Genomic DNA, 59,320 nt, shown 5'->3' with positions numbered 1-59,320 from the left:
AGCAAGTGAAATCAGCCTGACCATCACCTCCATACCGAGCACTTGGGCTTCCAGTCTATGTGGGCCAATGTTTAAATTGTCCAAGCAATGGGTAGTGTCACGTTCTAGAACATGGATTCTGATGCTCGAAAACGCTTGGGCTGCCTCTCCCAAAGCTGTTCTCGATCTCACAAAGTTGGCTCAGCGTTTGGAGTGATCCAACTTCACACCCAGGTTTCCTCTGAGTTCTCCGGTCTCCTCCCTCATTCGGGTTAGTAGGCTAATGGGTCATTTGGATATAATTGAGCAGCGTAGACTCAGTGGGCCAGAAGGACTTGCTACCATGATGCATCTCTAGATGATATATGTATATATAATTATCTATCTATCTATGGTTTAAACTTGCAAGTGAGTGTAATTCACAACCTGTGTGTCCGGAGTTAGCTCTGTGTGTCAGCAATTAATACATGCATTTGTAATTAACAATATAAGCATGTATACTAAAAGCAATCCTCAGTGGGATCTGATGTAATAATTGATAGTTTAATCATTGCATTTGGCTGAACAGTTCCTTGGAAGCAACTAATTGGTATTGATTTTAGTTGCGAAAAGGTTCAAAGGTACAATTTAATGTCAGAGAAATGTATACAAAATACATCCCAAAATTATTTTTCTTCACAAATATCCACAATAACAGAGAAGTGCCCCAAAGAATGAACGACAGTTAAATGTAAGAACCCCAAAGTCCCCACAGATCCCATCCCTCCCGTGCATAAGCAGCAGCGAGCAACAATCCCCCCTGCCCCCCACCGGCCAAAATAAAGCATCAGCACCCATCACCAGGCACTCAAGCATGAGCAAAGCAATATCAAAGACACAGACTTGCAGTTACCCCAAAGGCTTCGCGATTCACCCGGCATTCAACATACCACGGACTGTCTCTCTCCCTAATAAGGGAGAATGGGGTGTCTCCGTTTTTCCCAGCGAGCAGGAAGACATAACAACCAGCTCGCTGGTTTATGATCTTAAAAGTCCGTTGTGTTCCTTTTTTCGAGTTTTGTGCCTGAAGATTTCAAAGATCCTGGGTCTTCGGGCTCACAGCAGTAGATTTTCTGACTCCCCCGACGACGACACATGGGTCTCCTGCCATGACACCGATCCTCGACCTGCCCACCTCCAGAGATCTGAGATCTTAGGCTTCCAAATTCGAGCCAGACTCTCGGGCCGAACCCTTGGCGTGCCGAACAACGGCCAGTCCTGAAACCTCGGGAATGGCTCCCATTCCCACAAAGGACCGAAGGCAGCATGTAACTCCAGGTCAGGGTCTTCAAAAGACCCCTGAAAGGGAAAAATAAAGATATTAAAGATGGAAATAGAACTCTTTCCGAAGATGCAAGCAAAAGAGTTGCCGTTTAGCGCCATCTTAACTTCGCTCCAAAAAGACAACAATAATCGTTTATTTAAATAGTACATCTAAATAATGAACACATTAATATAAAACTTCATTGTCCATCATATACCTATAATAATGATTTGGAACAGTATGTTGGTGGCATGATTAGTAACTTCTCAGATGACAGTAAAATTGGTGGTATACTGGACAGTAAAAAAGATTGTCTCAGGTTACTGCAAGTTGTAGACCAGTAAGGAAGTGGACAGTGGAATGGCTGATAGAATTTAACACAGATAAATATGATGTAGTGCATTTTGGGAAGTTAAACCAGGTCATGGCATATATGGTGACATACAGGGCACTGGAAGCAGAATAGTCAAAATATCTTATGCTATGCTTGTGTTCATGCATCAAGGAATCAAATATAAGAGCTGGGATCTCAAGTTGTACAAATTGTTGGTTAGGGCACAGTTAGAGTAATGTGTGTATTTCTGGATGCGATACTATAGGAAAGATATAACTGAGTTAGAGAGGGTGCAGACAAGATTCACAAGAATGTTGCCTGACATGACCTTGATGATTCACCAATCTTGTCTTGCACACCATCCATCTAAATCAATTCATTACAACAGTACATCGAGATAGTACAATTACAAAGTACAGAATAAAGAGTTACAGTTACAGAGAAGATGCAATGCAGGTAGACAGAAGGTGCAAGATCACAATGATGTAGATTGTGAGGCAAAGGCACCATCTTATGCTATTAATTTAATGTTGTGATCACTCGAGTTGAGTACGATGTTCTCCTAAGAGGTTGCCTATTGGTGAGTGTTCAGGAGCCGGTAGAGACACACATACAGTATTCTGGTGCAGTTTGGGCAAGAGTAAATGGGGATATGGTTGGGAATATTGTTTGTTCTGTCTCTCCGTTCTCAGCAGCCACTTGCTGTCTGCAGCACAGTGATGGTCATTCTCAGGTAGCACAGCTCCCTGTTAGAGAATTGTTCAATAGCAGAAGAGAATCTATCTTCGAGCCTGATGGAAAGTGCAATTCTTGCTCCCTTATCTAAGAAAGGATATGCTGCATTGGAGAGGGTATAGAGGAGGATTACGAGAATGATCCCGAGAATGAAGGGCTTAATGTATGAGGAGCATTTGATGGCTCTGGGTCTGTACTCACTGGAGTTTAAAAAAATAAGGGGAGATCACATTGAAACCTACCGAATATTGAAAGGGCAAGATAAAGTGGACATGGGGAGCATGTTTCCTCTCGTGGGAAAGTCTAGGATCAGAGGGCATAGCCTTAGAATAGGATGTCCCTTTAGAACAGAGATGAGGAGGAATTTCTTTAGCCAGAGGACAGTGCATCTGTGGAATCTATTACCACAGACATAGAAACATAGAAGATAGGTGCAGGAGTAGGCCATTTGGCCCTTCGAGCCTGCACCGCCATTTATTATGATCATGGCTGATCATCCAACTCAGAACCCCGCCCCAGCCTTCCCTCCATACCCCCTGACCCCCGTAGCCACAAGGGCCATATCTAACTCCCTCTTAATGAACTGGCCTCAACTGTTTCCTGTGGCAGAGAATTCCACAGATTCACCACTCTCTGTGTGAAGAAGTTTTTCCTAATCTCGGTCCTAAAAGGCTTCCCCTCTATCCTCAAACTGTGGCCCCTCGTTCTGGACTTCCCCAACATCGGGAACAATCTTCCTGCATCTAGCCTGTCCAATCCCTTTAGGATCTTATACGTTTCAATCAGATCCCCCCTCAATCTTCTAAATTCCAACGAGTACAAGCCCAGTTCATCCAGTCTTTCTTCATATGAAAGTCCTGCCATCCCAGGAATCAATCTGGTGAACCTTCTTTGTACTCCCTCTATGGCAAGGAGGTCTTTCCTCAGATTAGGGGACCAAAACTGCACACAATACTCCAGGTGTGGTCTCACCAAGGCCTTGTACAACTGCAGTAGTACCTCCCTGCTCCTGTACTCGAATCCTCTCGCTATAAATGCCAGTATACCATTCGCCTTTTTCACCACCTGCTGTACCTGCATGCCCACTTTCAATGACTGGTGTATAATGACACCCAGGTCTCGTTGCACCTCCCCTTTTCCTAATCGGCCACCATTCAGATAATAATCTGTTTTCCTATTTTTGCCACCAAAGTGGATAACCTCACATTTATCCACATTAAATTGCATCTGCCATGAATTTGCCCACTCACCCAACCTATCCAAGTCACCCTGCATCCTCTTAGCATCCTCCTCACAGCTAACACTGCCACCCAGCTTCGTGTCATCCGCAAACTTGGAGATGCTGCATTTAATTCCCTCATCCAAGTCATTAATATATATTGTAAACAACTGGGGTCCCAGCACTGAGCCTTGCGGTACCCCACTAGTCACCGCCTGCCATTCTGAAAAAGTCCCATTTATTCCCACTCTTTGCTTCCTGTCTGCTAACCAATTCTCCACCCACACCAATACCTTACCCCCAATACCGTGTGCTTTTAAGTTTGCACACTAATCTCCTGTGTGGGACCTTGTCAAAAGCCTTTTGAAAATCCAAATATACCACATCCACTGGTTCTCCCCTATCCACTCTACTAGTTACATCCTCAAAAAATTCTATGAGATTCGTCAGACATGATTTTCCTTTCACAAATCCATGCTGACTTTGTCCGATCATTTCACCGCTTTCCAAATGTGCTGTTATCACATCCTTGATAACTGACTCCAGCAGTTTCCCCACCACCGACGTTAGGCTAACCGGTCTATAATTCCCCGGTTTCTCTCTCCCTCCCTTTTTAAAAAGTGGAGTTACATTAGCCACCCTCCAATCCTCAGGAACTAGTCCAGAATCTAACGAGTTTTGAAAAATTATCATTAATGCATCCACTATTTCTTGGGCTACTTCCTTAAGCACTCTAGGATGCAGACCATCTGGCCCTGGGGATTTATCTGCCTTCAATCCCTTCAATTTACCTAACACCACTTCCCTACTAACATGTATTTCACTCAGTTCCTCCATCTCACTGGACCCTCTGTCCCCTACTATTTCTGGAAGATTATTTATGTCCTCCTTAGCAGGACGTTTGCAGAGGACAAGTGTTTGGATATACTTAAAGCAGACATTGATAAGTTCTTGATTAGCGAAGGTGTCAGAAGCTATGGTAGAAGGCATGACAATGTTTGAGAGGGATAATAAATCAGTCATGGTGGAATGGCCTAATGGGGGTGGAGCTAAAGATGGCATTAGAGGGTGACTTCTCCCAGCTCCTCAGTGGAACAGTTAAATTCTTCTTTTCTAATGCCTTTTTTTCCACTTCAAGGTGGCTGGGGTCCTGATGGAGTCTATGGTATACAGTTGCACTCAAACTGCAGTTCTTTACGGTGTTGCTTTCCCATTCAATAGTGAGTGAGACTTCGCTGCTGATTCTCGAGTCGGGGGAAACTCAAAATAAAAGTGGTGCCACAGACAGACTGGAGCATTGAAACAGTGATTGCTTGTCTCTCCTCTAGCTGTGGAAGGAGTGATATCTCTCTCTCTCCCCTTGATAGTGAGAGAGAGAGAGAGAGAGAGGGGAGGGAGGGAGGGAACGTCGACTCAGACCATGAGAGGCCTGCATCAGGCATTTTCATGCCTTGCAAGGCACAGATTGGAAGTCTCTGTGTGGCGCCACTCCTCGCTCAGACGAGAGCAATGTGTGATTATGTGCCTTGCTCAAGGGCACAAACACGCTGCCACAGCTGAGGCTCGAACTAGCAACCTTGAGGTAACTAGACGAATGCCTTAACCACTTGGCCACGAGCCCAACACAAGACAGAGAACCTGAGGGATGTCAAACTGTTGGTATGAATAGTAGTTTTTGATGAACTGTAGACCATGGTCTCTCTTTAAGGCTTTGCTGTTGCTTGCATGGTGGGTGGTGGGAGTGCCATTGCTTTCTGCTAGAATAAGTGGGGGGAGGTTGTTAATGCTTATGCATGGGAAGAGGCAGGAGGCTTTGGGGTTCTTAAGTTTTTCTTCTGTCATTCATCCTTTGGTGTATTTCTTTTGTTTCGAGGATCTCTGCGGAGAGTAACAAATTCAGGTTGTATATTGTATACATACTCTGATATTAAATAGAACCATCGAACCACTGAATTCTGCTCCTATGTCTGAAAATCTTATAGGAGTGAAGAGAGAATACCTGGGATGGATGAGAGTTTTGATCATGATTAGGTGAGATGCTGCTCCAACTATCCTCCTTCTCTGAGTCCAGCAGCAGTACTGAGATGGGAACCTGGCTGCACTCTTGTATACAAGCCCATAGACTTGCATAGCTGGCCCCAGTCACACTCTCCATTCATTAGCACTGGAGCAAAATAAAACACAGTTGTTCAAATCTGAAATAAAGCTAGAAAATACCAGAAGCCTTCAGAGATCATTGATGGGTCGATCTGTATTTCTCTATGGCCCTGTAAAGATGTCCTTTCTCTTTTCCCTTTATTCTTTTCTGCCCTTCCATTTCTCAGCAAATATCAACTGACCAGCAAACATGGTTTCTGCCTCCATAGGTACAGATTCACCTGCCAAGTGTTTTCAGTGTTTTCGGTGTTTTGAAATTTTGTAACGGTAGAAATGGTAGAGGCCGAATCATTTTCCAGTGATCGTTGGGTACTTACATATAGTGGCCACTTTATGAGGTACATCTCTACACCTGCTCCTTAATGCAAATGTCTAATCAGCCAATCATATGGCAGTAACTCAATACATAAAAGCATGCAGACGTAGGGAAAAGGTTCAGTTGTTCAGACCAAGCATGAGAGTGAGAAGGAAATGTGATCTAATTGACTTTGATCATGGAATGAATGCTGGTGTCAGAGAGGGTGCTTTGAGTATCTCAGAAACTGGGATTTTCATGCACAATAATCTTTAGAATTTACAGTGAACGGTGTGAATAACCAAAAAAAAATTCCAGTGAGAGGTGAAAACATCTTGTTAATGAGAGGTCAGAAGAGAATGGCCAGACTGATTCAAGCTGACGGAAAGGCAGCAGTAATTCTACTAGCCACATGTTACAACAGTGGTGTGCAGAAGAGCATCTCTGAATGCCCAACACATTGAAACTTGAGGTGGATGGGCTGCAGCAGCAGAGATCATGAACATACACTTGCTGGCCACTTCATTAGATATAGAAGGTACCTAATAAAGTAGCCACTGAGTGTATGTGTAAGATGTGCATGAATGTGTGTTTGAACAAGTGGTTGTGTGGATGTGTTTATGAACGTTGATACATGAAATTGTGTGTGTGTGAGTGTGTCTCTATTTGTTGGATGTATTGCAGCCATAAATGGAAATCTGACTTATTATCTTTAAGATCTATGTGCACTAGCCCAAATGAAATGCTCGCTGTCTCAATTTAAAATCATCTGAGTCCAAACTGACATGTAATACTTGTAATGAATAAAGACATCACATTAATAATATAATCCTCCACTGCAATTGCAGCTGAACTACACTCAAATCAATGTGACATTCTCCAGACAAACTCTTTATTGATCTACTTTCTCGCTTCTGATGTACAGTTTTCTTACCAAAAAAATCTATATGTTCTTAGTATGTTATTTGTTCAAAGTATAGTGCATGAATTTCTGTTTCTTTGAACTATTTGCTGAAAATATTACACGTTGTAGTTGAAATGAGAAGTCTGCCATTACTTTGCTTAAAGATCAATGTTATAGGTGGAGAAACGAGGTCACCTTCATATTGAATTATGTTTGATTACCTTTCCTTTAGCCTCTGTGGACGTTCCTATCAAGAGCTCTGTGCCTTTGGACATTTTGTTGATTGAACCTTTGTATTATGCTTCAGGCAGTCATCAACACCTAGAGGATACCTTGATAAAGTATTAAATCAATTTTTAAAAAGTGAGGCAGAAGTTGAGTAGCTGCAGATCATTTCTAGATGGAAAATCTTGGAACCACAGGAAGGATGCAGGTGGAGAGAAGGAATATTTGGACGAATAAATGGAGCATAGCAGTTAACACAATGCTCTACAGAGCTGTTCTATTTGAGGATTTTGCATGGAAAAGCCGAAAAAAAGTGATGGATACAGCCCAGTCTGCAGGAGAAGCTCTCTGCCCCATTGAACACCTCTACAATGAGCACTGTCATAACAAAGCAACATCCATCATCAAAGATCCTCATGATACAGGCCTTGTTCTCTTCTTACTGCTGCCAGTGGAAAGGAGATATGCTTTAGGAACCTTAAGTTCCACGCCACCAAGTTCAGGAATGGTTATTACCCATACAAGCATGAGACTCCTGAATTGGCGTGGATATCCTCCCTCACGTCAAAACTGAAATGTGCACAAAATGCAACCTATGGACTCACTTTCAAAGAATCTACAACTCACAGTCTCAGTATTGTTTATTTATTATTTATTATTATTTTTATTTTTCTCATCTCAAGCTGGTAAAACCTGAGGTACTGGTATAGGCAAACACATTCATTTCTCAATTGCTAGGAACTTTTACACTATTTTAGTGGTGTTTAGTATTGTAGCTTTCTGGAGAATTACATAAATATTGTTGTGTAGGCCAAATTATTTAATACTATCATATAGTGACTTGGGGATGATACCAGTTATAGATATTACTATTGGGACAACGTATAAGCTGTTCATGTTCCATTGTCTTTCAATTTCCTCTTTCAATTCAGGATATTTCTGGAATTTTCACCTACTGATTTCTGAATGTGCTTCATATTTAGAATGGCTAAACATTAAGTAAGTTGGTCTTGCTTGTTTATCCTTTAATATTATATCCAGATCGTTATTATGGATTGTTCTATCTGAAATAATCGATCAGTCATAATATAATTTGTTGTACTCTGATTCTTAAACTGGATAGGGCTTGTATTTATAGTAAGTTATGGTGTATTTTATGAGTTTTTATTTTAAAGGAAGATTTTGGTGAATAATGTTCACCACTTGAATGTGCCTGTATAAGTAATCAGATTGAGTTAAACTGCTGCAGGATCCTGTAATATGTTGGACTTTTTCTGCTTTATCATGTCATTTTCTACGTTGACCATCTTGAATGCGTTGGACTTTTATTATGCATTTTTACAAGTTCTGCGTTAACCACCTGGTTTGTATTGCCACAAGCAACCACTCTTTTTGGGAAGACGTCTCCAATTTGAGCCAGGCGTTAAACACTGCCTTGTCGACATCTAGTCTGCTCAGATTGTAGAGATATCTTCAATGGAGGGTCATGCTTTTCCATTGGTTAACTTTTTCTTCCTTAATGATAATTTCTTCATTTTTCTGGGATTTGCTTTCATTTAGGTTTAGCGGTGCGTACTTCTTATTGGAATTGCATATGTTGGCATGGAGTTCTGAATTCCGTTTTTGTTGATAAAAATATATCCTAAGAAGTTTTATCTGACTGTTGTGTAAACTTTTATGTCTATTATTCTTCTTCCTCCTTCTGTTCCAGATAGTGTTAATCTAAGTACATTTGAGTGTACAGAGTGTTTTCTAAAATTTGTCACATCAGTACTTGTTTTTCTTTGTAAATTTTCCAGATCGTTTTTGGACCACAATATTGTGCCAAAATAATATGTTAATATGGATATAGTAAAAATGTTAATTGGCTTTGTTATAATTTTACTACTGAGCTCTGTTTGGCAGATTTTTTAAGCCTTATGTAAATATAAGCCTTGATACTTATATGATTCATATTCATCCATCAGTTATATTGGAGCCTGCTGCTCCATTTTGTATTCTGTTAGCTCTATTGCACCTTTCTTTATGCTTAATGTTCTGCACTTATCTAGTCCAAAGTTCATGTTTATAACTATAGAATTATCATTAGTAGTATTGTCATTTTTTGCATTTGCAGTTTGTCTTTTGCTCATTGGCTGCTTGCTAGTATTTGTTTGTGTGTAGTTTTCCATTGATGTTATTATATTCCTTTGTTCTACTGTGAGTGCCTGCAAGAATATACATCTCAGAGTAGTATATGGTGACATACAGTATATGTACTTTGATAATAAATTTACTTTGAAATTTGAACATTCTCCCTGTGACCATATGTGTTTCCAAAGGAGCAGAATTGGTCTATTTGGCCCATCAAGTTTGCTCCACCACTTCATCAGAGATAATCCAATTTTCCATTCGGCCCCAATCTCCTGCCTTCTCCCCATATCCCTTCATGCCCTAGTCAATCAAGACTCTATCAACCTTTGCTCAAATACCCATAGAGACTTCCTTCTGAGCGTTTTAGTGTCCTGCCACGTTCCAAAGACGTACAGTTCAAATTGGCGTTAGTAATCTATACACTTGCTATGCAAGCACGAAGGAAGCATGGCAGCATCTGCCAGCTGCCCAGCACATTCTCGATCCAAATGGTGCACTTCACTGTGTTCTGGTAGTTCGACACACATGTGACAAACAAAGCTAAACTCTTTAATCAAACCTGCTGAAACCAAAGATCAGTATTCGTCATCAGAAGGTGTAGGCACAACTTAAGGTTAGGTTTCTTCATTATCGAGAATCATTACTGCATTGCATCTTCTTTTCTGATCCACCTTGACAGGGGAAAGGAGACTGCAGACTGACCCACTGAGTAATATTGGCATTTTCTATTTTTTCTGTTACATTTCCAGAATCTGCCGTCACTTTAGTTTTCATACATTGTAAATCTTGTCAGAAGCTTTGCCCATTGTTCAATCTTCAGTTGGTGATGAATATTAAAGGTGATTCAGTTTGAATGCAACTCCCAAATGCCAAACAAATTGTAAGTTGACAAGAAATGAAATCTTTCAACAGCCAGGTTATTATATCTGCTGTTGGCAATTTTAATGGAAAACCTCTGGAACTTTATGATGAAATATTGTGAAAACCTTATGCAAGGAGCTGCGAATTGGTTGAGGAGTCCTCTGTGAAGAGACCAGTCCCATACCCTGGTTCACCAAGGGGTCCCGATGATGGGCCCTTTCACATGTCATAGAGTTATTGAATAAAACAGCATAGAAGTAGAATCTTTAGCCCTTCTGGTCCATGCCAACCATGGTGACCAGCAAGATTGCCATATTTGCCTGCATTTGACTGATACCCTACTAAACTCTCCTGTTCATGTACATATCAAAACACATTTTTTAAAGGCTGTTACTGTACTAACTTCAACCACTTTCTCTAGCAGTTCATTCCATATGTACACCACTCTCTCTGTGAAGAAGTTGTCCTTGAGGACCTTTTTAAACCTTTCACCTCTGTGTTTAGATTAGCTAAGCACTCATGATTGAGATCACCCCCTCAATCTCCAACTCTCTGAGGAACAAAGCCCAAGCCCGTCCAGCTTCTCCCTTTACATAAGAGCATAAGAAATCGGAGCAGGAGTAGGCCATCTGGCCCGTCGAGCCTGCTCTGCCATTCAAGAAGATCATGGCTGATCTGGCCATAGACTCATCTCCACCTACCTTCCTTTTTTGCATAACCCTTAATTCCCCTACGATACAAACACCTATCCAACCTTGTCTTAAATATATTTACTGAGGTAGCTCCACTGCTTCAATGGGCAGAGAATTCCACAGATTCACCACTCTCTGGGAAAAGCAGTTTTTGCTTATCTCCGTACTAAATTTACTCTCCCAAATTTTGAAGCTCTGTCCCCTATTTCTGGTCTCATCCACCAGTGGAGACAACTTTCCTGTATCTATCTTATCTGTCCTTTTCATAATTTTATATGTTTCTACAAGATCTCCTCTCATTCTTCTGAATTCCCGTGAGTACGGTCCCAGGTGACTCAATCTTTCCTCATAGCCTAACCCTCCCGTCTCTGGAATCAACCTGGTGAATGTCCTCTGCACTGCCTCCAAAGCCAGTATATCCTTCCTCAAGCAGGAGATCAGAACTGCACGCAGTACTTCTGATGCATCCTCACCAGTACCCTGTACAGTTGCAACAAAACATCCCTGCATTTAAATTCAATCCCTTTAGCAATGAAGGCCAACGTTTGCCTTCTTGAGAGCCTGCTGCACCTGCAAACCAACCTTTTGCGATTCATGCACAAACATTCTCAAGTCCCTCTGCACAGCAGCATGCTGCAATCTTTTACCATTTAAATAATAATCTGATCTTTCATTTTTCCTTCCAACGTGGATGACCTCACATTTACCATTGTACTCCATCTGCCAGACCCTTCCCATTCACTTAACCTATCTATATCTCTCTGCAGACTCTCTGTATCTTCTGCACAATTTGCTTTTCCACTCACTTTAGTATCCTCAGTAAACTTAGATACACTATGCTCGGTCCCCTCTTCCAGATCGTTAATGTATATTCTGAATAGTTGCGTGCCCAGCACTGACCCCTGTGGCATACCACTCACCACTGATTGCCAACTAGAGTAACACCCATGTATCCCAGCTCTCAGCTTTCCATTTGTTAACCAATCCTCTATCCATGTTAATACATCACCCTCAACTCTATGCATCCATATCTTATGGTTAAGTCTCCTATGTTGCACTTTATCAAACAAATGCCTTCTGGAAATCTAAGTAAATGACATCAATCCATTCCTCTCTATCCACTGCGCTTGTTAAATCCTCAAAGAACTCTAGTAAGTTTGTCAAACAGGACCTGCCATTGCTGAACCCACGTTGCGTCTGCCTGATGGATCCAATTTTTTTAAGAAGCTTCGCTATTTCTTCTTTAATGGTAGCTTCAAACATTTCTCCAACTACAGATGTCAAACTAACTGGTCTATAGTTACCTTCCTTTTGTCTACATCCTTTTTTGAACAGTGACTTGGCATTCATGGTCTGCCAATCCACTGGGACCAGAGAATTTTGGTAAATTCTCACCAAAGCCTCTACTGTAAATTCTGTCATTTCTTTCAGTACCCTGGGATTCATTCCATCAGGACTAGGGAACTTATCTATCTTCAGGCCTACAAGTTTGCTCTGCACTATCTCTTTAGTGATAGTTATTGTATCGAGGTCCACACCTCCCATCGCATCCACAACACCTCTCTTTGGTATGGTAGACATGTCCTCCACCGTGAAGACCAACACAAAATAGTCATTCAAAGCCTCTGCCATTTCCTCATTACCCAATATCAATTCCCACTTCTCACCCTCCAATGGACCTACATTTACTTTAGCCACCCTTTTCTGCTTTATATAATTATAAAAACTTTTATTATCCATTTTTATATTTTGTGCTAATTTATTTTCATCATCTATCTTCCCTTTCTTTATTGCTCGCTTAGTGGTTCTTTGTTGCTTTTTAATGTTTTCCTAATCTTCCATTTTCCCACAATCTTGGTGACTTTGTATACACGAACTTTTAGTTTGATGCCTTCTTTTATTTCGTCATTTATCCAAAGCTGGCTCTCCTACCCTTACTGTCCTTTCTTTTGACTGAAATATACTTTTGTTGAGTACTGTGAAAAATCTCTCTGAAAATCTTCCACTATTCCTCAACTGTCCCTCCATGTAGCCTGTGTTCCCAGTCTACACTAGCCAAATCCTCCCTCATTCCATTGTAGTCTCTATTGTTCAGGCATTATACACTGGTGAACTATTACACCCTCCATTTGTATGAGAAATTCAATCATACTGTGATCACCCTTTCCAAGAGGATCCCTAACTACAAGATCACTAACTTTACACAGGACCAGACCTACGATAGCACATTCCCTTGTAGGTTCAGTAACATACTGTTCAAGAAAGCTATCACAGATGCACTCTCTGAAGTCCTCCTCAAGACTGCCTTGACCAACTTGATTCACTCAATCTATGTGCAAGTTAAAGTCCCCCATGATAACTGCTGTTCCATTCTGACATGCCTCAGATATTTCTCTGTTTATTGACTATGCCACTGTAATGTTATTATTTGATGACCAATAGACAACTCCCACCAGTGATTTTTTTCTCTTTACTATTCCTAATCTCTACCCGGATGGATTCGACATTCTGCTCCTCAGGTTTTATATCGTCTCTCACTATCGCCTTGATCTCATCTTTAATTAAGAATGCTACCCCACCTCTCTGATCTTCCTGCCTATCCTTCCGTGTTAACTGATATCCTCGGGTATTTAATTCCCAATCTTCTCCATCTTGCAAACATGTTTTTGTAATGGCCACTAAATCATACCCCTTTTTACTGATTTGTGCCACAAGATCACGGACCCTGTTTCAAATAAAGTGCCCTTACATTCATTGTGCTTTTAAAATCTTGTTATCTTTTTCCCTTTTGCACTTGACTGTACTTTACTGCACCCTTACTTTTCTCGTGTTTAGCTTTTGCTTTTACTTTATTTTTATCCACACTTATCTCTTTTACTTCATCCATACTTCTCCAATCTGTTGAACCCACCCTGCTACAATTTAGTTTAAAGCCCCATCCACAGCCTTAGTTATGCAATTCACTAGGATCCAGGCACCTCCCATTGGAACAGGTCCCTCCTTCCCCAGTACTGGTGGCAATCTCCCTTGACCCTTGGGTCCTGATTTCGATGGTACCTACATATCTGAAGCACTCTATTCCTAATTTCATATTGGTCCATCATCATCCTCTGCTGGGGGTAGCAGAGCGGATTATTGGCACTACATTACCCTCCCTCAGAGTCATTTATACTGGCAGACTTCAAAAGACGGCTACTTGTATTTCAAAGGATCCCACTCATCCTGGATATCACCTGTTTTCCCCTCTACCTTCTGGGAAGAGATACAGAGCATTAAGGATGAAAACAAAGAGACTCCTTAACAGCTTCTACCCACAAGCAGTGAAATGTATAACACCCGCTTCCCTTCTCCTGGCCCCCTCCTAAGATGGCGGCAGCTAAATGCATCACACTTCCAGGAATGGCAGGTGTGCAATAGTCCTACCCCCCCATCCATATATTATTAATTTTGGACTGCATTCCTGAGGTTTTAGAGTTTATTTTATGTATATATTCTTTGTCATGCTGCAAAACGTTGAGCTGCTAAACTGTGTTTCATTGCTCCACAGCAATGACAATAAAGATATTCTATTCTATTCTGGTACTTATGCTTAAGATGCCGCTACCCAACGTGTACGACAGATTCTGGTAGTCTAAAAGGTAAGAAATCCAACTAAAAATGTCACTAAAAATACCTTTCTCTGAGGCAAATTGTTCTAAATTATTGCGGCAAACAATGAAGGGGCAAGCGATTGCAAGACGAGATGGTGTGTTGCAGAATTATTGCAAATGGACGCCCGTTCAGCTGGCCTGGAAGCAAGATTTGATTTCTCTGAGTGCAGAAATTAGAAGTTGGAGCCCAGGCAGAGAAGATTTGATGCTCTTTCAACTGGCCCGGGTGCTCTGGGCGCCAAAATGATTTGACGAGTTGGAGAGTGGCTTTGGGCTGGGTGACGTGGTCTAGGCCCGGAGTATTTTGCTGCAGCTGGGTTCTTGTCTGAGGTAAGATCCACTGCTTAGACAATTTAAACGCCGGTCCAGATTGGAGGCGAGAGCTGATTTTGCTCACTCACCATGATCTTCACTCCTCTCTCCAGGGTGCCAGAGCCTTTCGCTGTCCGTTCTTTGGTCAATTTAAATGTCAGCTCAGAAAGACTGGAAAGACTGTGTTGGAATCTGAGGTGACAGCTAATTTCGCTCATTCTCTGCGATGGTCATCTCCAGGGCACTGAGGCTATGAAGACTGTCTTGGCTGCTATGTTCCATGCCCAGTAATATGATGAACTGATAAGTGAGGTTTTGGGCCTACTCCAGGTTGCTCCGGTGTTCAGAACTGAGGATTCATTTTTGGTTCAGAATGCTGTTGTTTGCTTCAATTGTTTGCCTGATTTTTTTTTTCTCTTTCGCATCCAGTGTCGGTCTTTTATTTTTATTTTTATTCTTTTTTACCTTTAATTGGGTGATAAACAGAAAGCAAGCAAATGTCAAGGTTGTATAAATATTACATTTTTTGATAATAAATGTACTTGAATCATCATCATCATTATGTGCCATGTCGTATCATATGGCCATGATTATTCTTGGTAAATTATTTGACAGATGTGGTTTGCCGTTGCCTTCTTCTGGGCAGTGTGTTTACAAGACGGGTGACCCCAGCCACTTTCAATACTCTTCAGAGATTGTCTTCCTGAAGTCAGTGGTCACATAACTAGTCATTGTGATATGTGCCCACTGCTCATACGACCATCCGCCACTTCCTCCCATGGCTTCACATGACCCTGGCCAGGCGGCTAAGCAGGTGCTACACCTTGCTCAAGGGTGGCCTGTAGGCTAATGGAAGGAATGAGTGCCTTACAGCTCCTTTGATAGAGATGTATCTCCACCCCGCCACCCATAGTACTCAGTTCACCAAGCAATAAATCAGCGGTTTGGTAGTTTAGTAGCTAGTACGTCACTATTACAGCACTGGTAATGCTGATTCAGTTCCACCACTGTCTGTAAGGAGTTTGTACTTCTTTCCCATGATGAATAGATTTCCTTCGAGTGCTCTGGTTTCCTCCCACATTCTACAGATATACGAGTTAGCAGGTTATTTGTTCATCTGGGTGAAATTGGGCAGTGCAGGCTCATTGGGCCAGAAGGGCCTGTTACCGTGACGTATCTCTAAATAAAATAAAATAAAATGGTAACAGTCCATTATCTTTCTGAATCATTTGTTCTACCAGCACACCAGTCTTTTGGGAATGGAGAATGTAGATGCTGAATTCTCAAACAATAAGCAACCTGCTGGAGGAACTCAGCAGATTGAGAATCATCTGCTACTGTATTCTTTTCCGCACATTGTGGCACATCAGGTGGCATCCTTGCCATTTCCTAAGTATTTTGTCTGTTTTTGTTGCTAGCTCAACGCTCAACTCAGCACAGATGGGAAATGTGGTCCTGGGTTTGAAGTGTGCAAGGAGCCATCCAGATTCAAACCCAGGACCACTTGCCTTGAAGTGTGGTGCTGATTCCCCTACAGCACTAGCCAGCTAAGCAGCATTTGTGGGAGACAGGAATTGTCAATGATTTAGGTTTACAACATGCTTCAGGATTTTTTATGTCTCCTACGCTAGGACATCCAGATCCCTCTGCCATTTGGAGCTCTGATTCAAACACCATTCAGATAATATGTTTCTTTTTAAGTTGTTTCTTGCCAAAGCGGCCAGTTTCACATTTTACTCACATCATCCTCCAGTTTCCAGATCTTTAGCTACTCTTCACCTTTCTGCATCTCTTTGTAGCCTCCTTAATTTCTCTTTGCAATGTGCTCTCCTACATATCATTCTGTCATCAGCAATTGAATTAAAGATACACGTGGACTAAGATGTTAACTGTCCTGTTGTGGTAAACCATGTATATATGTTGTAACTCGGTTACCTGTCTGGACACACCCCTCTGCTGACTGCCCCCGTGGCTCCTCTGACTGCCCCTGTGGCTCCTCCCACAGAGTCCTGTATAAAGGTGTTCGCCTTGCCCCTCCCCCTCAGTCCGGGGGCAGACACACACTGTGGAGGTCGTATTGTACAGCAAATAAAAGCCTTTCAGTATTTTACCAAACCTCAGTCTTTTGGAGTAATTGAAGGTGCTTCAATTTTATTCGCTGTACATTTTAAAACATAGAACAGGCCCTGAGACCAGACAAATTAGATCTCGATCTGCAAATGCCTGACGCTGGAAACGTTTTCAAACTCTGGCTGGCCTGCTTCGAAGCGTATCTAGAGGAGATTAAAGCCACCGACCCCGTAGCAAAGCGCAGAGTTCTACTCTCCAGGGTCGGTCCACGGGTCTATTCGCTGATCAGAGACCAGCCGAACTACGACAGCGCAATGAACGCACTCAAAAGACAATACCTGCGGCCGATAAACAGCGTCTATGCTCGGCATCGCTTAGCGACACAGCAACAACGGTCCTGGAAATCGAGTGCTGAGTTTGTCCGGGCCCTACAGACACTCGTGCGGGCCTGCAATTGCCAGGAGCTGACGGCGGCGCAGCATGCAGAACTCCTAGTGAGAGATGCCTTCGTTATGGGGACCAGGTCAGTGTACGTGCGCCAGCGGCTGCTGGAAAAAGCCGATCTTACCCTAAGTTCGGCGATCGAGCTGGCTGATACGTTGGAGGCCGTTTTGCATAACTCCGAGGCTCTCCAGGCACGTGATCCCCTGATGGCCTCGTGGGCGCCGCAGACCCTGCAACCCGCTGGCGAATCGACCTCGGCTGCCGCCAGTCGTAAGTCCGCGAAGTGCTACTTCTGCGGACTGGAGAAGCACCCCCGGAAACACTGCGCGGCCCGACAGGCTACCTGTTCCAGCTGCGGAAAGAAGGGCCACTTCGCCAAGGTCTGTAAGTCAAAACCGCGAGCGGGATCGAGCAGCGCCGCGTGCGAGACGTGGGGGTCGCCATCTTCCCTGCACACTGCCACCACGTGCGAGACATGGGGGTCGCCATCTTCTCTGCACACTGCCACCACGCGTGAGACATGGGGGCCGCCATCTTCCCTGCACGCCGCCACCACGTGCGATTCATGGGGGCGGCCATCTTGGTCGGCGCCACCTCCCACCGCCTACGACCAACGAGTGCTCACGGGCCACCCCACCGCGCCGGACCAAGACAGTGACCCCACCCTGGCTTCCGTGACCCTCCACCAAAGTGCTCCCCACCAGCTCGCAAGGTCAATGATGGACATCCTGGTGGAGGGGCACAGGACAAGCTGCCTGTTTGACACAGGCAGCACGGAGAGTTTTATCCACCCGGCCACGGTGCAGCATTGTGGACTCATGATACGGCCGGTAAGTCAGAGGGTCACCATGGCCTCCGGGTCGCATACAACAGACATCCGGGGGGGGTTGTGTAGCGACACTAGTGGTGCAGGGCACAGAATATCAGGACTTTAAGTTACTGGTCTTGCCTCAACTGTGTGCCCCTGTGCTGTTGGGGTTGGACTTCCAGAGCCACCTGAAAAGTGTGACAATGAAGTATGATGGGCCTCTCCCGCCAATTACTGTCATAAATCCCCTGTTTTGTAGAGATATGTCACGTACCCCGCTACTGACCACACACACACACCAACCCGCGCATCCCACCCAACATCATGCCAACTGCCACACTACCGACACCACTTGTGGCCTCTCCACCCTCAGGATCCCTCCCCCACCGCTGTTCGCCAACCTGACCCCCGACTGTAAACCTGTGGCAACTAAAAGCAGGAGGTACAGCGCAGGGGACAGAGCTTTCATTAAGTCGGAAGTGCAGCGGCTGCTCAGGGAGGGGGTCATTGTGGCAAGCACAAGTCCTTGGAGGGCACAGGTGGTGGTTGTTCGGAACGGGGAGAAGAATAGGATGGTCGTGGACTATAGCCAGACCATCAATAGGTTCACGCAGCTCGACGCGTACCCTCTACCCCGCATCGCGGATATGGTCAATCAGATAGCACAGTACAAGGTGTACTCGACCATAGACCTAAAATCCGCTTACCATCAGCTCTCCATCCATCGGGAGGACCGCCCTTACACTGCCTTCAAGGCGGACGGCAGGCTTTATCAATTCCTGCGCGTCCCCTTTGGTGTCACGAATGGTGTATCTGTCTTCCAGAGGGCAATGGACCAGATGGTGGACCAGTGCCAACTGAAGGCCACGTTCCCATATCTGGATAACATCACCATCTGCGGTCACGACCAGCAAGATCACGACAACAACCTCCAAAAATTTCTCCAAGCGGCAAAATCTTTCAACCTCACCTATAACAAGGACAAGTGTGTATTTGGGACCACCCGACTTGCTATCCTTGGGTGTGTTGTGGAGAATGGAGTCATTGGCCCTGACCCGACCGTATGCGCCCCTTGTTGGAACTCCCTCTTCCCAATACCCTCAGAGCCCTCAAAAGGTGCCTGGGCTTCTTTTCATATTACGCCCAATGGGTCTCTAACTATGCAGACAAGGCCCGCCCCCTGGTCAAGTCCACCACATTCCCCCTCTCTGCCGAGGCCCACACAGCCTTCAACCGCATAAAAGGGGACATTGCCAAAGCAGCAATGCATGCGGTGGATGAGGCCATTCCCTTCCAAGTAGAGAGTGACGCCTCCAACTTTGCGCTGGCTGCTACCTTCAACCAGGCAGGAAGACCAGTTGCGTTCTTCTCCCGTACCCTTCAAGGCCCTGAAATTCGGCACTCTGCTGTAAAGAAAGAGGCCCAGGCCATAGTGGAAGCTATAAGGCACTGGAGGCACTACTTTGCCGGCAAAAGGTTCACCCTGCTAACTGACCAGCGCTCAGTCGCGTTCATGTTTAATAATCAGCAGCAGAGCAAAATCAAAAATGATAAAATTCTGAGGTGGAGAATCGAACTCTCCACCTACAACTATGACATCATGTACAGGCCTGGGAAGCTCAACGAGCCCTCCGATGCCCTATCCCGGGGAACATGCGCCAGCGCGCAGATCGACCGGCTATACGCCCTACATGTAGACCTTTGCCACCCGGGAGTCACCCGGCTTTTCCACTTCGTGAAAGCCCAGAACCTGCCTTACTCCCTTGAGGAGATCAGGATGATGACCAGGGACGCCAAGTCTGCGCAGAGTGCAAACCGCACTTCTACCAACCCGAAAAGGCACCACTCATCAAGGCCACCCGCCCCTTTGAGCGACTGAGTGTTGACTTTAAGGGCCCCTTTCCCTCCACCGACCGCAATGTGTACTTTCTTAACATAATTGACGAGTACTCGCAGTTCCCCTTCGTCATCCCCTGCCCCGACACCACTACCACGTCAGTTATAAAAGCCTTGCGCAAGCTCTTCACTCTGTTCGGATACCCATGCTATATCCACAGTGACAGAGGGTCCTCGTTTATGAGTGACGAGCTGCGCCAATATCTACTGGCTAGGGGAATTGCGACCAGTAGGACCACGAGCTATAATCCCCGGGGAAATGGACAGGTAGAGAAGGAGAATGGCACAGTGTGGAAAGCCACACTCTTAGCCCTCAGGTCAAAGAGACTGCCGGTCTCCCGCTGGCAGGAGGTCCTTCCCGAGGCACTGCACTGCATCCGCTCCCTGTTATACACAGCCACCAATGCCACCCCTCATGAGCGGCTCTTTTCTTTTCCCCGAAAATCGACCACTGGAACCACCCTACCAACTTGGCTGACGTCCCCGGGGCCAGTGCTGCTTCGGAAACATGCGAGGAGCAATAAATACTCCCCGATGGTCGAGAGGGTTCACTTACTTCATGCGAACCCCCAGTATGCCTACGTGGTTTTACCTGATGGGCGGGAGGACACGGTCTCCATCTGCGACCTGGCGCCCACAGGAGCTCCGGGCCCCTACCCTGAACACTCCGTAGTGACTATTGACCCCGTACCCACCAATGTATGTACCTACGAGACACCGTGCACCCCAAACCCTATACAGACACCACACAACACTCCCATACCGGGTGTGACGCACACACACAAGGGATTACCGACGCCTAACGTGCTGGCACCTGAAGTCAGGCCGCAGCCAGCACAACCGCCATCGCCGGTGCTACGTGGATCACAGCGACGGACTCGACCACCTGATAGACTTAACCTGTAAATATACTTCTTGTAAATATTGTCAGTCACTTCACCCCGTGGGACTCTTTTTTAAAAAAGGAGGGGTGAATGTGGTAAACCATGTATATATGTTGTAACTCGGTTACCTGTCTGGACACACACCTCTGCTGACTGCCCCTGTGGCTCCTCCCACAGAGTCCTGTATAAAGGTGTTCGCCTTGCCCCTCCCCCTCAGTCCGGGGGCAGACACACACTGTGGAGGTCGTATTGTACAGCGAATAAAAGGCTTTCAGTATTTTACCAAACCTCAGTCTTTTGGAGTAATTGAAGGTGCTTCACCTGTGCTATCACCAGTGGGATCATCCACCTGTTTTCTGGAGTTTCGGCCTGCTTTTGATCAAGACTCCCTCGAGGTGGTGGGCCAGCAGTGCTAAAGCACCACCTCCCACTGGTGAGCTTAAAAACTTGGCATCTGCCTCTATCAGAGTTGTTGGTCGCTTCCATCCAACAGATAGTCTACTCTTCAGGTGTCTATGCAACTACTGAAGAGTTTGCAAAAGATGTATACACTGTCTGACTATCTGCCCCTCTGGACGTACTTGGTCCACACCCATGCTGATCCTGTCTCTGCTGCCTCAGCTGCAGCCCTGCTGGTTGACTTGATCTCTCTTCTGGAGAAGGCAAGATTACGCAGCCACTTCTGGAAAGTGAACACAATAAACCCACGGCAGCCTAATTCGAATGGATAGCATGAGACCCTCCACCCTCTGTCAAATTCATCAATCATATTTTCAAACCTCCATCGAAGTCATTTGTATAAAATATAATGGTTGTTCTGGTTGTTCGTCCATCGTTGACGTCAATGAGGACCTCGACACCATTATGATGGTGTCGAGACTAGCGCGTGATTTGGATTTAAGTGAGGGAGAGTTGCGCAGCGTCAGCCTCACTCTCTCTTCCCAGTTCCCATCTGGATCCAGTGGCAAGACAGAGTCTAGACGGCTGGAGATGAGACTAGGTGCAGTGGATGACCAGGACGTCTTCTGTGTCTTGTCCTGTTCTACACATTCCACGACACTTGCAGAGACCGCCTTCTTGACCGTTGGACCTTCCATTGGTCTCGTCCGCTCAATCCGCCGGAGTCTGTCTTCACATGCTGGGGTAGACAATTCCCTATCACACCGAGGGTTTGAGATCCATCGGCTACCCTCACCTGGTTTAGCCAGCTTGTCGAAGCTGTTGCCTGGGGTGTGGCCGCTGTCGCATGCAAACAGCTACAGGGAGCCACAGGTGAGAGCTGAGTGCCAGGTGGGGACCAAAGGTGGACTAACTGCCCTGAAAAGGACGCGACATGTTCCCCCACCAGAGGTGCTACCCCTCCCTGACACCCCATACACCCCATAATAAGTTGAAGTCCTATCACTGTTCTTTGTACTGTGTCACTCATTACACTTTACCTATCATACAAACACACATTTTATATCTACTTTTACCTATTAGCCAGCTAATATTCTATCCGTGCCATAGAGGTACCTCTCATACAATAAGCTTTTCTATGTTGCAAAAATCTTTAATGTACCACTTTATCAAACATCTCATAGATCTATGCTATGGTTGTTGCTATGGTCCACAGAGCTAAGGAGGACGTAAGGAGTTGTGCTGTAACTGAGATGGTTAACTTTAGCTGAGTCTGAAGTAGATTGAACAGGAGGGATGAATTTCCTTCACTGGATTGGTCATGAACTAGAGAGAGTTTGTAGATTCAAGGGAACATCGCTTGCTCCAGAGAACAGCCATAGTCTGGAACTCAAAATCAAGGTAAATTTATGATCAACGTTTGTACTGTATATGCTTCCCTACCTTGAGATTTATTTTCATGCAGACATTTACAGTAAAATAAAGAAATACAATAGATTTTATGAAAACCAAAGACTGGCACACAACCAATGTGCAAAAGAAGACAAATTGTGCAAATAATAAATAATACTGAGAACATGAGTCCTTCAAAGTGAGCCAGTAGGTTGTAGAATGAGTTCAGAGTTGGAGTGCGTGATACTATCCACACCAGTTCAGGAGCCTGATGGTTGCGGGGTAATAACTGTTTCTGAACCTCGAGGTGTGGGCCCTAAACTCTGCCCAATGGTAGTAGCGAGAAGAGAGCTTAGCCTGAATGGTGGGGGTCCTTGATCATGGATGCTGCTTTCTTGTGGCAGCACTTCATGTAAATGTGTTTAATGGCGGGCAGGGCTTTGCCTGTCATGGTCTGGGCTGTGTCCTCCACTTTCTGGCATTGGTACTTCCATATTAGGCCATGATGTAACAAGTTAGGATACTCTCCACTGTGCATCCATAGTGAGGAGGATAGAAGCTCAATCACAGTTGAAAAGGACATGGGCAAGTAATCTGCCAAGCTCCAGACTAACAATTGTGGAGCAAGGATTGGCTCAAAGGCTCTTTTTGGCCACTTTGGACCTGATGAGCTGGATGTACTCCTCCCAGTGCTCAAATAACTGTAGTCTGATATTTCCATTCATTACTTTATAGGGTGAATATTAATGAATGGTTCAGCAATATTATCCATCCCTAAAGTGGAGAACAACTTTCCTTTAGTGTTGCAGTCCTTCTAGTGAATCAACTTCTACAGTGCCATGCTCACAAATGTTGGAGTCAGTAAGTGTCTATGGAGAGGAATAAACAATTGACAGTTGATATTTTTGACAAGTCATCAGGGCTGGAAATGAAAGGGGCAGAAGCCAGATTAAGAAGGTGGGGGGGGCGGAGACAGAGTAGAAGCTGGGAGGTGATTGGTGGAAGAGGTAAAAGGCTGAAGAAGGAGGAATCTGATAGGAGAGGACAGTGAACTATGGACAAAAGGGAAGAAGGAGGGGAACCAGAGAGAGGAGATGGGCAGATGAGTAGAAGAGCAGGAGTGTGAGGAAAACCAAAATGGGGAATACTTAAGGAGAGAAGAAGGGAGGGGGAAATTACCAGAAGTTAGAGAAAACAATGTTCACAGTGCTGGATGAAGAAGGAGTTCCAGGATTTAGACCGAGTGATGGTGAAGATTGGTGATGTATTAATTCCATATCAGGATTGTGTGTGACTATAGAGATGATGGTGTTACCGAGTACCACTTGCATTCACTCTGTTAGGTGACATTAAACAAAGACACAAGAGGCTGCAGATGCTGAACTCCGGAGCAAAACAAGAACAACCATCTGGAGGAACTTAGTGGGTCAAACTGCATCTGTGGAATGAACTGGACAGTTGGCGTTTTAGGCTGAGACCCTTCATTTGGACCATGAAGGCCCAACCTGAAATGTTGGCTGCCGATTTCCCTCCACAGTTGCTGTCTAACTCTCCGAATTACTCTAGCTGCGTGCTTTTGGAAGTTAAAGAGACTTGGTCAATTGTCAGGCATAGAGCTGGATGGAGACATGCAGAAGGTATAGTCCAAGCAACTCTTCCTTGAGATGACAGACCTTAGTTGTTAAGGCATTTAAAGGTATTAAGGTTTTAGCGTGTGCACATTTCCACCCAGAGGTATGTACAATAGTTTCCCTCTTAGTCAAGGAAAATGAGGGCACTGACATCGTTCTTCAACTGAATGACAAGCCTAATGTCCAATCAATAACTCTTCCTGTTAGGCTTGCTCTGATTGGCTGCACTCAGGGAATCCTGTTCCAATGGAGTGGATAATGGGAGTGAAAATGAAAGAGGGTAAACAGGACAGTTTCTCATGCCTTCCCAGATCCCCAGCTGAAGTTCTCAGATCCTGCTCCACCAATGCTGATCTGAAAAGTTGCTGAGAATGAAATGGGGCTCTTGAGAGGGAGGATTAGTGGGGCATCTGATGGACGTGAGGAGAGACACTTTTATGGCAATACAGACATAGCAAGTCACACAGCACAGTAACAGACACTTTGGCACACCATTACCATTCCATCTTTTGAAATTATCTGCACTAATCTCACTTAATTATGTTCGGGAGCATTCTGAAGTTATGTGAATACAGCAGATATTAATCAAGGGAGAACTAGTCTTCAGTTCATAATGTAAATTGTAAATTGCAAGCCCTAAATTGGGGGGTAGGGTGCAGCAAAAGATACAGTTTGCAAAGTAAAGTGACCATGTGACATTCTGGTCAAACATCAGTAGAATGTAACACAATAGGGTTATATTAACCGGCCTGCAAGAAACCAGGCAACAGTCACTAAGCTATTTGCACCATTGTGACTTGAGTTCAAGCTGACAGACCAAACTGATGTTATCGCTTAGCATATCAAGCTTCTTAACTAGTGAGACAATATCTGGCATATTTGTGTACTCACAATCCACTCTAACAACATTAATTTTTGGTGCCTGGGATCTCTATCCTTAGAAGCTTCTGGACCATTTAATTACTTTGTCCCAGCAAAGGTTCTTGAATATTCAAAAAAATCCGTCACTATAGATATGTAATTCAAAGGAAGCATTGTCAACCCAAAATGTTGAAGTAAATGATGTCACCATAGCTATTGAAATTGTATTAAACCATCTACTGCTACCTTTGATCTTAAGGGTATAAAAATGTGATGTACTTTGAGTGTGTAAGACTCTACTGAGAGGGTCTCCAAAAGAATACCTGCTTGTTGTGAGAAATAAAGACTTCTATATCACCAGCTTTAGTGTTTCCCTGGTGACTTGGATCACAGTCGCAACAAACCACACTAGGCCTGCAGCTTTGGGAATTCAAGTTCTTGTCGAGATGCTTCCTAAATGCTGTGCGAATATCTGTCTGTCCAGACATCCTCTGTGTGAATATGATTTCCTGTCAGATCATCTCTAAACTCCTTTCTCTCACCTTAAACCTACACTGTTCTGGCCTGAGCACCCTAGCAGGGGAGAAAGATTTTTACTATCTCTTGTAACTATCTCATTCATAGGCTTACTATATCTTCAAAGTCAAAGTAAATTTAGTATCAAAGTATCTCCACACACCTTCTGCAAAGTCTAGCCTGAAACAGGTTGCTGTAAATGTATCTCTTATCTGCCACACACATCTCCGCTCTTCTCCCAGGAAAGGCAGGCAATTCAGATGATCAGATGGGATGAGGAGATGGGATTCCAACTCAGTTGCTAGGATACCACCGATGGGAGACTGCTTTCCTCTTCATCTAGTTTCCATTGGACCCTTTATATTGTTAGAGGTTCATGAACCAAAAAACTAGAAGAATAAAATAGATATATTTTTGACGGAGATTACATCCGAAGCACAGGATTTTCAGGCGCATTGCTTTCTTAGCAATAATTACTGATATTTCACATTCCTCCCTCTGTCAGGTCCTACAAGAGATGAGGAGGAGTGCAGTCATCATTAAGAAGAAATGCAACATATTTTCATGGTATGATGTGTTGAACAGAAGGAGATTTATCCAAAATAGGTGGCCAGGAAGATGGACAGGGCATTAGGCTGGTCACAGAACTAGCCCAGCAGGCAGTGACCCAACATCCCAGCCACAATGGAGTGTGCAAGATGTGGACGTAGAGTATCCTGACTGTAGAAATACAAATTGCAAGTGGGTTGTCTGTGAGCTTGTGCAGGGTGGTGGAGAATGGGGAGGCTGCAGCTCCAGTATGATTTCATAATAACTCAGGAGATTGAAACTCTCTGCAATATAGCACAATGAAGGAGACAAAGGAGCTGCACGGGAGACGAACGTCCAATGGTTTTGTGACAATGTGGGAGACAGAAACCCCGTGGGTGTCGGGACAGTTTGGGAGACAGAAACCCCATGGGTGTTGGGAGAATGTGGGAGACAGAAACCCCATGGGTGTCGGGACAGTGTGGGAGACAGAAACCCCATGGGTGTTGGGACAATGTGGGAGACAAAAATTCTTTGGGATAAAGCAAAATTTGATTGGTTCTTGATTAGTGAGAGCATCAAAGATTATGGGAAGAAGGCAGAAGAATAGAGTTGAGAGGGATAATAAGTCAGCCATGATGGAATGATCAAGAAAACTTGACGGGCCGGATGGCCTAATTCTGCTCCTATGTCTTATGGCTTTATGGCCTTATGGGTTTTGGGACAGGATCAGAGACAGAAACCCCATGGATTTCAGGACAGTGGGGGATACAGAGTAGCTTTAAAATCAGTACAGGAGCAATTTGTCATTGTATAACACCAGGGTATGGTCATTGACGAATTCTAGTTAACATAGCAACTAATGGGGAAAAAGGATAATGGACAAAGTGGACAAATTGAGTGTATTATACTTGAGAGAGAAGAAAGCCCTTAACTCCGAGTGGAGTCATTTGGACAGCGATTTTTAGCAGGCTTTCTTATTTTTATAAGGTCAAGTTGCTAGCTTGACGCTGAACCCAGCATGGATGGAAAGCGTGCAAGGGAGCTGGCTGGATTCGAACTCGGGAGCGTTTGCTCCAAAGTCCGGTGCTGATGCCACTAGGCCACCAGCCAGCTATAATACTTGATAATATTTTTATAATATTTTGACCATGATTGTCGCCAAGGACAATCACAGTCATGGAAAGACCACGATTGTCCGCATTGTACGACACGACATGTAATGAGCAGATATTTTTTAAATAGCACACCTTGGATTAAAATACCAAACACTTTATATTTGATGAGCCTTTGTGCTTTCTGTGCAATTAGAGCTCTTGGGATCCTTATCAGGAAGTGTAAGCCCTCTAAATGTCTTCAACAAAAGACAGTAACAAAGTACCAATTTATATACTATTAATATTGAATTGACAGTTTCAATATAATGAGTTCTGTCCATTTGTCATTCCATTCATTAATGACTGAAGCTGTCAGATCAAGATGAACATCAGAGTTAATTGAGTCCCCAAGCAGCTCCAATGGGAAATACACTGCTGATATCTATATTTACAATTTGAAGAGTTGATTTGGTGGTCCCTTTGTATTTGTAGGAAGTGGAAAATTTCCATTGAGTACTATTTTGCCTCTAACCTCTTTGGAGGATTTTTGGACGATTGAAGTTCACCGACTAGTGTTTTATTGGGATCAGGTTGGAGCTAGTAACACTTTATTTACCTCCAGTCCTTAATTCCCGCAAAACGATGGTGAGCCACCCTCTTGTATCTCTGCATTCCTTGCAGTGAAGCTGCTCCCATAGTCTGCTGGGTAGACATTTGGATGTGGAAATGGACACAGGAAAGATATCAATAGGATTGAACTGGTACAGAGAAAATTTATAAGGATCTCTACATTCAGAAAAATAGAGGGCTATGTGGTAGGGTAATTCTAGGCAGTTTCTAGAGTAGGTTACATGGTCAGCACAACATTGTGGGCTGAAGGGCCTGTGATGTGCTGTAGATTTTTATGATTCTATGATGTTGCTGGGACTTGAGGACCTGAGTTATAGGGAAGGGTTTAAGGACTTTATTCCCTGGAGCATAGGAAAATGAGGGACGATTTTATGGAGGTATACAAAATGATGAGGGGCATAGATAGGCTAAATGCAAGCAAGCTTTTTCTACTGAGGTTGGGTGAGACTTGAACTAGAGGTCATGGACTAAGGGACAAAGGTGAAATGTTAAAGGAAACATGAGGAGAAACTTCTTCACTTAGAGGGTCATGAAAGTGTGGAACGTGTTGCCAGTGGAAGTGGTGGATGGATGGAAGGTGTATGGAGGGCGGGTCAATGGAACTGGGTAGGTGAACAGTTCATCACGGACTAGGTGAGCCAAATGGTCTTTTTCATTGTTGTAGTTCTCTATGGCTATATGATGATTAAGTCCATGCCATGTATTTCCAAGCCAGGTCGGTGTATGACTTGGAGGGAAATATGTAGGTTGTGTATGTCCAGTGCATCTGCTGGCCTTATCCTTATTGTCGATAAATTTTTCAGCTTTGGGAGGCAGTGCTGGAGTACCTGGGCCTGTGAAGTGAATGTATTTTGTAGGCTGTTTACACTGGAGTCACTGCCTGCCAGCTGTGGAGGGAATACATGCTCAGGGTCAATTGGGTATTTACGTTTGTATTTAGCAGGTTTATCCTGAATGCTGCTTAGGTCTTGAGAGTTGTTGACATTGCATTCATTCAGACAAGTGGAGTGTATTCCATTACACACCCAACCTGCCCCTTGAAGATACTGTAAAGGTTTTCAAGTGCCAAAAAAAAAATTCTGACTTGCTCTTGTAGCTCTGATGTTAATGTAGCTGATTTAATTGATTTCTTGCTCAATAGTAACCCTCAGCACTGCCCGGCAATGGTAATGCTATTGAATGCCTTCATTGTCCTGGTACTGAGTATACTGTAGATGTTTGGATATTATGTTTCTCTTGTACAGTCATTGGCTAGGCTGTTTTTGAAATATTGTACATAGTCCTGGTCACCGCACTATATGAAGAATGAGATCAAACTAGAGAAAGTGCAAAAATTATTCATACAAAGTTTCCCTTGATTAGAGGGCTTGAGTTACAAGGAGAGATTGGATGGGCTAGAGTTGATTTCTTAGAATGAATAAGGCTGATGGGTGGTCTTATAGACATTTATGAACTTACAAGGGATATAAATAGGGGAGATATTCGCAAATCTTTTCACATAGTAAGGTTGTTTAAAACTACAGGTCATGGGTTGAAGGTAAAGTGGAAAGGGGATCTGAGGGATAGGAATTTTACACAGAAATTTTGTTGGATATTGGGTAATGAGTTTCCAGAGAAGATGGCAGAGGCAGGTACAAGTCATTATCATTATGTGCCATGTCGTGTGAGATGGGTGATCATGGTCTTGACCATGATTATTCTTGGCAAATTTTTGTACCGAAGTGTTTTGCCGTTATTTTCTTCTCGGCAGTTTCTTTACAAAATGGGTGAGTTGTGTCATTATCAATACTCTTCAGAGATTGTCTGCCTGGCATCAGCAGTTACATAATGATATGCACCAGCTGCTCATGCAATCATCCACCAACTGCTCCCATGACTTCATGTGACCTTGACCCCGGGGGTGGGGGGGGGGCAGCTAAGCAAGTGCTACACCTTGCCCAAGGGTTACCTGCAGTCTAGCAGAGGGAAGAAGTGCCTTACACCTCCTTTAATAGAGTCATATCTCCACCGTGCCACAGTTAAAAGAAGTGGACCGAACACTGACCCCTCTGGTGCATTATGAGTTATAAAAGACAGACATAGGAACTTCATCCCAGTAAGTTTGCTCTGAGCATCAGCTACACCAATCACATTGATCCCTTTTTTTTCTCCCCGTATTCCCACCATGTGTGGGCACGTGGCCAAGTGGTTAAGGCATTGGACTAGCTACCTGAAGGTCTTGAGTTCAAGCCCCAGCTGAGGGAACGTGTTGTGTTCTTGAGCAAGGCACTTAATCACACATTGCTCTGTGACGACACTGGTGCCAAGCTGTATGGGTCCTAATGCCCTTCCCTTGGACAACATTGGTGTGGTGGAGAGGGGAGACTTGCAGCATGGGCAACTGCCGGTCTTCCATACAACCTCGCCCAGGCCTGTGCCCTGGAGAGTGAAGACTTTCCAGGTGCAGATCCATGGTCTCGCAAGACTAATGGATGCCTTTATTTATTTTATTCCCACCAAATAATTCCCAGATTCTACTAGTCATCTGTTGAGTCGAGTTGAGTTAAGTTGAAGCCTCGGTGAGTCAAAGTCAACCACGGATGTTGTGTCCTAGCTCTCTAGATACACAAGCCAGGGCAGCACAACAAGGAGAGCAAGTTGTTGACCATGCAGCGGGTTCCCCTCCTCCATGTATTTGATGAACCCAAAAGAACGGCAGAGACCGATACAGTTTGACACCAACAGCATCGCAAAAGTTGTCAGTCAGTGTTGAACTCAAAGTATGACTGCCTTAGGGTCTCCAATTCCAGATTCATCTCTCGGGGCTTACTCATGAAGCCTTCTCCATGAGTGGGTATAGAAGTATGGCAGAGGAGGTTTGAGGTCAGAGTTTTCCTTTTCCTAGATGTGCTGCCTGCAGTGACTATTTTAAGGTGCCAGTAACCCACATTTGCCCCTTCCCCTGTCAGTAGAAACAGTTCCACCGGGCTTAGTAGCTAAACCACACGTGAAAGTCAGGTGCTGGGCTTGGATATCTGAGGCTATTTGAGATGCATGCCATTGGGTTCATTTAATAGGTAGTGGGAGCTTGCTCCACCATTACCACCCCAGCTATAACAATCTTAAGGAACCACTAGTCATCTAAACACAGAGGCTATGTTACAGTGGCCAATTAACGGACTGACCAGCTTGTTTTTGGAATATGGAAGGAAACCCAAGCCCATGTGATTCGAGGAAGGTCTGAGTGGTCAGAACTGAACCTGAGCTGCAAGAGCTGCAAGGCAGTAGCTTAGCTGAGCCGTCCCGGATGACAGATTTGAATTTGTATTCCTAGCCGTGAATGTGCAGTCCTTGTGGATGCACATCACTGTGAACTGAGCTGTGAATAACACATTAGAAATTAGATGGTATGCTGCCAAAAATCTGCTAGGAAACTGGAACTGAAAGAGATTACATTTCATGAAGGATTCAACAGCAGCACTTAGAAATTATAAACCATGTCGGGGATGTGTGAAGTGTGAGGGAAGTGTACCTTCCTCCCCACACCTTCACTTCCTCCAGTACACTCTGCAAAAAGTAATATACAAGGGTTTTTTAAACATAATGTTAGAAACTTTCAAATGTCCTTTTGACCTAAAAATGACAGCTATGTTAGGTCTGGGGGTAATAAAGCTGAGAAGTAGCTGTCCTTTAGGAGGTGTTTGAATTAAGCCTTATTGATTGCATCTGTAACAATGGCATCTGCTGCATTCATACAATGACGAAAGTTTGCATCAGTTATGGCGATTTCTTTGGACCTTAAAATTGCTTATCTGGGCATCAGCTGTATGGAATTAAGATCAATGCACAAAAAAAAACGAGACATTTAGCTAGCAAGTACTTGTCTTCTGGTTTGTATTAACAAAGGTTGAGCAGAACTGTCCTTGATACCTTGGTGATGAGGAGAGAGATAAATGCTCACTTTTGGTAAGCTGATTTATCTAAAATCACTTGGATCATTAGGCATTGCAGACAAAGCCTTTTTATGCAGAATCTAGACTTATTTTTACAATCCAGTATTGTGTGTGCAGTTCTGGCTGCAAAACTATAAAATAGCTCACAGAGTGAATGGAGAGAGAGCAGAGCTTATTCACCAGAATATGGCCTGGATGGACAGTCTTAATACTCCGCATTTATTATTCTGGGAATGAGGGAGTCTGGAAGTTGTAATTATAAGAGGTATCAAAAACAAAGTTATTATAAACATAGAAGCATAGAAAACCTACAGCACAATACAGGCCCTTCGGCCCACAAAGTTGTGCCGAACGTGTCCCTACCTTAGAAATTACTAGGTTTACCCATAGCCCTTTATTTTGCTAACCTCTGTGTACCTATCCAAAAGTCTCTTAAAAGACCCTATCGTATCTGCCTCCACCACCGTTGCCGGCAGCCCATTCCACGCACTCACTACTCTATGCATAAAAAACGTACCCATGACATCTCCTCTGTACCTACTCCCCAGCACCTTAAACCTGTGTCCTCTTGTGGCATTTCAACCCTGGGAAAAATCTTTGACTATCCACACGATCAATGCCTCTCATCATCTTATACACCTCTATCAGATCACCTCTCATCCTCCTACACTCCAAGGAGAAAAGGCCGAGTTCACTCAACCTGTTTTCATAAGGCATGCTCCCCAATCCAGGCAAAACCCTTGTAAATCTCCTCTGCACCTTTTCTATCGTTTCCACATCCTTCCTGCAGTGAGGCAACCAGAAATGAGCATAGTACTCAAAGTGGGGTCTGACCAGGGTCCTATAAAGCTGCAACATTACCTCTCGACTCCTAAATTCAGTACCACGATTAATGAAGGCCAATGCACCGTATGCCTTCTTAAACACAGAGTCAACCTGCGTAGCTGCTTTGAGCGTCCAATGGACTTGGACCCCAAGATCCCTCTGATCCTCCACACTGCCAAGAGTCTTACCATTAATACTATATTCTGCCATCATATTTGACCTACCAAAATGAACCATTTCACACTTATCTGGGTTGAACTCCATCCGCCACTTCTCAGTACAGTTTTGCATCCTATTACTGTCCCGCTGTAACCTCTGACAGCCCTCCACACTATCCACAACACCTCCAACCTTTGTGTCATCAGCAAACTTACTAACCTATGCCTCCACTTCCTCATCCAGGTCATTTATAAAAATCACGAAGAGTAAGGGTCCCAGAACAGATCCCTGAGGCACACTACTGGTCACCGATCTCCAGAATATGACCCGTCTACAACTACTCTTTGCCTTCTGTGGGCAAGCCACTTCTGGATCCACAAAGCCATGTCCCCTTGGATCCCATGCCTCCTTACTTTCTCAATATGCCTTGTATGGGGTACCTTATCAAATGCCTTGCTGAAATCCATATACATTACATCTACTGCTCTTCCTTCATCAATGTGTTTAGTCACATCCTCAAAAAATTCATTCAGGCACGTAAGTCATAACTTGCTCTTGACAAAGCCATGCTGACTATTCCTAATAATATTATACCTCTCCAAATGTTCATAAATCCTGCTTCTCAGGATCTTCTCCAACAACTTACCAACCACTGAAGTAAGACTCACTGGTCTATAATTTCCTGGGCTATCTCTGCTCCCTTTCTTGAATAAAGGAACAACATCTGCATCCCCCCCCAATCCTTCGGAACCTCTCCCGATCCCATTGATGATTCAAAGATCATCGCCAGAGGCTCAGCAAACCCCTCCCTCGCTTCCCACAGTAGCTTGGGGTACATTTCATCCAGTCCCGATGACTTATCCAACTTCATGCTTTCCAAAAGCTCCAGCATATCCTCTTTCTTAATATCTGCAAGCTCAAGCTTTTCAGTCCACTGCACGTCATCACTACAATCACCAAGATCCTTTTCCATAGTGAATAATGAAGTAAAGTATTCATTAAGTATCTCTGCTATTTCCTCTGGTTCCATACACACTTTTCCACTGTCACACTTGATAGGTCCTATTCTTTGACGTCTTATCCTTTTGCTCTTCACATATATGTAGAGTGCCTTGGGGCTTTCTTTAATCTTGCCCGCCAAGGCCTTCTCATAGCCCCTTCTGGCTCTCCCAATTTCCTTTTTAAGCTCCTTCCTGTTAGTCTTATAATCTTCTAGATCTCTAACTTTACCTAGCTCTCTGAACCTTTTGTAAGCTTTTCTTTTATTCTTGACTAGATCTATTACAGCCTTTTTTCACCACAGTTCCTGTACCCTACCATAACTTCCATGTCTCATTGGAACATACCTGTGCAGAACTCCACATAAATATCCCTTGAACATTTGCCACATTTCTTCCGTACTTTTCCCTGAGAACATCTGTTCCCAATTTAAGCTTCCAATTTCCTGCCTGACAGCCTCATAATTCCCCTTACTCCAATTAAACGCTTTTCTATCTTGTCTGTTCCTATCTCTCTTCAATGCTATTGTAAAGGAGATAGAATTATGATCACTATCTCCAAAATGCTCTCCCACTGAGCGATCTGACACCTGACCAGGTTCATTTCCCAATAACAAATCAAGTACAGTCTCTCCTTTTGTAGGCTTATCTACATATTGTGTCAAGAAACCTTCCTGAACACACCTAGCAAACTCTACCTCATTTAAACCCCTCGCTCTAAGGATATGCCAATCGATATTTGGGAAATTAACATCTCCCATCACGACATCACTCTGTTATTATTACATCCTTCCAGGATCTGTTTCCCTAGCTGCTCCTCGATATCCTTGTTACTATTGGGCGGCCTATAAAAAACACCCAGTAAAGTTATTGACCCCTTCCTGTTCCTAACCTCCACCCATAGAGACTCCATAGACAATCCCTCCATGACGTCCGCCTTCGCTGCAGCCGTGACACTATCTCTGATCAACAATGCCACACCCCCACCTCTTTTGCCTCCCTCCCTGACCTTTCTGAAACATGTAAAACCCAGCACTTGAAGTAACCATTCCTGTCCCTGAGCCATCCAAGCCTGTGTAATGGCCACCACGTCATATCTCCAAGTGCTGATCCACGCTCTAAGTTCATCTGCTTTGTTCACAATACTGCTTGTGTTAAAATAAATACGTCTCAAACTGTTCGTCTGAGCGCATCCCTTCCCCATCACCTGCCTATCCTCCCTCTCACACTGTCTCCAAGCTTTCTCTATTTGTGAGCCAACCGCCTCTTCTCCAGTCTCTTCAGATCGGTTCCCACCCCCCAACAATTCCAGTTTAAACTCTCCTCAGTAGCCTTAGCAAAACTCTCCGCCAGGATATTGGTCTCCCTGGGATTCAAGTGCAACCTGTCCTTTTTGTACAGGTCACACCTGCCCCAAAAGAGGTCCCAATGATCCAGAAATCTGAATCCCTGCCCCCTGCTCCAATCCCTCAGCTATGCATTTATCCTCCACCTCACTCTATTCCTATACGCACTGTCACGTGGCACAGGCAATAATCCCGAGATTACTACTTTGCGGTCCTGCTTCTCAACTTCCTTCCTCACTCCCTGTAGTCTGTTTTCAGGACCTCTTCCATTTTCTTACCTATGTCATTGGTACCAATATGTACTATGACCTCTGGCTGTTCTCCCTCCCACTGCAGGATATCATGGACGTGATCTGAAACATCCCAGACCCTGGCACCAGGGAAGCAAACAACCCTCCGAGTTTCTTTCTTGTGTCCACAGAATCACCTGTCTGGCCCCCTAACTATCGAGTCCCCTATCACTACTGCCTTCCTCTTCCTTTCCCTACCCTTCTGAGCCACAGGACCGGACTCTGTGCAAGAGGCACAGCCACTGCTGCTTCCCCCAGGTGGGCTGACCTCCCCAACAGTACTCAAACATGAGTACTTATTGTCAAGTGGTACAGCCACAGGGGTACTCTCTAGTACCTGGCTCTTCCCCTTCCCTCTCCTGACTGTTACCCACTTGTCTGTCTCCCGTGGCCCCGGTGTGACCACCTACGTATAACTCCTTTCTATCACTTCCTCGCTCTCCCTGACCAGATGAAGGTCATCGAGCTGCAACTCCAGTTCCCTAATTCAGTTCCTTAGGAGCAGCAGCTTGACACACCGGGTACAGATATGGCCATCCAGGAGGCTGGGAGACTCCAGGACCTCCCACATCTGACACTGAGCTCAGAACTGCGGCCTCACACACATAATACTTCCTTTCCGCAATTAACACAGATAGACCTACCTCGCCTCGTTACCACTGATCCCATTGAGCCAAAGCCCTATCACTCTGTCACCTCTCGCTCCACTGCCCACTGGATATGGCGGTCTTCTTTTTAAACTTTTCCCACTCCACTGGCTGACATCACGCGCCTGCCCAGTCTTGTCTCTCTTTACCCTGAGTCGTAAAAGTGCCCTCGCTCCGGCAATCTTTAGCCAGTCACTTGCAGCCTTCTTGATCCAAATCAAAAATTAGTGAGAGAAAGGAATTTTAGAGGAGACTTGAGGGGCATCCTTTCTCCATAATTACTGGTTGGGTGGTGGGATGGAGATACGTCTCTACCAAAGGAGGTGTAAGGCCCTCCTTCCCTCTGCTAGTCTGCAGGTCTCCCTTGGACAAGGTGCAGCACCTGCTTAGTCCCCGATCAGGATCTCATAAAGCCATGGGATCAGGTGGTGGATGGTCATATGAGCAGCTAGTGCATATCACAAGTCCTGGTTACGTGACCACTGACACCAGCAGACAATGTCTGAAGAGTATTGACAATGGCTGGGGTCACCAGTCTTGTGAAGACACTGCCCTCTAGAAGGCAATGGCAAACCACTTCTATAGAAAAATTTGCCAAGAACAACCATCGTCATTATGATCACTTACGTCATACGACATGGCTCTTAATGATGATGATGATGAGTGGTTGAAATCTAGAACTCTCTGCCAGAAGAGGGGGTGAAGCCAGGTGCCATCACTAAATTTAGGAGAAACAGATACTGTACTTAAACGGAAACTAAAGGGGATTAGTATTGGTGGGCAAGAAGATCAATATATATATGATGGGCTGAAGGACCCGTTTCTGTGTGGTAGAACCTATACGGTTATGACTCTGCTCACTGACTTGCTGTCCACAGATATGCACACTTAGGAAGTTGACTGCGTATCAATGTGGGTAAATATCCATAGTGATCACTTAATTAGGTACACCTGTTCACCTGCTCATTAATGTAAATATCTAATCAGCCAATCATCTGACAGAAGCTAATGCATAAAAGCATGCAGACGTGGTCAAGAGGTTCAGTTGTTGTTCAGACCAAACATCAGAATGAGGAAGAATCATGACGTAAGTGACTTTGACCAAGAAATGATCGCTGCTGCCAGACAGGGCAGCTAGGTGTCTCAGGAAATGCTGATCTCCTGGGATTATCACACATCAGGTCTCTAGAGTTTACAGAGAATGGTGTGAAAAACAAAAAAAAACATTCAGTAAGTGGCGGTTCTGTGGGTGAAATTGCCTTGTTAATAAGAGAGTTCAGAGCAGAATGACCGGGCTGGTTTAAACTGAGAGGAAAGGGCGAGCAACTCAAACAGCCATGCACTACAACAACGGTGTGCAGAATTTCTGTAGGCACAACACATTGAACCTTGAAGTGGATGGGCTACGGCAGCAGAAGATCATAAACATACACTCAGTGGCCACTTTATTATCTTCAGCAGGTCTTTTTTTATGTCCAGTGGATCTTGTTTGTCATGAGATGAATTGTATTTGCTGTCTTTTAATGGAAAGTAGTGAAATGTCAATAAATTATATGTGTGTTCTAGAGTCAGGGCCATGATCACAGTTTGGAATGTGAAGACTGGAACGTGTGTAATTTTACAGTTGGACAACCTGGACGTTTTATTTTGTTTCTTTTTTTGAAGTTAAAATTTACAAGGTGAAACTTGTATATGAGTTGTAATATTCAGGAAGGGGTTGTCTGTTTGGTATCGTTGCAGTGTTGGTGTCTTTCCCAGTGGCCTTAGTGGTATCCATTCTTTGTTAGTATCTGTGGGAAATCCATATACCAGTCCCTCACAAATAATGAGCACAGTGTAAACAGACATAAATTGGCAGGGATCCAAGGACTGGTCAAAGAGGGTGGATTTCTTAAGAGTAACTTTAAGGATGAAAATGAGTAGAGAGATGAGAAAACTTGAGAGAGGGAATCTGAGAGTTTACAATACAGGTGGCTGACTACAGTTCCTTTTTTGATGACAGGCTGTCTCAGGTTGGTGGGGCCCCAGCATCAAATGTAGCAGAAGGCAAGAGGGTTGGTGAGTCGGTAAGCTTGGAGTTGGTGATCCTGTCATCATCCAAGCATCGACACCAAAGATCAAGGTCTGAAGCTGGATTGGTAGTCTGGAAGTTGAAGCCTGAAGTCGGGAAACCGGAGGCCTGGGTTTGGAGGTCTGTGTGTGGATGGGAGGAAGGAAAGGAACTTGTTTTGCTGTTGTTATTTTTTGCTTGTTGGGTTCTGTGTTGTTATGCCAAGCATTGTGAGCATGGTGTGTCAACAACAAAATTTGTGGTGACACTTGCGGACTGCCACCAGCACAACATTGTGTGGGTTGGTTGTTAATCCAAACAAGGCCTTCCCCTGTTTTGATGTTCATATGATAAATAAATCTGAATCTGAAACCTACAGTGCAAAAATGGGAACAAGGATTGCCTCATTGACCATCTCCCAATAACTTATTCTTACATTTCCTTAGTTGAATGGGTGGAAATTTCTTCCCATTTCATTCCTGTAAAGTGATTTAAATCTTCAGATTTATCTATTGCCTTTCACTTGCATTGATTACTGCTGTTTCCATCAGTCTTATAACCATGCTTTCCTAAGTGTATTCATCCTCTGAGAAAGCAAAGTTCTTCCTTCATATTCCTCTAGTAACTTCTGTACCAAAGCTCAAACTTGTTTGCTCCATGAGATATAGGAGCAAAATTAGGCCATTTGGTCCATTGAGTATGCTCCACCATTTCATCATGGCTAATCCATTTTCTCTCTCAGCCACAACCTCCTGCGTTCTCCCCATATCCCTTCATGTCTTGACTAATCTAGAATCTATCAACCTTTTCCTTAAACATACCCAGTGACTTGGTCTCCACAGCTGCCTATGGCAATGAATTCCACAGATTCACCATCCTCGGGCTGAAGAAAATCCTCCTGATAAGACCATAAGACCATTAGATATAGGAGCAGAATTAGGCCATTTGACCTAATTAACGTCTATTAACCTTTGCCATAAATGTACATAAAGACTTGGCCTTTACAGCCACACGTGGCAAAGAATTCCACAGATTCACTACTCTCTGGCTAAAGAAATTCCTCCTCATCTCCATTCTAAAAGGATTCCCCTCTACTCTGAGGCTGTGTCCTCTGGTCTTAGATCCATTCTATCAAGGCCTTTCATCAGTCAATGATGTCATCCTCATTCTTCTAAATTCCAGTGAGTAAATGCCCAGAGTCATCAAATGCTCATCATATGACAAGCCATTCAATCCTGGAATCATTTTCATGAACCTCCTTGAAACCCTCTCCAGATCCAATACATCCTTTTTAAGATATAGGCCCAAAATTGCTCACAATACTCGCCAATGCTTTATAAAGGCTCAACATTATATCCTTGCTTTTATATTCTAGTCCTCTTGAAATGAATGCTAACATCACATTTGCCTTCCTCACCAGAGACTCAACCTGCAACTAACCTTTTGAAAATCCTGCACAAGGACTTCCAAGTCCCTTTGTGACTCAGTTTTTTTGTATTTTCTCTCCATTTGGGAAATACTCAACCCTTTCATTTCTTCTACCAAAGTGCATGACTATACACTTCCCAATACTGTATTCCTTCTGCTATTCCTTTGCCCATTCTCATAATTTGTCCAAGTCCTTCTGTAGCCTCTTTACTTCCTCAAACCTGCCTGCCCCTCCACCTATCTTCATATTGTCTGCAAACTTTGCAACAAAGCCATCAATTCCATCATCTAAATCATTGACATATAACATAAATAGAATTAGTCCCAACACAGACCCCTGTGGAACACCACGCATCGCCAGCAGCCAACCAGAATATATAGCTTTTTAAGTAGGCTTACGTGTGGCACCTTGTCAAAGGCCTTTGAAATTTCCAAGTACATAACATCAATCAGTTCTCCTTATCTATCTTGCTTGTTATTTTTTCAAAGAATTCTAACAGATCTGTGAGGCAAGATTTTCTACAGCCTATTTTATCATGTGCTTCCAAGTACCTTGAGACCTCATCCTTAATAATCAACTCCAACATCTTCCCAACCACTAAGGTCAGACTAACTGGCCTATAGTTTCCTTTCTTCTGCCTCTTTCCCTTCTTGAATACTGGAACAACATTTGCAATTTTCCAGTCTTCCGGAACCATGCTGGAATCAATCAGTTCTTGAAAGGTCATTACTAATGCCTCCATGATGTCTTTTGCCACATATTTGAGAACTCCAGGGTGTACACCATCTGGTCCAGGTGACTTGACTATGTTCAGACCTTTCAGTTTCCCATGAACCTTCTACCTATTATTGGCAGCATCTGCCCCCTGACAATCTTGAACTTCTGGTATACTGCTAGTGTCTTCCACAGTGAAGACAGATGCTAAATACTTACTCATTTTCTCTGCTATTTCCTCGTCCCCCATTACTACCTCTCCAGAACCATTTTCCAGCATTCTATATTTCTCTTGGCTCTTTTAAACTAAGTATTCAAGGAAACTTTTGGTATCCTCTTCAATATTGTTGGTTAGCTTACTTTCATATTCCATATTTTCCTTCTTCATGACTTTTTTTTAGTTGCCTTCTGTTGGTTTTTAAATGCTTCCCAATCCTCTAACTCCCCACTAATATTTGCTCTATTTTATGCCCTCCCTTTGGCTATTATGTTGGCTTTGACTTCTCTTGTTAGCCACAGTTGTGCCATCTTGCCTTTAGAATACTTCATCCTCTTTGGGATGTATATATCCTGTGCCTTCTGAATAGCTTCCAGAAATTCAGCCATTGCTGTTCTGACATCAACCCTGCCAGTGTTCCTTTCTAATCAGTTTTAGCCAGCTCCTCTCTCATGCCTCTGTAATTCTTACTCCACTGTAGTACTGATACATCTGACTTTAGCTTCTTCTCAAATTTGCAGGGTGAATTCTACGACGTTATGATCACTTATTCCTAAAGGTTCCATAAGACCATAAGACCATTAAGACATAGGGGCAGAATTAGGCCATTCAGCCCATTAAGTCTGCTCCACCATTCCATCATGACAATTCCATGTTGACAAATACAGTGCTATCCGAAAGTCATAGGCACCCTAGCTATATGAACGTGCCTAAGGCATTTGCATAGCACTGGACATTTGGGTCCAACTGATTAGGATCAAGTTGCTCGACAATGTTTTGAACCACTCAGTAATAGGAAAAGCTTCCTTCCATGCATCTTATTCAAGCCTGCTGTTTCTTGTACTTTCCTAGTAACTTTCCATAGCTCCAAGAACAGCCCCAGCTTCACCAGACGAAGCGCGGATAATGATTTCCTCTGGCATCGTGACACTTAACAGGAGGAAAAGAAAAACTGGAGCAATGGAAGAAAAATGGAAAGAAAATCTGTTCAAAATTAACTCAGTCCAAAAGGCATGAAGCAAGTTAACCTGAGCCTTGATCCAAACATTCAATCCTTCCCACACTCTTCCTTTCAGCTGTGTGTTGACCTCTGAATTCGGCAGTTATCAACATACTTAAGATGATAAAACCATAAAATATTGGAGAAGAATCAAACTGTCCCTTTTGAACCTTCCCCAGAATAGATTTCAATGATCCAAAAATCTGAAGTCCTGTCCCCTGCACTAATACCTCATTACACTCATTCATTTAACAAATTATCCTACTCTTACCCTCACTGGTGCACGGCACAGGCAACAGTCCAGAGATTACGACCCTGGAGGTCCAGCTTTTCAGCTTTCTACTAAATTCTCTCTTAGGACCTCCTCCCTTTTCCTATCTAGCTGCTTGCCCACCCCCCTTAGAATTCAAGGACACAATCTGAGACATCCCTGACCCTGGCTCCCGGGAGCCAACATATTATCTGGGTATCTCTTTCATGTCTGCAGAATACCACGTCTACTCCTCTAACTATGGAATCCCCTATCCCTACTGCAGTCATCTTTCTGAACCACAGCACCAGACTCAGTGCCAGAAATCCAGTTGCTGTGGCTCCTCCCTGCTAGGTCAAAACAGTTTCCAGAGCAGTATATTTATTATTGAGGGGAACAGCCACAGGGGTACTCAGCACTGGATGCCCATTTAAGCAGCAGATGTCCCAGTTACCTCTGTGACACAACATCAAGCAGCTGCCAAGAGAAAAACAAACAAACAGCTCCTGTGTGTTTCTGGGTGTCTGTCTGGCAGCAACGAATAATTCATGCTGCTTGCTTTTGCCCGTAGTCTGATTAATTGTGTGCCTGCCTCCTATCAGTGGAATCAAAGACGTCTAAAAACACATCCATTTGAAGTCTAGGTATTTCTTCCTGGTGTTCCCTCAGTTATTTGTGTTTATCAAGGTAGATTAAAGATTAGCTTTACTTGTAAGGTGTGCATCGATATACACAGTGAAGTGAGGTGAGTGCAACCGATCAAATGACCGAGGATTTTGCAGGGGCAACCCCCGTGTCGCTTTGCTTCCAGTGCCATAATTTGCCCACAACTCTCTAACTCTAACCTGTACGTCTTTGGAATGTGGGAGGAAACCATATAGACCATAGGACCATAAGACAAAGGAGTAGAAGTTGGCCATTCAGCCCATCGAGTCTGCTCTGCTATTCTATCATGAGCTGATCCAATCTCCCATTTAGTCCCACTCCCCCGCCTTCTCAACATAACCTTTGATGCCCTGGCTTCTCAGATACCCATCAATCTCTGCCTTAAATACACCCAATGACTTGACCTCCACTGCTGTCCGTGGCAACAAATTCCATTGATTCACCACCCTCTGAGTAAAAAAATTTCTTCGCATCTCTGCTCTGAATGGGCACACTTCAATCCTTAAATCATGCCCTCTTGTACTGGACTCCCCCACCATGGGAAACAACTTTGCCACATCCACTCTATCCACGCCTTTCAACATTCGAAGTGTTTCTATGAGGTCCCCCCTCATTCTTCTAAACTTCAAGGAATACAGTCCAAGAGTGGTCAAACCTTCCTCATATGTTAGCCCTCTCATTCCTGGAATCATTCTAGTGAATCTTCTCTGAACCCTCTCCAACGTCAGCACATCCTTTCTTAAATAAGGAGCCCAAAACTGCACACAGTACTCCAGGTGAGGTCTCAACATCACATCCCTGCTCCTATACTCTATCCCTCCAGAAATTAATGCCAACATTGTATTCGCCTTCTTCACCACCGACTCAACCTGGAGGTTAACCTTAAGGGTATCCTGCACGAGGACTCCCAAGTCCCGTTGCATCTCAGAACTTTGAATTTGCTTCCTATTTAAATAATAGTCTGCCTGTTTATTTCTTCTACCAAAGTGCACAACCATACACTTTCCAACATTGTATTTCATTTGCCACTTCTTTGCCCATTCTCCCAATTTATTCAAGTCTCTCTGCAGACTCTCTGTTTCCTCAGCACTACTGGCCCCTCCACCTATCTTTGTATCATCAGCAAACTTAGCCACAAAGCCATCTATCCCATAATCCAAATCGTTGATGTACAACGTAAAAAGAAGCGGCCCCAACATGGACCCCTGTGCCAACCAGAATGAGATCCTTTTATTCCCACTCTCTGTTTCCTCCCAATCAGCCAACGCTGTATTCACGTATGTAACTTTCCTGTAATTCCATGGGCTCTTATCTCGTTTAGCAGCCTCATGTGTGGCAGCTTGCCAAAGGCCTTCTGAAAATCCAAATACACAACATCCACTGCACCTCCCTTGTCTAACCTACTTGTAATTTCCTCAAATATTTGCAATAGGTTTGTCAGGCAGGATTTTCCTTTAAGGAAACCATGCTGAGTTTTGCCTATCTTGTCAAATGCCTCCAGGTACTCCGTAACCTCATCCTTGACAATCGACTCCAACAACTTCCCAACTATCGATGTCAAGCTAACAGGTCTATAATTTCCTTTTTGTTTCCCTGCCCCCTTCTTAAATAGCGGAGTGACATTTGCAATCTTCCAGTCCTCCGGAACCATGCCAGAATCTATTGACTTTTGAAAGATCATTGCTAATGCCTCTGCAAACTCCACAGCTACTTCCTTCAGAACATGAGGTTGCATTCCATCTGGTCCGAGAGATTTACCTACCCTTAGGCTATTCAGCTTCCTGAGTACTTTCTCTGTCGTAATTGTGACTGTGCACACTTCTCTTCCCTGACACTCTTGAATGTCTGGGATACTGCTGATGTCTTCCTCAGCGAAGACTGATGCGAAATACTCTTTCAGTTCCTCTGCCATCTCCTTATCTCCCATTACAATTTCTCCAGCATCATTTTCTATCAGTCTCATATCTACTCTCACCTTCTTCTTTTTTGGAATATATCTGTCTTGCACCTTCCTCACTTCTCGCATGAACTCCAGCCACTGCTGCCCTGCCGTCCTACCCGCTAGTGTCCCTTTCCAGTCAACTTTGGCCAGTTCCTCTCTCATGCCACTGTAATTTCCTTTACTCCACTGAGATACTGACACATCGGATTTCATCTTCTCATTCTCAAATTGAACTCAATCATGTTATGATCTTTGCCTCCTAAGAGTTCCTTCACCTCAATCTCTCTGATCACCTCCAGTTCATTACACAATACCCAATCCAGTACAGCCCATCCCCTAGTGGGCTCAACAACAAGCTGTTCTAAAAAACCTTCTCGTAGACATTCTGCAAATTCTCTCTCATGAGATCCAGTGCTGACCTGATTTTCACAATCCACTCACATGTTAAAATCCCCCACAATTATCATAACACTGCCCTTCTGACAAAACTTTTCTATTTCCTGGTGTAATTTGTAGTCCACATCACGGACGCTGTTAGGAGGCCTGTATATCACTGCCATCAGGGTCCTTTTACCCCTGTGATTTCTTAGCTCAAACCATAAGGATTCTGCACCTTCTGATCCTATGTCACCTCTTTCTCATGATTTAATATCATTTCTTACCAATAAAGCCATACCACCCCCTCTGCTTACCTGCCTATCCTTCCGATACACTGTGTATCCTTGGAAGTCCTCAGTCTGGTTAGTACTTTCAGTAGCGTAAATAGTACATAAATTGTCCTATGATTAGGCTAGGATAAAATAGGTGGATTGCTGGGTGGTGCAGCTTGTTGGACCTCTAAATAAAGTAATAACATAAATAAAAAAGGATTTTTACCACCAAATTGACTAGGGCAGTTATAGATAGGCAGCAAATGGTGGCTTTGCCAGCAATCCCCAAATCCTGAAAAATGAATAAATACAGGTAAGAAAAAGTAAATTGAAATGTAAAAATAATGAGGCAGAGACAGGAAAAATGGCTGATGAAAATTAACATAAAGAAGTGTGAATTAATGCATTTCATTGCATTAATTACTGCAGTCAGGAACACACTGCCTGAATGAATGGTAAAAGCAGAGATACTGTCAGTATTAAAGGAATGCCTCGGCGAGAACCAGAATCACCAAGGCAAAGAAGACTGCAGCCCAAATGCTAGTAGAGGGGTTGATATAAACACACGAGATTCTGCAGATGCTGGAAATCCAGAGTAGCGCACACAAAATGCTGGAGGAACTCGGCAGGTCAGGCAGCGTTTGAGTGGAATAAAGCATCGACGTTTCAGCCCGAGACCCTACATCAGGACTGTAAAAGACGGGGGAAGAAGCCGGAATAAGAAGGGGGAGGGGAAGGAGTATAAGCTAGTAGGTGATGGGTGAAGCCAGGTGAGAGGGAAGGCAGGTGGGTGGGGATGAAGTGAGAAGCTGGGAGGTGATGGGTAGAAAATGGTAAAAGGCTGAAAAAAAAATCTGCTGGGAGAGGAGAGTGGAACATGGGGGATAGGGAAGGAGGAAGGGCAACAGAGGGAGGTGATAAGCAGAACAGAAGGGGTAACTGGGAAGTCTGAATGGGGAGTGAAAAAAGAGAAGATCGGGGGGAGAAATTACCAGAAGTTAGAGAAATCGATACTCATACTGGCAGGTTGGAGGCTCTCCAAATAGAATATGAGGTGGTTCTCCTCCAATCTGAGATTGGCCTCATTGTGGCAGTAGAGAGATTAATATGAATGGGTGCCTTCTGGTTGGTATTGACACAGTGAGCTGAATGCATATAACTGTGACATTGCTGTCACTATGAATGCACTTGTGGTGATTGTGGGAATAGACGTGGATTAAATGGGAGTGAGGTGAATTGGGTAACACTTATGAACAGACATCTGTGATATAATGGGCTGAACAGCCTTTTACATTCTGAAGGATTTTGTGTCCGACAGTTTCATTAGCCTTTGACTGGAGGCCTATTGCCAAGTTTCCCTTCCTGTCCATAACTGCCTAACAATCGACATCTGCCCCTTGGCATTTGGGATTGCAGTAGTTCTCCATCACAATCATTTGAATATATTTGCAAACTGTTGCTGATATTAATAAATGGAATACATCATTTCCAATTATAGTATTCACTATAGTTTAAGTGGTATTACATTATTAATAGCACATAAATTGCCAATTTGTTACAGTTTTAATCACAATTTTAATTACAGGAACATGAATGCCACTATAAAATGAAAGGGGCTTCAGAATTGCCATTGCACGTTTCAATGGCCACATTATAGTCTTAGGTTGAGGATACAATGAGTCATTTTTCTTGCTTGTGCCTCTAGTTTTCAATTAAACATTTATAAATCAGGATGGGCATCAGCTTCATGAATAGAACATTAAGCCTTGGAGCTACTGTCAGTGGCACCAGGGGTCAAACACTCTTCATGTTCCTATGATGGGATCTCACCTGTATTTTTCAGCAACCCAAATTTCACCATGTCCTCTCAGCTGCTGAATGGACTTCCAAATTTTTTCACCCCTCTCTTCACCTTAAAAGAATATAAGAAAGAGTTGGCCATGTGGACACTGTTCAATATGATCTGGTCATACCAGAAAGTATCTCAGCTGTTTGCATCGTGGTCTGGTACGCCAATTCCAATGCACAGGAATGCAAGATGGTGCGGAAAGTAATGGACGCAGCCTGGTCCATCAAGGTCAAACCTGTTCCCACCATCTTTATGAAGCACTGCCTCCAGAAGGCAGCATCTATCTTTCAGGATCCCCACTCCCTGGACCATGCCCCTTTCTTACTGCTACTATCAGTCAGGAGGTACAGAACTCCCAGCCAGCAGGTTCAGGAACAGCTTAGTTCCTACAATCATCAGCTTATTGAAGTGACTTGCACAGTCCTAACCCTGCCTCAGCAATGCAACACCAAGAAAAACTCTTGCACTACCATTGACTTGTTCCTAATTGTGTTTTGGCACTATCATCTGGTTTAGCAGTCTGTTTCTTCAATGTCTTGTATAATTTATATAGAATTTATGTATAATTTATGTTCTGTGTTACCTGAATCAATGTGCCTGTGATGTTGGCTTGACTTGACTTGATAGAGGTTCTGATCCTGGCCTTGACTTCACCTTCCATCCAGCCTCGGTTCTGTAATCTAAAAATCTGGTTATCGATAAACTCTTCAGCAACATAAGAACACAGTAGGTAAATGTAGGAAGTGAGTGCATGGCTGTCAAAGCTGCCCTCTCATCCTGTAAGATTATGTCTGATTTTACTATTGGCTTCATTTCTAATATCCCACTGGATTTCCCTGGCTACCGATTCGATTAAAAGTCCAAAATATCCTTCTATCAGTCCTGAACACAACCAATTAAAATTATTCTATTTGATTCAAGATTTTGATCCTCAGATATCCTTGAATTTAATAATTCTTTAACATAAGCCACATTAAATGATCTAAAAAGAGTTGCTTTTTGTAGCTTAATCAAACTATAAAGTTATTAAAAATGGATATTATATTTAATTTGTTAAACAACAGGACATCAGTAGATTAATGCCAGTACAACTGCAGGTCAGATGAGATACTTTATAAGACTATAAGATATAGGAGCAGAATTAGGCCATGAGGCCCATAAAGTCTGCTCCACCATCTCATCGTGGCTGATCCTTTTCCCTCTCAGTCCCAATCTCCAGCATTCTCCCCATAACCCCCTAACTAATTAAGAATCTATCAATCTCTGCCTTAAATATACCCAGTGTCTTGGGGTCCACAGTCCCCTGTGGCAATCATTTCCACAGATTCACCACTCTCTGGTTAAAGAAATTCCTTCTCATCTCGGTTCTAAATGTATGTCCCATTCTGCGGATATGCCTACTGGTCCTAGACTCCTGCCCCATAGGATACATTTGCTCTATATCCACTCTGTCAAGGTCTTTCAACTTTTTATAAGTTTCAATAAGATTCTGCCTCCCCCCCCCCCCCCCACCGCCACATTCTTCTGAATTCCAGAGAGTACAGGTCTAGAGCCATCAATCAGTCCTTGTATGGTAATCCTTTATGCTGGATGGTGTCAAAGTTCCTGATTTCTATTAGATCTGTTTTTATCCAAGTATATGGAAGATATTTTAACATGCTACTTGTGCCTTGTAGGTGGATTTGAGTCTCAGGAGGTGAGCTACTTACTACAGGATATGCAGACTTTGAGTTGGCCTGAAGCCCCAAAATTCAAGTGGGTTGCTCCATATGAGTTTCAGGTCAAAGTAAAAAATTTGAGGAATATTTTTAGATTTACTCTCACATTTAGGGTGAGGCATTAATAAAACACAACATAGGTGGTGTTTCATTTGATACTTTTTAGTTACCACACAAATAAAATTGATTTCAATCAAACTGCATAAAACAATGGTTGCAATGATTTTTAAATTCATCTTACACTCGTTGGTCTGATGACTAGAGTTGGGCCAAGTGAGGAGGTTGCTCCTGATTTGACATTGTGTATAGCTTTTCATTGATTCTATTGTATTTCTTTGTTCAAATGTGAATGCCCATTAGAAAATGAATCTCAGGGTGACATATACATATTTTGATAATAAATTTACTTTGAACTTTGAAAACTGGCAATTAGTGTGAAAGTGCCAATGTCATACCCAAGTAAGAATAATAACAGACAACACAAACACGAGGAAATCTCTTACTAGCTCTTCTTTCAGTTAGTCCTGACGAAGGGTCTCGGCCTGAAACGTCGACTGTACCTCTTCCTGGAGATGTTGCCTGGCCTGCTGCGTTCACCAGAAACTTTGATATGTGTGGCAATAATAACGGACAATGCTGGAACACTCAGCAGGCTAGGCAGTAGAACAACTGACCCACAGCTCCAGCAACCCAGGGTACCACAGTAGCAGATAGCATGATGTTATTACATATGGGGTGTCAAAATTTGGAGTGCAAGTCTGATGCAGTCTTTACAAAGTTCGTACATCCTTCCTGTGAGAGCATAGATATCCTCCAAATCCTCTGGTTTCCTCCCACATTCCAAAGATGTAGTGTTTAGTAGCTTACTTGTCATTGTATATTGTCCTGTGATTAGGCTAGGATTAAATAGATGGGTTGTCCAGAGATGCTGCTCATTGGACCAGAAGGACCTGTTCTGCACTGTACCTCTAAACAAGTAAATAAAAATACTAACTTCTCTGTGGAGTTTGCACGTTCTCCCTGTGACCACGAGCTTTTTATGGGTGCTCCAGTTTTTTCCCACATCCCAGCAGGTTGATGGATCGACAGTCCACTTTTGGAGGTGGGGTGGTGAGGACATGGGTAACAGGAATGTGGTGAGAATCAAATGTAAATCCAAATTAATATAAAAATGGTTGCTCATGGTCAGCACAGATTCAATGGCCAAAGGACCTGTTTTTTCTGCTATTTTGTCCATGTCTCATTTTTTAAAAAAAGCTCTTTGACCTGGAATATCATTTCTGTTTCTCTGTGACAGATGCTGCCTGACCATCTGGAGGTTTGTTGCTTTCATTACAGATTTTCCACATCAGACACAAGAGGTACTGCAGATGCTGGAGATCTAGACCGCTACACAAAATGTGCTAGAGATCTAGAGCACTACACACAACGTGCTGGAGATCTGGAGCACTACACACAATGTGCTGGAGATCTAGAGCACTACACACAACGTGCTGGAGATCTAGAGTGCTACACACAACGTGCTGGGGATCTAGAGCGCTACAAACAACGTGCTGGAGATCTAGAGCGCTACACACGATGTGCTGGAGATCTAGAGTACTACACACGATGTGCTGGGGATCTAGAGCGCTACACACAATGTGCTGGAGATCTAGAGCGCTACACATGATGTGCTGGAGATCTAGAGCACTACACACAATGTGCTGGGGATCTAGAGCGCTACACACAACGTGCTGGAGATCTAGAGCGCTACACACAATGTGCTGGAGATATAGAGTGCTACACACAACGTGCTGCAGATCTAGAGCACTACACACAATGTGCTGGAGATCTAGAGCGCTACACACGACGTGCTGGAGATCTAGAGCACTACACACAATGTGCTGGGGATCTAGAGCGCTACACACAACGTGCTGGAGATCTAGAGCGCTACACACAATGTGCTGGAGATATAGAGCGCTACACACAATGTGCTGCAGATCTAGAGCACTACACACAATGTGCTGGAGATCTAGAGCACTACACACAACGTGCTGCAGATCTAGAACACTACATACAACGTGCTGGAGATCTAGAGCACTACACACGATGTGCTGGAGATCTAGAGCACTACACACGATGTGTTGGAGATCTAGAGCGCTACACACAACGTGCTGGAGATCTAGAGCGCTACACACAATGTACTGGAGATATAGAGCGCTACACACAACGTGCTGCAGATCTAGAGCACTACACACAATGTGCTGGAGATCTAGAGCGCTACACACAACGTGCTGGAGATCTAGAGCGCTACACACAATGTGCTGGAGGTATAGAGCACTACACACAATGTGCTGCAGATCTAGAGCACTACACACAATGTGCTGGAGATCTAGAGCGCTACACACGACGTGCTGGAGATCTAGAGCGCTACACACAATGTGCTGGAGATCTAGAGCGCTACACACAACGTGCTGCAGATCTAGAGCACTACACACAATGTGCTGGAGATCTAGAGCGCTACACACGACGTGCTGGAGATCTAGAGCACTACACACAATGTGCTGGGGATCTAGAGCGCTACACACAACGTGCTGGAGATCTAGAGCGCTACACACAAAGTGCTGGAGATATAGAGCGCTACACACAATGTGCTGCAGATCTAGAGCACTACACACAATGTGCTGGAGATCTAGAGCACTACACACAATGTGCTGGAGATCTAGAGCGCTACACACAATGTGCTGCAGATCTAGAGCACTACACACAATGTGCTGGAGATCTAGAGCGCTACACACAATGTGTTGGAGATCTAGAGCACTACACACAATGTGCTGCAGATCTAGAACACTACATACAAAGTGCTGGAGATCTAGAGCACTACACACGATGTGCTGGAGATCTAGAGCACTACACACGATGTGTTGGAGATCTAGAGCGCTACACACAACGTGCTGGAGATCTAGAGCGCTACACACAATGTGCTGGAGATACAGAGCGCTACACACAACGTGCTGCAGATCTAGAGCACTACACACAATGTGCTGGAGATCTAGAGCGCTACACACAACGTGCTGGAGATCTAGAGCGCTACACACAACGTGCTGGAGATCTAGAGCGCTACACACAATGTGCTGCAGATCTAGAGCACTACACACAATGTGCTGGAGATCTAGAGCGCTACACACGACGTGCTGGAGATCTAGAGCGCTACACACAATGTGCTGGAGATCTAGAGCGCTACACACAACGTGCTGCAGATCTAGAGCACTACACACAATGTGCTGGAGATCTAGAGCGCTACACACGACGTGCTGGAGATCTAGAGCACTACACACAATATGCTGGGGATCTAGAGCGCTACACACAACGTGCTGGAGATCTAGAGCGCTACACACAATGTGCTGGAGATATAGAGCGCTACACACAATGTGCTGCAGATCTAGAGCACTACACACAATGTGCTGGAGATCTAGAGCACTACACACAATGTGCTGGAGATCTAGAGCGCTACACACAATGTGCTGCAGATCTAGAACACTACATACAAAGTGCTGGAGATCTAGAGCACTACACACGATGTGCTGGAGATCTAGAGCACTACACACGATGTGTTGGAGATCTAGAGCGCTACACACAACGTGCTGGAGATCTAGAGCGCTACACACAATGTGCTGGAGATATAGAGCGCTACACACAACGTGCTGCAGATCTAGAGCACTACACACAATGTGCTGGAGATCTAGAGCGCTACACACAACGTGCTGGAGATCTAGAGCGCTACACACAATGTGCTGGAGGTATAGAGCGCTACACACAATGTGCTGCAGATCTAGAGCACCACACACAATGTGCTGGAGATCTAGAGCGCTACACACGACGTGCTGGAGATCTAGAGCGCTACACACAATGTGCTGGAGATCTAGAGCACTACACACGATGTGTTGGAGATCTAGAGCGCTACACACAATGTGCTGCAGATCTAGAACACTACATACAACGTGCTGAAGACTAGAGCACTACACACGATGTGCTGGAGATCTAGAGCACTACACACAATGTGCTGGAGATCTAGAGCACTACACACGATGTGTTGGAGATCTAGAGCGCTACACACAACGTGCTGGAGATCTAGAGCACTACACACGATGTGTTGGAGATCTAGAGCACTACACACAACGTGCTGGAGATCTAGAGCACTACACACGATGTGCTGCAGATCTAGAGCACTACACACAACGTGCTGTAGATCTAGAGCACTACACACAGCGTGCTGCAGATCTAGAGCACTACACACGACGTGCTGGAGGTCTAGAGCGCTACACACAATGTGCTGGAGATCTAGAGCACTACACACAACGTGCTGGAGATCTAGAGCACTACACACAACGTGCTGGAGGAGCTTAGCGGCTCAGGCAGCATCTTCATCAGGGAAACATCTCAGTCCGAAACGCCGACTGTTTATTCCCATCCAAAGCCGCTGCCTGACCTGCGGGGCTCCTCCAGCATTTTGTGTGTATTGCTCCAGCATTATTATTAATTTTTTTCTTTTTTGATGCATAATGTCCTGCTGCACTCACAAACTGTGTTACTCTGCACAGAACAGAAAATCATTCATGAAGTATAACATGCAGTTAAATAGAAACAAACTATTGGTGGCTATTAATTGCTTGTATCTCAATGATCAAAACCCTAGCCCCTGGGTACATAGGTCTCAAACTCAAGTATTGAATTGGACTTTAATAAGATCAAAGTGCATGATTCAAATAAACAACCGAGGGTATCAAACAGAATTTCTAATCTGCAATAATTTATTCAGGGCAGGAACTGAGACAATTTACCCATCCGTCACTCATTCATTACAATTACTGCTGTCATAGATCTACAAATCTCCCATTTTAATCACTCATCCTGGATTAAGATACTTCAAGCTCTATGACTCTTTGGGATTGTAAATATGAAAATGCGAACAACTTTTCTGAGTCAATATCCAATTTCAGTATGAGATAATAATGAACCATAACACAGATGTCTTTGTATATTTATTACTGATTAATTACACCACTCATAAAATGTCGGTTCATAGCTAAATACTGCATAGCTTGCAAAGGCATTTCTATGAATGTGCATAGTAATTTCATATTTATGAACTTGTACTCTGTAATTGACAGAAAATGAAGCAGAACCTGCCAGCAAGTAGCAAGAAATAGACAGCATTCAGGTTTGTATTGGTAGGCAGCTAATCACAATAGAGCAGTTAGATTCTCTATTATTTCCTATGATAGTCTAACTGCTTACCACTGTATTCAACTCAAAGTTAAAAATTAGTTTATTATCAAACTACATATGTTGCTGTATACTACCTTGAGATTCATTTACTTGTGGACATTCACAGTAGAACAGAGAAATATAATAGGATTAATGAAACACTACACTGGCACCACCAATGGCAGCCACAATCACCTACTCACCCCTAGCATTGCCATCTTGAGAAGGTCACCATTGATCAGAAACTCAGCTGGTCCAACCACATAAATGTGGTGGCTACAAGTGCAAGTCAGAGTTAGGATATCATGGAGCTGGAGACTAATATCTCTTTGTTCCCCAATGCCTTTCGATCATCTGAAAGGCACTAGAAAGGTGTACGAGCTGACTTCATCCACTCACCTGAATATAAACAGGTTCAGCATTATCCCATGCTCCCAATGCGACCTCCTCTACATTGGTGAGACTAATTGTAAACTGGGGGACTACTTCATCAAACATCTTCATCAAAAGTGGAAAATCTGGGTGGCTCAAGATTTTATGTGCGATTCCTATCCCAGTTCTGACATGTTGGTCCTTGGCCTCCTCTTGTGCCACGATGAGGCCACCCTCAGGGTGGAGAAGCAACACCTTATATTCCCTCTGAGTAGCCTCCAACCTGATGGCATGAATATGAATGAGTATGTTTCTCCTTCTGGTAAAAAAAAACTCTCTCCTCCTCCCCTCTTCTTCTATTCCCCACTCTGGCCACCTACCTCTTCTCACCATCCTATCACCTCCCTCTGGTGCCCCTCCTCCTTCCCTTTCTTCTATAGCCTACTCTCCTATGTTTCCTTTCGCTCCAGCTCTTTACCTTTTCCACACACCTGGTCTCAAATATCACCTTCTAGCTATCCTCCTTCTCCTCCACCCACCTTCTTCCCTTCTTTCCAGTCCTTATGAGGGGTTTCAGCCTGAAATGTCAACTGTTTGTTCATTTCCATAGACACTGCCTGACTTGCTGAGTTGCTCCAGCATTTTGTGTGTTGCTTAAAACTATCAAGTACAAAGCAGACCACTTGATTGGCTATGCCCTGAGCTTTTGTTCCCTTCGGCCTGTTACAGGATGGCGACGGGAGAATAGCACCTATCAAAAACTGCTTCTGTCCTGTTGAATGGACCTCCCAAGCTCCAAAAGACACACCATCTATTTCCAAATTTACAACCTTGAAATTTACTTGTCTACCTGTCTTGCCCTTTCTCTGTAACTGCAAAACTATATACTGATTCTGCTTTCAGTTTTACCACCTCAGAATTCTGATGTACATCCACTTTATCTGTCTGGATGGCAAGCAAACATAAGCTTTTTCACTCTATCACACTACATGTAACAATAATAAACTATTTGCTAATAACCATCTGCAAGTTGACATTAACTTCTCACATGGGTTACTCTAGCTGTAGCAGTTAGTGTGCTGTTTATGCCGCCAGTGACCAGCATTTATTTCTCGCTGATGTTTGTACGTTCTCCCCAAGACCGCGTGGGTTTCCTACCACATTCCAAAGAACATACTGGCTAGGGTTAGTTAGCTGTGGTTATGCAATGTTGGTACTGGAAGAACGGTGACAGTTGCTGGCTGTCCCCAACATATCCTCGGTCTGTGTCGGTTGTTGACGCAAGCAATGCATTTCTCTGTATGCTTTGATGTGCATGTGACAAGTAAAGCTAATTTTTGCCCAACCCCATGACTTTGATCACCAAGCAAGGCAAAAGAAACAGGCCATGGAAGCATCACCATTTTTACAGCCCCCTCTAATCTGTATAACATCCTGACTTGGAACCATAATCCCAGTCCTTCATTACCATTAGGTGTCAAAGATGGAGTGTCCTTGCCAAAACTGAGAGATGGTGCGTTGCTCCTTGAACTGCTATTGTCATCCTGGAAGTCCCTTCACCAGCAGGACCACACTAGTTCAAGGGGTTCACAATTTCTCGCTGCCTGACACATCATTTTCTTGCTTTGAGTGGTGTCATCTTGCTATAATTACATGCTGAATATGAACTAAAATCACCATAAAGTGTAAGATTTAGTGTGGAATGAGATAATGTTCAAGTTTGCCTTTGGTATCAGTAAGGTTCGTTGAGATCAGGTAACAATGAACCCAATCTTAAACCTCTGACAACAAATTTATATTTCTTAAGGACACAGTAGAATATATTTGTCCCATTGAATTAATCCCAGTTTTCAAAGCAACCCCAACCCCTTCATGTGTTTCCCTGTAATCTCTTCTCTCACAGATGCCCTATAACAATTACTCTCATTTTGGTTCTCCCACCATTCACCCATGGTCGCGGTGAAACACTGTGGCCAGTTACCCAAACAACCAGCACAACAGGAATGGTACGGTTGTGTAGCAGATAGCACAATGCCTTAGAGTGCCAGCTATAAGATCAGGGTCTGATTCTCGACAGTGTCATATTCCAAATCTGTACAGGTTAGGATTAGTGAGTTGTTTGTATGCTCTGTTGGAACCAGAGGTTGGTGACACTTGCGGGCTACCTAGCACAATCGTCACTAACCCTTTGACACAAAGCATTTGACCATGTACAGTATATGTTTCAATGGGCATACAACAAATAAAGCTAATATTTCTTTCTCTTTAACCTGCGCATCTATGGGATGTAAAAAGAAACTGGAGCACCTGGGGAAACGAGGCCAAAGGACGAACATCCAATCTTGGATTGGGTGGAGGTCAGGATTGACCCTGGGCCACTGGAGATGTGAAGCAGCAACATTGCCCATCACTTTGCCACTGATACACAGAATTGGATATCTTCAAAGTAAAACAAAATCTTTTTATTTGCATAGCACTTCCTACCACCTCTTAATATTTCAAATTATACTACTGCCAGTACTTAGCACCTGACGAGTCCTGGACAAAGGTCCTTAATAAACAGAGGATCAGTCCTGATGAAGGATATCAGCCCAAAATGTTGACTGTTCACTCCATAGATACTGCCTGGTCATTTGAGTTCCTCCAGCATTTTGTGTGTTGCTCTGGGTTTCCAGTATCTGCAGAATCTCTTGTGTTTATGATTTTCTGTTTCACTGTGAAGTCTCTTTGAGGTTTTGCCTTCCCTGAAGAAATTTAAGTCTTCTCCCTGTCTTGATCTTGGTCTGAAACATCGACTGTTTATTCCTCTCCATAGATACTGCTGAGTTCCTCCTGTATTTTGTGTTCCTCATGTGAAGTCTTGGCGGGAAGGGGAAAAGTAGAACTGGGAAAGGAAGGCAGAAAATTAATGTGTTCAGAATGCAGAGAAAACAAAGGTCAGAAAATAAACAAAAAAAAAGGAGTTTTGCTGTGTTTAATGGCATATATCTAAACATAAAGAGTTGATGAATATGGGGGGATAGTTGCATGATGCATGGGGAAAACTGGCTATTTAAAGTTCCCAAGTAAAAGTTTAGGAGGATGATGGCGCCTAACAGCGACTCCTTTGCTTGTATCTTCGGAAAAAGCTTTATTTCTATTTTTGATATCACTTTTTTTCCCTTTCAAGGTTCTTTTGAAGACCCTGACCTGGAGTTACACGCTGACTTCGGTTCTTTGTGGGAATGGAGCCTATTCTCAGGGCCTCACGTCCGGCCGCTTTTCGGTATGCCAAAGACAAATGTGCCTTCAGGGTGTCGTGGCTCTGGAGACAGGCTGATTCAAGGCCAGTGCAGCTACCTGATGTGTCATGAGAGTACATGAAAGACCGAAACCAGCGAGCTGGCTATGTGCCCAGGGAGTCGAGACCCAAGTTCTATGGGCACAGAGCTCGGAAAAAGCAATGCAACAGACTTTTAACACCATAAATCAGTAAGTTGTTTTGTTATATCTCCCCTGTCATTGTGAAATGGGGATGCCTCTTTTCCCTTATTAGGGAGAAAGAAAGCCTGTGGTATATTGAATACCGTGTGAACAAGTAATAGATTAGATTAGATTAGATTCAACTTTATTGTCAATGTGCTGAGTACATATACAAAGCCAATGAAATGCATTTAGCATCTGACCAGAAATGCAAAGAATAGTGTTATTTACAAAATAAGTAATCTTTGGGGTACTGCAAGTTTGTGTCTTTATTGATGCTTTGCTGCATGATTGAGTGCTCAGTGGAAAATCTATTAAAAATTGTTTTGGAGGGAGAAATAAAGCATTTGGGTTGGTTGAATAAACAACCATAACTGTGAGAAATAATGTAATCAAAATTTAAAAGTTCAAAGTAAGTTTATTATCAAGGCCAAGGTCATGGTGTTGGAGCAGGAAGAGGGGGATGGGCCGGTGTTCAGCTTGCTACTCCGTGAGGTTTACCCAACTCTGCACTGAACTGAGGCAGTGGCCTGTAACTCTTGGATCTTGGATCGACTGTGACTGGCTTCATGACTGTAGACTCACTTATGTGAACTTCTGTTCTGAATTTTATTTGCTTACTTTTATTTTTGCACGATGTTTTATTTCTGCACATTGGGTGTTTGAAGGTCTTTTTTTTAAACCCAGGCAACCTGTTCATATTCTATACCTTCACAGTATGGGCCGGGTCAATTTTGATCCGGCCCAAGAATCCCCTCATAGCATGTGTCTATACCAAATTTTGAACCACAGATCTATTTAGAATGTATAAATAGCCTATCTGACATTAATAAATGGGTGATTAATTCTTAATTAATGTTTCAGAGATCTAAAATCCATTTCAGTAGATACGGGTCAAATTTGACTGGGAACATCCTCAATGTACATTAATCCTTAATTAATGTTTCAGAGATCTAAAATCCATTTCAATAGATACGGGTCAAATTTGACCCAGGACAGCTTCAATGCACATTAATCCTTAATGTTTTAGAGATCTAAAATTCATTTCAATAGATACGGGTCAAATTTGACCTGGAACAGCTTCAATGTACATTAATCCTTAATGTTTCAGAGATCTAAAATTCATTTCAATAGATACAGGTCAAATTTGACCTGGAACAGCCTCAATGTACATTAATTCTTAATTAATATTTCAGAGATCTAAAATCCATTTCAATTGATATGGGTCAAATTTGACCCGGAACACGTTCAATGTACATTAATCCTTAATGTTTCAGAGATCTAAAATCCATTTCAATAGATACGGGTCAAATTTGACCTGGAACAGCCTCAATGTATAAAATTTTTTAGCACCTGTACAAAAGTATAAAATTTTTAAATATTTTCATATTTGCGCATTTTGGGTCACTTTAGGAAAAGTAATCAAATTTCGGCTAAAAAAATGACATTTAAGGTGTTTTTAATGCTGTCAATTGTCAAAACGGGTCAAATTTGACCCGAACAATATGTAAGGGTTAATGGGTTTTATTGGGTTTCTTTGTTTTTGGCTGCCTGTAAGGAGACAAATCTCAAGGTTGTATATAGTATACACTGATAATAAAA

General features: G+C 43.7%; 1 long non-coding RNA gene across 1 annotated transcript; it reads left to right on the top strand.

Moving 5' to 3' along the window:
• The first annotated feature begins 8,133 nt into the window (after positions 1 to 8,133).
• LOC134344991 (uncharacterized) lies at positions 8,134 to 57,444 on the top strand. The gene is made up of 4 exons (XR_010017583.1): positions 8,134 to 8,150; positions 49,935 to 49,998; positions 53,788 to 53,837; positions 57,426 to 57,444. It is a non-coding gene; the product is annotated as an uncharacterized LOC134344991 (long non-coding RNA).
• Positions 57,445 to 59,320: the final 1,876 nt, after the last annotated feature.

Source organism: Mobula hypostoma, chromosome 4 (assembly GCF_963921235.1).
Source record: "Mobula hypostoma chromosome 4, sMobHyp1.1, whole genome shotgun sequence".
NCBI lineage: Eukaryota > Metazoa > Chordata > Chondrichthyes > Myliobatiformes > Myliobatidae > Mobula > Mobula hypostoma.
This window is presented reverse-complemented; position numbering and strand designations above follow the sequence as displayed.